This window comes from Glycine max, chromosome 8, assembly GCF_000004515.6.
Source record: "Glycine max cultivar Williams 82 chromosome 8, Glycine_max_v4.0, whole genome shotgun sequence".
Lineage (NCBI taxonomy): Eukaryota > Viridiplantae > Streptophyta > Magnoliopsida > Fabales > Fabaceae > Glycine > Glycine max.
The window spans coordinates 14,606,526-14,678,434 of record NC_038244.2 but is presented as its reverse complement, the minus strand read 5'-3'; the positions used below and the strand labels follow the sequence as shown (position 1 = coordinate 14,678,434).

At 30.3% G+C, this 71,909-nt stretch overlaps 8 protein-coding genes across 11 annotated transcripts in view; 4 read left to right on the top strand and 4 right to left on the bottom strand.

Moving 5' to 3' along the window:
- The first annotated feature begins 3,766 nt into the window (after nt 1-3,766).
- Nucleotides 3,767-7,725, top strand: LOC100500024 (cytochrome b-c1 complex subunit 6-1, mitochondrial). The gene is made up of 4 exons (XM_003531516.5): nt 3,767-3,963; nt 4,921-5,005; nt 7,262-7,351; nt 7,441-7,725. Coding segments are annotated over exons 1-4 (210 nt in total). The 5' UTR covers nt 3,767-3,961; the 3' UTR covers nt 7,474-7,725.
- Nucleotides 7,726-12,069: 4,344 nt separating this feature from the next.
- Nucleotides 12,070-16,533, bottom strand: LOC100795577 (histidine decarboxylase-like). 2 transcript variants are annotated; one of them, NM_001254315.2, is given in 6 exon segments: nt 12,076-12,761; nt 13,338-13,474; nt 13,571-13,764; nt 13,852-14,083; nt 15,429-15,775; nt 16,351-16,428. In NM_001254315.2, coding segments are annotated over 5 exon segments (1,452 nt in total). In that variant the 5' UTR covers nt 15,751-15,775; nt 16,351-16,428; the 3' UTR covers nt 12,076-12,194.
- A 9,788-nt stretch (nt 16,534-26,321) lies between these two features.
- LOC100786233 (peroxidase 43) lies at nt 26,322-29,862 on the top strand. Of its 2 annotated transcripts, none has more exons than XM_041018256.1 (4): nt 26,322-26,653; nt 26,815-26,997; nt 27,285-27,447; nt 29,161-29,862. In XM_041018256.1, the coding sequence occupies exons 1-4, from the start codon at nt 26,441-26,443 to the stop codon at nt 29,583-29,585; spliced, it is 984 nt and encodes a 327-aa protein (XP_040874190.1). In that variant the 5' UTR covers nt 26,322-26,440; the 3' UTR covers nt 29,586-29,862. The 2 variants fall into 2 exon arrangements, with proteins under 2 accessions (XP_040874190.1, XP_006585454.1); XM_006585391.4 differs by having other exon boundaries at nt 26,324-26,644.
- Nucleotides 29,863-30,391: 529 nt separating this feature from the next.
- LOC100785717 (putative clathrin assembly protein At1g03050) lies at nt 30,392-33,476 on the top strand. Its single transcript, XM_006585390.4, has 3 exons — nt 30,392-30,648; nt 30,993-31,764; nt 32,198-33,476. Exons 2-3 carry the CDS (start codon nt 31,110-31,112, stop codon nt 33,322-33,324), a joined length of 1,782 nt encoding a protein of 593 aa, XP_006585453.1. The 5' UTR covers nt 30,392-30,648; nt 30,993-31,109; the 3' UTR covers nt 33,325-33,476.
- A 923-nt stretch (nt 33,477-34,399) lies between these two features.
- On the bottom strand, nt 34,400-35,401 carry LOC100795041 (60S ribosomal protein L44). The gene is made up of 4 exons (XM_003531513.5): nt 35,250-35,401; nt 34,846-35,025; nt 34,692-34,766; nt 34,400-34,598 (listed from the first exon to the last, which is right to left on the bottom strand). The coding sequence occupies exons 1-4, from the start codon at nt 35,250-35,252 to the stop codon at nt 34,539-34,541; spliced, it is 318 nt and encodes a 105-aa protein (XP_003531561.1). The 5' UTR covers nt 35,253-35,401; the 3' UTR covers nt 34,400-34,538.
- A 1,506-nt stretch (nt 35,402-36,907) lies between these two features.
- On the bottom strand, nt 36,908-45,172 carry LOC100794517 (phosphatidylserine decarboxylase proenzyme 2). 2 transcript variants are annotated; one of them, XM_003531512.4, is made up of 21 exons: nt 44,785-45,172; nt 44,630-44,709; nt 44,523-44,547; nt 44,311-44,370; nt 43,661-43,729; nt 43,444-43,536; nt 43,318-43,368; nt 42,908-42,991; nt 42,460-42,551; nt 42,103-42,258; nt 41,863-41,947; nt 41,017-41,128; nt 40,479-40,579; nt 40,225-40,272; nt 39,148-39,294; nt 38,368-38,463; nt 38,209-38,283; nt 37,995-38,087; nt 37,729-37,815; nt 37,592-37,642; nt 36,908-37,203 (listed from the first exon to the last, which is right to left on the bottom strand). In XM_003531512.4, exons 1-21 carry the CDS (start codon nt 44,953-44,955, stop codon nt 37,096-37,098), a joined length of 1,884 nt encoding a protein of 627 aa, XP_003531560.1. In that variant the 5' UTR covers nt 44,956-45,172; the 3' UTR covers nt 36,908-37,095. The 2 variants fall into 2 exon arrangements, with proteins under 2 accessions (XP_003531560.1, XP_014634555.1); XM_014779069.2 differs by lacking the exon at nt 44,785-45,172 and having other exon boundaries at nt 44,523-44,542; nt 44,630-44,694.
- Nucleotides 45,173-56,476: 11,304 nt separating this feature from the next.
- LOC100793989 (NAC domain-containing protein 104) lies at nt 56,477-57,887 on the bottom strand. The gene is made up of 3 exons (XM_003531511.5): nt 57,523-57,887; nt 56,996-57,270; nt 56,477-56,697 (listed from the first exon to the last, which is right to left on the bottom strand). Exons 1-3 carry the CDS (start codon nt 57,683-57,685, stop codon nt 56,563-56,565), a joined length of 573 nt encoding a protein of 190 aa, XP_003531559.1. The 5' UTR covers nt 57,686-57,887; the 3' UTR covers nt 56,477-56,562.
- A 13,545-nt stretch (nt 57,888-71,432) lies between these two features.
- The window catches only part of SGT3 (soyasaponin III rhamnosyltransferase), a 1,708-nt gene continuing 1,231 nt past the window's right edge, over nt 71,433-71,909 (top strand). The window contains exon 1 of the mRNA NM_001253928.2: nt 71,433-71,909. This exon is cut by the window's right edge and continues 1,231 nt beyond it. Within this exon, the coding sequence (NP_001240857.1) occupies nt 71,507-71,909 (403 nt within the window). The 5' untranslated portion in view covers nt 71,433-71,506.

The window sequence follows — 71,909 nt, the reverse complement described above, 5'->3', positions numbered from 1 at the left end:
ACAATATTTTCTTCTTCGTTTACATAATTGAAATTCTTATTGTATATTAAAATTCATAAAAAATACTTTCCAATTTTTAATACAAATACTATAACCTAAATTGAATGAACTCAAACCTACGGCTTTAATTTTAGTAACTGACGTTGAAAAAAGAATCCAACAAGTATGGTTGAGTTTAGGACTTCAGGCATAAGTCCACGTCTAGTAACGGATATTTCTTTTTGATCCAGGCTAATAATGGAGATTAATCGCATGTCCTGTTCTATAAGTATGACCAACTATATGTATATGTAAAAATTCAAATGGTAAATACCAGTATTAAATTGTGGTTTCAGACTAAGATAATGAGGAATTTGAAAATAATAGAAACTACAACAAAAGAATGTTATTTCAATAACAAAATGAAATAGAAATATAAAATCGATCTAGTAGTTAATAAATAATAAGAGTAGTAGTTAATAAATAATAAGAGGAGCTTAACAAAAAAATAGTAGAGTTGCATACTCCATCGATATCAGTAACAAAAATTAACAAATAAATATTTACCAGTAAAAAATAAAATATGTTCTCCATACGAAATCCTTAAGTCATCGTGTATTTTATTATACAAAATAGCAAATAAGATATTGATTTGCATACCCAAGTCCATCAGAATATATACAATTGGATGGTGGCATAAACAACAATCATATATATATATATATATATATATATATATATATATTATATAAGTATATTTGGAGAATCTAATCTAACGTGAGTAATAGTTTTATATTATTATTTAATTAAATTATTATTTGAATAAATTTTAAAATAATTATTATAAAAATTAACAAACTTATTAAACAGAGATCCAATGATTATATAAATTTATTGTACGCTTTGCATAACTTTTTTATTTATTTTAGATTAAATATGTTTTGTCTTTAAACTTTTTAAATTTTTACTTTTTCTTCTTAATCAAAATTTTAACTCATCTTAATCTCTAAACTATTCTCGGTCAATATTTTTAAGAGAATCACATTTTACCGTTCTTTTTCTAACACTTCAGAACTACTAATATAAAAATTGATTGATTTAAACATTTAACAAATATTAAACAATTTTAATAACAGTTCGAAATAGTTCTTATACAAAGGATTCGATAAAGTATTATTCATGAGTATGTTAGGTAAAATTAACTTAAAAAATAGTTGAAAGTTAAAAAGTTAGGTGGTATATAATTGAAAATAAATTGAAATATTAACTTATCAAATTAGAAATATTCAGTAAAACAAATTGTTAAATTAGTTAAAAAATATAAAATGACAAAAAAATAATAATATCATAATTTATTAAAAAAAGATAACAAGCTATATATATATATATTAAGGATAAAAGTAAAATAAATATAAAAAACTATAAACTAGTTTTTAAAAAATATTACTTTTTTAAAAAAATATTAGAAGCTATTGAGAAGTTATTAAAAAATTTGTTTATTGAATAACCAAAAACATTTTTAACTAATAAAAAAATCTAGAATTTAACTAAAATGCTTTGTCAAACTAAATCTTTATCCCAAATAATTATCATGTGAAAAAAATAATTATCATTTCAACTTAAATGTAGGATTAAATATTATTTTCACTTATATCTCTTATAATATTAATAATAAACAGCAAAATCTTTAAATGTATTAATGGTAATAAGGTTATAAATCTTGTAAACATGATAATCTTTTTCATTTATTTATTAACTTTTTATGTGTAAAAAAATCTAAGAGAATGAATATTATGAGACATGGAGTTAGTATTTAATTTATGAGATAGTGTTAACTTTAAAACAATATAATAATTTGTGAAAATATTTATGTTTATTTAAGATGAGAATACTATATATTTACTAATGAAAAAAGATGAAAATACTATGCATAAAAAATATAAATTATAAATTATTTTCATTATAAATACTTTAAAATAAGTTTAACAACTCTTTTCCAACTAGATAAAAAGTTACAAATCATATATTTTTTATATATAAAGTTACAAATCTTTATTGCTTGAATTGAATAGAATCCTAGAGGATAAAAAAAATTCTGAGTATTTTTTATTTAAAGAAATTTAAAAGTGAAAATATTAATAAATATTCTTATAATAAAGATTTTTGTGGTGGTTTGGAAGATGGAACGATGAGACAAATGAAAAACATGGAATTATTTTTTTAAAATTTGCACACTCACATACAACTTATCCCATAGTGGAATGCAAAGAATCTCAGCCATTCATTAACAAACCCATATATCGTAAGACACAAAAAATTCCCACGGTGGGAGACCCATGCAACTTTCCCACCTTAGAAGCAATTTCACATACACATAACTTAAATGTGAATTATAAGCAAGTGGTATTGGCTGGCATTACAATGGTTACACAAGTGGTAAAGATTTTTATTTTTTAATCAAGTGATTCAGAATTTAAATCTTAATTAATTCTTAAATATGAAATAAATTATGTTAAGTGAATGATACCCTAAAAAATTACACTAGTTATGAGAAGTTAAAAACTAAACACACATACTATATAATCACATTAGTTATTAACATGGATTAAAAATAAGCTAAAAATCCGTAAGTTTTTTTTTTCATTTTAAATGTTATAAGTTTGTATTTTTCAAATTTATTTCCAATAATGCTAACTTACAATGAGTAAAAAATGAAATCTAAAAAAAACTAAAATTAAAAAAATATAAATTTATAAGAATTAAAAATGAAAAAAAAAACTTACAAAAGACTAAAGTGTTTTTTAAAAAAGACACACACATATAAACGTACAAACCCCAATCCCACTCAACCCAATTACACTTTTGTAAGTTGGATTGACTGATTGTGTTTTACTTAGACCATCCAATTAGAATTGGACTAAATAATGCTTAATAACTTTTAAATCTAGACTTGATCAAGTAAAGTTTAACTCATATTTGGTAAGAAATGCATAACAAATAAAAAATAATATTTGTCTAATTATTTTTATATGTTGTATGTGAAAGAATGTGAATAGTAAAATAAATAAATAAAAATCTTGTGTTCTCACCCTCGTCACTCACAAGCCACACCAACTAAATGTGTTGTAAAATATTCAAGCAATGAATACTAACTATTACTTCCTTTGGTGTTAAATATAAAAAAAAATATGACACATTAATTAAAAAATATTTTTTTTCAACTTAATATTGATTGAAACTTAATATCAATAAAAAAGTTATTAAAACTAGAATTTCAAATAATTAAGGATATTTTAAAGATAATAATATCGGTTAAATTTTTTATATATTTAAAACCAAAAATATATTTTTTTATCTTATATTTAAAACCAAAATGAATAGTTTATAAGAATTAAAAAGCAATATTGAATTATTGATTTTGAGGAGTTTTATTTTGTTTAAAGTTAAAAAGGTGACAATATTTTTATTAATTACTCAATCCTATGACCCAACCTAATTCATTGATAAAAAAATTAGACTAATTATAACCTAATCCACACCACTTAACTCCTTACTAAATTAACAAAAAAATAATGTAAAACACACACCTTAAATCTGAATTAGACAAATATTATAGTGTTTTTTTTAAGGAAAAGATAAGTGAGACGCATTTCCCCTTGATATATATAAATACAATGATGCATTCCCCCTTTTTTTCCCTTTACATTTTAATTATATATATATATATATATATATATATATATATATATATATATATATTATATTTAATGACCATAAAAGATATTGCAATGAATTAAAAGTAAAATTAAAAATGAAAGAGGCACAAAAATGTAATTGTGTTATTTGACCAAAACTGGCAAATCGGATGCAACCCTAATTGAATCCAAGCAAGCAGGGAAGGGGAGTATTATTATTTGATACGAAATACAAAGCTCTTCAAAACCCAAACAACAACCGTACTGCACAACTCCACCACTGTGCAATGTAAGCCTCCAAGCTTCTCTCTTTCTTTCGTTTCTCATCTGCTAGATCTATTCTTTTTCTTCCATTATATATGTCCTCACTTTTCAAATCTAGGGTTTCCAAATTTCGCAGCAATTTTTTTAATTTTTTTATTTAGGCCTTTCTGTTTTTAACCGATTGCGATAATTGGCTGTTTAGCGCACGCTTGATTGCCACAGATTTTGTGTGGATCGAAACGTCATTTGGGGGTTCTCTTTGAATTTGATTGAAAAGTTAATTTTTTTTATAGATATTCTGCGAATTCAAGTTGGGGGTTTGTTGATTTCAAGCATTTTAGGTGTGACCCCTTTGGAGATTGGGATCATATCCAATGCTAGAATTTTCTTAGGGGTGTTTGTTAGCTGTTTTCCACTAACTGATGTTGTTTGTTGCTACCTAGTTAGTGATAAATCGATGTTTGTGTTGAAAATGATTGCTTGTGTTTTGATTTACTTTATGATATGTTTTTGTGTGTGTGATAAATTCCTTAGAAAATGATGCTTTGAATGAGTTTTTTGATGGTCGGGTGCTCGATTTAATAAACATAATCTCTTAGGACCCAGACAAATATGTCTGACTTGACCCCTTCTCATTTTTAAGTTTTCTTTTATCAGTTTCATATATCTGGTTCCCTTCACTTGGTTGCGAAAGCTTTGAGTTTTTTTCTTTTCCTTTGTATTCATGTTTTGCTAGTGCCTATTTAAATTTGCCACATTAATAATTAAGGTGTCTCTAATTAGCTTGTCTGCATATGAAAAGTTTGGCATCTATTGGAATTTGGTTGGTTTAATTTTGGTACTTCAATGTAATTGTGGTGTCACCATCAATAGCTTCCGCCGACTGCTGTGTTCTTCTGCTTGTGTTATTTTACTTTTCTTTTTTATGGCATTCTCTCCTATTTATTGCATTTCATTTGTTTGGATTTTGTCATGATTCTAGGGCCGACGAGGAACCTGTTGATCAGAAGAGATATCTTGAAGAGTCTTGCAAACCAAAATGTGTAAAACCATTACTAGAATACCAGGTGTGCTTTTTTGAAGTGTGGAAGTATAAGCTGGATAATTTGAAGATGAGATTTATTCTTAATTTAAATACAAGATTCTTTTATTTTCTTGTTTAAAATCAACAATAGACTGTCACTGTAATTGAATTTTAAAGTTATTGGTTAATTATATTTGTCCCTTTTGGATTAGTAAAATTTATGACAAGGCCTACTAAAATATATAACTCAAGAATTCTATAGTGGGGTGTGTAAAAGAAAAAAAATGAAGAGAGTACTACCAAGGGTCAAGAAGTGAAGAGAACAAAGAAATACAATGTAGTGAAGAGAATATTGGAGTTTTCTGGTGTCTTTGGCTTAGGGTATATGATCTTATTATCTGAATGTTTTATAGCTAATGAATGGGTCAGATAGTGATGAAACTGGATTATTATGTTAAGCTACACAGTGATAACTCGGCTAATTTTGCCTTATTCTGATGCATTTTGCTATTCTCTCATACTCTATGGCAAATGCAACACTTTGCTGTGTTCTTCAGTGTTCGTGTGGGGAAGGGGGGGGGGGGGGGGGATTTTCTGCTCCAAGTAAAGAAAGTTTGTACAGAAGTTCTGGTAGATGGATTACTAGCATGTGAGTAAGGGTCAGTTTGGGTAAACAACTTAATTAAGAGCTTATTGAATCAGTGCTTATCTTTTAAGTACTTATGTGTAACTTGTTTCTACAATTGAAGAGGAAATTGGGTTATATTGTTTTCATAATCTATGCTGGGGAGCTTATTCAAATTAGCTGAAAACAGCTTATGGACATAATATAATCTATTTTCATTAGCTCTCCCAAACAATGTTGTTAAATAGGTAGGGGTGTTAGCGGGTGCGGGTCACCTGCGAATTCGAATTGACCCAAACTAACCCAATCAGTTTGGGTTGGATAATTTTTGTGTTTGGGTCAGACCCAAACCGAATCAATCAAACTCGTTGAATTTTGGGTTGAGTCAAAAGTTTTAATATCTAAATCCGTTGACCTGGCCCATTGACCCATTATTTTTATATAATAATAATTATTATTATTAATATATGTAATATATAATATATACTTTTAAATATAAAAAAAATCAAATACTATTGATCATTGATTACATAGACTCATCAACCTAAATTGAATAAGCATCAATGCATCCTTAAACTTCAGGATCAAAGCGACATGAGTTTCATTGATTGAAGCCTCTTCAGATGGGCTTCTAAAAATATTTCAAATCTATTTACAAAGAGCAGGCGTCGTAATATCCCATTAGTTTTGGTAAAAAAAAGTGTTTGAAACCCTTTCTCACTATGCTTAGTGAAACTTCTTATCTTGGATGTGGTATGCTTAATTTTCCATCCCTCATGGATAGATAGATAAGAGTCAGAGGAGTGGAATGGGGTATGGTAGCATCACAAAATTTTCTTTTTAATAAGAATTCTAACAAGAAACAATTGTGTCCGATTCCTTTGATAAAATTTTAAGCTTATAAAAAATATTACATTTTAAAAAAGATTGGACAAAATTAAATGTTGATTCGTTGATCCAATCAAATCCAAACCATTTACAAACGGGTTGGTTTGAGTTGGGTTTCAATTTTTTTTTTCTTATAAAACCGATCCAAACCAATCCATTCAAATTTGATTGTATTGGGTAATGGGTTTGATCAAACCCAACTCAAACCGACCCGCTTACACCCCTATAAATAACCACTGTAGCGCCATTGCATTGCAGAATTCCTTGGATCTGTGATCATGACTCTGCCTGCTATTGCAACTGGTATAGGTGCCGTGGTTTTGGCATGCATCCTAAATCCTCTTGTCATCTCTTGCACAATAGCTTGTCACCAGATAAGTCTAAATAAGCTGTAAATAAGCTTCTTCTAAACGAACCTTAAGTATTTGTCACATAATTTTGGAGAGTTGACACAACTACAAAAGGAACTTAATAAGAAGCAAGGTCTCAAAGTTACAGTTTTGAGGACTTGGAGTTTGGTTGAAGATCTTTAGGCTCAATTTTTTATTGAAAAAAGAAAAAGATTACACGAGTGGGCTTCCTTACACCCCCTTTCCTCTTTGTAGTAGAGAACTTATGCTCATATATCATTTGTGGCACCTTAGATTATGACTTGTTAGTTGAATAGATAGTTGATGTCCTGAGTGAGTGATAAATTGCCAAATTTTTGTTCTGCCTTATTTATTTTTATTTCTTCAAATTAAGTTCTTGCTTGGCCGAGAAAAGTAATTGTTTAAATTGCTACAGGCGTGCATTAAAAGGATACATGGTGATGAATCTGGGCAGAAACACTGCACTGGACAATATTTTGATTATTGGTCTTGTATTGACAAATGTGTAAGTATTATTGTTTGGTTAGTAAATAAGCATTGAGTCATTTGGTTTGCTTGTGTATTCTCTTATAACATCATAATCCTGTACCGCAGGTTGCACCGAAGCTATTCACCAAACTGAAGTAAATCGGGAAGGATTTGATGGCTATCATTGCATTCTGTTCTGTTTTCATTCCCAAATAACTTCGTCTAAACATTCGATGTTATAATATCCAAACTATATGCCCTATATGGTTATTCTTGTGTTTACCGTGAAGTTTTGAGCCTGTGGAGACCTTAGAGTATGATTAATAAGAACATTATGCCAAATTTTTACTTCCGAGATTTGGAAGGATGTATTTTGGATGGATCCAACGTTGTTATTGAGTTTTGAAATAAGTTCTGAAGTGTGGATTTTTGTATTTTCTGTTTACTTGGCTGGCTAAAAACGTAGCCCTGCACCAAAAAATAGTCCTCCGATTACATCTAATCGAATCAAACTGTAGTTGGCATTTCAGAGATTCTTAAGTGCCCCATTAATTGTTATTATTGTTTCAGAAAATGGCCAATTTGGTCATTGAAATTGTATTTTGTTATCACATCAAATATTTTACGATTTTATTGAAGTTCCTAAATAATTTTTTATTTTTTATTTTGGTCTCTATTCCAGGAGGGACTTGGTCGTAATAATAAAATGTTTATGGACTAAAATAGAAAAAATGATTAATTTTAGTAACTAAAATGAAACCTAAAAAATTTAAGGAATTATCCAAGGAGCAAAATATAGAAAGAAAACAAATGATTATTTTAGTTTACTAGACACATATAGGGATGTCGACTAGAGTAGGGATGGGGATACTCTCCATATCTGCCCCCAACCAACCCGTCCATGTTTTGTAGTGGGAGATTTTATTTTTTTTGTTGTTTCGATCCCCGTCGAGTCAGAAATAAAAAAAACCTGAATTTTAAATTTTAATACAAGTAAATTTTAAAAATACTTAAAAAATCTCACCAAACATAATATTCAAACTCAAACAATTCATATCCGGTCAAACTCAACTAAACAAATATAGACAAGAAGTTCAATTTGAAATAAAACAAACATAATGTTTACAAAATATAAAATAACAATTAATATAATGATAATTATGTAATTTTTTTGGGTGGAAACCCTACCGGATGGAGTGTGATCCCCATTGTGCACACGCGAAAATATTTATATTCATTCTTATTCATACATGTGCGTAATTTTTATTTACGAGACCCCACATAAATTCCTGTGGGGATTCAAATTGACACCCCTAAATACATCTAATTTTTTTAGCTCCATAGAAATTTTATTCTTTTTCTAAAGATTCTATTAAATAGATAGGGAGAATGAAGTAATTAAAAAAAACACAGATTATCATAATCTTGTTCTTCCAAAGGGATCATCTAAAAGGCAAGATGAATAGGGGCACAGGCTAGAATGGGAAAGCCTCTCATATCTTCCATAATGGGAAACAAAACTGGTCCATAGGATATAAGCCTTTTTCGAGATATGTATAAGACTAACATAGGCTTGCCCACACCAGAATAAATTAAAAATAGTAAAAAAAGTAGCCTGTAGCTATTATAGACTATCATCGTTGAAAGTTTTCGGTGACCCTTCCTTCCTTCTTCCGGACCAAACCACCATTTGCAACAGAAGATCAAAGGTCAAAATAAAAATCAAAACATAAAAGGAAAGGAACATAACTAATGGAAGTAAAGAAAAAAATATAGCACCACCGCCGTCGACCGTGGAACTCCGTCGTGTCTTGCCGTTGGAGAGATTTCCAGCAATTATCCTTTTTTTCTGTCCTTTTCTCCCCCTTCTCTCTCGACCTGTGGTGGCTCGGCGGCGGAAACCGCCATCCCTTCTTCTCTCTTCTCTTCTTTCTCTCATCTCTTGTGCTCTCCCTCTCCATGCAACAACACCGTCAGTCACAGATCATTTAGCTCTTGCACCGCCGTGCTCCCTCTTCATCCTTCACGCGCGGTGTTGACATTAACAACCTTCATATTGTCTTCTAGATTTTTTTTTTTGTGAAAGGACAATGTAAATGATAATTTTAATTGCTCATAATTTAATTGTTCATAAATCATAAAAATTACAAAAGGTTCTGGATACTAAAATGGGTGTAGAAGAGTTTTTTCATCACAATAATGTTTACTGGAATTAGAAGGCATCAAATATGGACTCACACCAACTATTTCAAGTTTTCAACGGTGGTGCTCTACAATAGGATTATCACAGACTACTTTTTTAGTATTTTTTTTTTAATTTACTCTAGTGTTTCCAATGTCTACGGTAGTCTTACACATATCTAAAAAAAAATCTATATCCTACAGTGTGTATTCATTTTAAGACAAAGACTTGGTGAGAAAGATAAACCTGTTTTCCATAGGAAAGGAAAATGTAGTGAAATATGGTGGTTAGATATAATCAACAATTAAGATAAGTAAGGATTATGGTAGAAGTGCCTACACTAGATTAAATTTTAAACTAATATTATTTTTTTGTTCTTTATCTCACGTTTTCTACTCTTTCTTTCGAACCTGTAACATTATATTTCCAACTGTTGCGTCACCAGATGACGATTAAAAAGGTCAGATTCTGATGTGCTGACGATGAATTGACATAACAGACATGTGGCAAGACAGTGACGGAGGAGTGCGTGAGGGAGGAGAAGGTGAAAACAAGGTCATAGATTCCAAATCTGTTGTCTGCGAGGCCATGGATCTGAGGTGCGAGTCCATTTTCAGATATAAAGCATGAAGTGTGTTTCTAGATTTGACGCCCGAGTACGTTTCCAGATCCAACATGTAACGATGATGGAGAGGGAGGATCAACACATTATGTTTTTTTACTTCAGTGTAAACATGTCCATCATAATTCATGTTTATTTTAACCGTTATTGCATCTAACACACTATATTACACCATATTTTTGTTTCCAACAATGTGGGAAAAGAGTTTACCTTTCTCAGTCTAGTCTTCGTCAAACAAATCACTTAAAACAATGCAAATGCATTTATGTTGGGTATTTTGCTACACAGATGTCGGGTATTTATGAAATTTCAAATAAATTAGGTTGGGATTGTGGGGATATCAATTTTCTGATGTGGGAATAACAGTTCCCAAAAATATCCCAACCTACATTTGGAGGGCTGCGGGTCGAAGAAGTGATCTCATGATTTCTAATACATTTCCATCCTAATTTTAAATAAAAGATTATATAATTGTCAATTAAAATTTTCTATCGATTTCCCTTTTTTCAGAGAAAAAAATTCACTAAAACAAAACACGAAAATATTTTTCATGGTTAGCCCAACAAGACCCCTTCCAAAACAGCATACTTCTGATTTCAAAATGTATTTTCCAAAAGAAAATTATGAAATAATAAGCACTCTTATAAGTCTGATGCCTTCATAAGAATAACTTTGGTTGGAGAACGCTTATTAACATTTGTTGAATTTTAAAACCGTGGTAAAAATGTTTCAATATCTCAATAATACCACTGCACATATAAGTTGTAGAATGAAGTGCCTCTGGGTTATGAGACAAATATATGATCACAAGTTCTAATCAAGATTTTCTCATCTCTATATTTGCTTTATCTTTGGGTCAATTCTAGAGTGGACCACCTATAAAAATGGTCCATTTTGAACCCAATTACCAGCCGTCGGATTGATCTGTGGTGTATATTTTACCATAGACCCTCTCCATCATAACATTCCTCTTTCCCTTTCCAATTACTTACCCACAACCTCCAACCACCGTTCACCACTGCCAATGGCAATTTCTGGGCCAGATTTTTTTCCCCTTTGCTCTACCACAACAACCAAAGATGCAGCAACATCACTATCTTAAATTTGTTTCTTCAATCCAACAATAAGATACTTTCGAAGGAGGCAAAGGAACATCAACATCACCCATTCTCCATAACTCTAGTAAAATTCAATTCAATGCTTCTCACAGAACAATTAACAAATTTTCACACTAATTAAATTCCAAATCCATTCACAATCAAATGTTTTTTTTTCTTTCTTATTTTCTGATTTAACTCAAATCCAATTCCTGCTGTAGCGAAGAAATTGTGAAAAAAGTTATAAGATTCTCAACAAATCCATCCAACCCCCTTTTATCTTACTACACCGCACCCCAGTTCGCGTTCCACTCCAGGTTTCCGAAACCTTTTCACAATCTATGTGATTCACTTTTCGTTATGGCTTCAAAATAAAAGTTCATTTGGAGGTAGAGAAAAAATCGGTTGTGAAAGGGAAAACGAGAAAAAAAAAATGATGAAACCATATGAAGTAGAGAAAGATATTGGCAGAGGAATGAAGTTTATGAAATGTCGTCAATTCCCGATGGCAGCCGATAGTGGTTGCTAGGAAGTCAGAAAGAGATTTGTGGGAGTTATTATCTGATGTAGATGTGAATTTGACCGAATAAGATTAATCTAACGACTTAGAGTCTATTTTGGATCATTTAAAATACTGATCCACCAAAGTAATGGTCTTATCTTTGACTTAAAACTAAGAAAACGAAATAAATCAGAGCATCTCCTAGGCAAGCCTTCTTTTTGCAAATTTTCATCCTTTTGTTTTAGCTTTACTTTGGTTACAATTACTTTCAATGGGGGAAAAACCAAACAGTATGTTAATAACAGGCCAATTAATGGACAAAAACAATAATAACAATAAAGGCAAGTGAATATTGACAGCAAAGAAGATTCTAAATGTTATTAATTGCATCAAAGTCCTGATAGAACATAGTGACGTACACTGGATAAACACTCCAAAAACCAACTACAGCAATAAACACTAGATGGGATGCTGCAATTACTTGTGCAAAGCACAAAGGCAATTCTTTTCACCTACGTCTGATGATATACAGTAGGGTTGATCCTTGCCATCTTGAAACCAGGTAGCACGCTTCTCCAGAAGCTCGTTCAGAAAATCATCAAGCTTCTCAATAGTGATGTTTGGCATCACCACCACATGTGCGATATTCCCCTTGCATGCTAACTGCCACTTGCGTATAAATTCCTCATCATGTGGCCTCTCAAACACAACCGTGCTGCTCAGTTCATTAAGCATTGCACCAATCCCAGCCTCAACAAGGCGGCCTTTGAAGTAGTGTGCATTTCGCAAGCATTTCTGTACTTCTTTCTGAAAACCTCTATATCCTTTCCGATTCAAGGTATACCAGAGGAATATGGGAGCATGGCCATTCCGACTACCCATGATTGTGGCATCCCTAGAAGCAAGGTATTCCACATCCCTGGCAAGAGCATTTACATATTCCAATCTTGTTATCTGCACACCACAAGGCATGGGACACCCTACAAATTTGTGGCCAGAAACACTAACACTGCCAACAGGCTTCTTAAAAGTAACTTTTGGAGCCTGAAAGCAAATACAAAATAATATAGAATACGGTGAGGTTCACATAACTACAGGAATAGCTCTCAATTTCTTGTTTTAGCAACTGCTCCTATAAATCGTCCAACATAAGATGGGTTGGCCAAGAAAGCATGAAATTTTAATCTTGTCCATTTTTAAATATAACCAGTTTAGAACAAAATGAACATTCCCAGACCAAAAATGAAAGAAGAAAAAAACAGTGCAGTTTCATGAGCATGTAAAATTGTAAATAATCAATGATAGTCACATTTATACTTTATTTAAAGTGGGTTGATCAACAAGCATTAAAACATACATGTTTCTACTATCATTTTAAAATTATGACTTTATACCAGGAGCGCAAAAATATGACAAAATGATCCGCAATAAAATAGACATGTTATGCATGGAAGAACCAAAATGATGTTCGCTAATACGAAATTTACACAACCAGAACAAAAGTAAAATAATTTAATAGCACATCAAAGTTTTCTAATAGAACAAATGAAGATAGCAGATGAAAATTTCATCATTATATCTTATACAAGTTAAACAATTTATAGTAACATTTGCACATACTCGTTTCACGAAAGGCATCATGAGACCAAACAAAGCCCCATCACAATGGATGTAGAATCTGTCATGCGAAAATCCAGCTTCTTCAAGTTTTTTTATGACCAGATCAAGATCATCCACAGCCCCTTTCACAGTTGTACCTGCAATTGTTTCAGTTGGATGAGCTAGAATCAACAAAATGAAGAGGAGGGGAGACATGGGATGCGAGAGAGAGAAACAATGATGAAGAAACTTGCCTATGTTCACATTTATAATTGCTGGCTTATCCTGGTGACTAAGAAGCTTGGCCTTGAAATCATCACAATCAATTTCCCCAGACCAAAGAGTATCAACCTTCTCACATTCCATTCTGTACATTCGAGCAGCTTTAAACACAGAATAATGTGACTCCCGTGAAGCATACAAAATCCCATCTGGAAAGACCTCTCTCCTGCACAAGTCACAAAACCATATTAGATGTTCTTTACAAGCTTAACAAAATTAGAAGTTGAACTAGATAGGACTAGCTGAAACTAACCCAACTAGGATGCCATGGAGATTGCCTTCTGTACCACAGTTTGTTATATAGCCCCAGTACTCATTTTTCTCCAGTTCCCACAATCGGGCAAACCAATCCAAAACACCAACTTCAAACTGCCGGGAGTGGACACCATAGTTGCTTTCAATAAATGGATCTCCAAGGTTGTTTATGGAAAAGTGCTGAAGTTGCGTGAGCGCACCATAATCGAAATCCAAATTATAGGGGTACCCTGGAATAAATTTTTCATAAATTAAGTACCAGGTAGACTTAATCCCCGAGGTTAGTTGAAGAAGTATGTTGGCATCAAAAGTTATGCAAAATCCTGACAAAATTATTTCATTAACGTATCCTTTTGTGTGCTCAGTGCACCAAGGCAATATCCAAGACAATCTGGAAATATCATAGAGGAAGTTATAAATTCATTCTGAGCAGAAGATAAGAAATAATAAACAAGGAAAGAGTCAATTAAAAGAGTTGAATGCTTTTCTTGGTGTCAACATGGAGACTTCAAAATCAGGTGCTATTCAGCTTCAGAAGAACCTAGATTAGTTAGTAATGAAGGCACAGATTGTCAAAGTATCAGACACTGCAATTTCATGCAGACACAATGAAGCTTCCTTCCTAAAACTTGGAAATCATAGATTATCCTCCCCAGTATAAAATGATGTGGGAAATAAAAATATGTGAGTGAATGACCATCCAACTAAATTGATATGCATCCATGAACCTTGAAACACTGAGAATCGTATATCCATGTATCTCACAATTTGAAAAACCAGGATTTGAATTTAAGTCCATGCATAGAAAGCTCCTACATTGCATTGATTTATCCTAAGATTTTATTTCAATTCAAATTTGAAGGGATGCAAGTTCATGACGACCATCAGAGGTTTTGGAATGTCAAAGTTAGGAATCATCAGGTAAGTCCAGATTTCAGGACACACATTAGGCGTTTGGTAGAGATGATTCTAATTCTAAGGTGGTCCTTTTCATGGTTATGCCAATTACCACTAAAATTGTAGTACAAAATTTATTTTTTATGGACTAGCATACTGTGAGTTGTAGCATATTTTAATGGGTGAAAACAGAATCCCATACCGTATTGTTTATTATATATATATAGATAGATAGATATTTTTAATGTTTTTTATATTAGATTTGTGAAATATTTGAGACCCTGAATCATACAGGTAGGTTAAATGCATCCCACAAAGTTATGAGCAAAACTTGCTGGGATTTCCACTAGAGATAAAAGAGGAACATAAGCCAAACAGAGGATGACAGGGAATTAGGTGAGCAAGAATGAACTCAATGAAGTACAAATGCAGTGCCAATTGGTGAATGTTGGTGCTGGGTTAAGTTGACACAACCAATGGAGCTAACTGACTTTGCCGTATATCAATTGTCCAGTCGTAAATCACAGTGCCAAACCTCTCATGAATTAAGCAAAATCCCAAGGGGAAAAAATAAAAGCAGAATTATTCTGAATAATTTTGTTGATTTTCCAAATACTAGAATGCAACATAAATGTAGTGAAGAAAGGAATAAGATCAAAATGGCAAATATTGTCAAACCTAAATGATGCTTTGTCCTTTCAGTCAAAGCTCTTTTGTATCTGGCCAACACACTTGCCATATGAGCTTCCCGGTCCCCAGTGACCTCATCATCTGCCTCGGGCTCTGTGACTTCTAGACACGAGGTATGAATATTTCTTCCCAGTACTATTTCTCTTTTCTCTTTTCCTTTAATGATCTGCGCCTCCTCCTTGACAATGCCATTGTCTACAACTGCCAAAGGCACGGGATCTATGATTACAGCTGTTGCATCAAAGTCCTCAGGCAACGGTTCAACTGCTCCGTTGATTCTCAAATCCTCATTCAAAGCGTCAACAACCATATTGTTACCAGCAACACGAGAACACCTGACATAAATGTGATAGCAAGAGTAAATTATAAAAAAAAAGAAATGAAACCCAGCCACCCTACCAATTCCTTTCCTGGTAAATTTAAGGAGCAAAACATATAAAAATGCATAAGAAATTCTTTTCCACTTTAAATCAAATACTTGGCGTGCAAGAAAGACTGCGCAAAAGGAAACAGCGCCTTGACCGGAAACAACACTTCATACACAGATCTATTTAATTTTCCTTCAAATCCATATTTTAAAAGAAAAAAAATTATATAGGCCATTATAGGGAACTCAGCCACCGGAAACAGAAGAAAGATCAAACTTAAAATACTCAACTTCCAGAAGATAAAGCAATAATCTCTAAAACCAAAACCAGAGCAGTGAGTATTTCTCAAGCACATTGAAAAACATCAACGCGTTTTTGCAATATGTTATGCATTCACAGAATCACTACATCATATATCAATCACATGCATATAAAATATACAAATTCAGAGAACTGCGACCTAAGCAATGAGATGCATTAAAATCACGAATTACGAAAAGATGATAGATCTGAAAGAATAGGAAGAAGAGAGGCTAACGAACCACAGGGGGAAGCGTTGGAAAGAGAGAAGAAGCGGCGAAAGAATTGGCCTCTGAGATGCAATAAAGCGGGGCAAAGAGGGTGACGGGACTCAACTTGCCTCCTTTTAAAGGTGTGTCCATCAGATTCCGTCACTAACGCGCTTCAACTGACACATGTCAATATGTGAGGTCCAACGATGCTCCGCCGCAGTCCCCACAAAGATTTCAAGAATCTATAAAATTGTGTGCTAGAATCTCTTGTCTTTTTATTTTATTTTTTCTCTTTTAAAAATAATACTACTGCAATAAAATAAGGGTAAAGTGTTCATTTATAGGTGTCAAATATAAAAAAATCTCAAATATAAAAAAATTATAACTAATTTTATTTATTAAATATTATTATTTTTAAAATATTTTTCATTTAATTGAAATGTTAGTTGAAAAAAATATTTTTTAATCAAAATTGATATAGTTAAATATCATTAATAAACTTTCTTAGTTCCCTAGAAAAAAAATTTCCTAGTTAATATGATGTGTTTTTTTTCTTGTACTTGAGATCCGAGGAGATGAAGTATTTTTTTTACTTTTTAGATTTTAAAAATCATTTTATAATATTATTTTTAAGAATAACTAATTTTTAGAGGTGTGAGGAAAGAAGATGTGAGAATGTAAAAAGTAATAACATTATAAATAATGAAAAATTAAAAAAACTTACATGTATTTTGGTTTTGGATTTAATTTAAATTAGTATTTTAGTTTGTGGATTATATATAATAAATATTTATTTTTGTATTATTATTTTTTAAATATTTTTTTATATTATTAAAGTTCCTAATAATGATTAATGTTTAATATATAAGTTATATTATAAGGAAAATTTATAACACATAAATATTTTAAATATTTAAATTATGATTTGAATTCATAGTAATGAATAATTCAATAGTTGTATTGAATTCAATTTAAATATATAGATAAAATTGAAAAAATGCAAGTGATAAATAGTAAATAATATTAAGTATACATGTAAAGATAAAAGAAAAAAATTTGATATAATTGAGAGAGAGAAATGCTTTGGGTAGTTATGAGTTGAAAAGTAGTGTATGAAATACACATTTAAATAAGAGAAAAAGAAATATGTTGAGAATGATATAATTGAGAAAGTGAAGAGACTGTAAGTAAGAATAACAACATAGATTAACATATGAACGTGGCTATCGATAAAAAGAAAAAAAAAAGTTAAGGCAGGTTGAACCAACATGAAGAAAATAGGATTGACAGTTGGTTATTGTTATCTACAACTACTTTTTCACCTAGTTTTTTAAAAAATAAATTTTTTTTTCCAAACTATCCACACTTTTTTTTGACAAACTGAAATATATTTCATCAACAACTGAATATCGTTGGATAGTATAAAAATTCTAGAATTGATAAATGGTATTTTTTAACTTACTGGATCATAAATCAAAGGTCTCATTTAACCTATTAGATTAGAGATTAATCTCGTTTGTCATTTGTGGTTGTCACTTATTTGAAAAAAAATTGTTGTGCCACTTAATCTAATCCCTAAAAGGTGAATGTTTTGACATGCTCCTTCTTCACCAAAGGTTGCACACACATGCCTTGGCTTTCTCCAAAACCACTCATATTCATTCTCATCTTTTACATTTTGTTTAACATCTTAATTAATAAGTTTCTAACTAGAGAGACAGGTAAATAAATTAAATTAATATTGAAATGAAAGGAATTTAAAAGTTGTATTAATGTACAATTGTACAATTGAAAATAACTTTAAATTATTAATATCAATTAATCAAATATATTTACTTTTTGATAAATTATCACTTAAAAATTCTATGATTAAGTGTGTTTGATTTGAATTTTTTTTGACTGAGTCACCTCTTGGGTTTTAAGATTATTTTGTGGGAATAATCATTCAGGAAAACTTACAATTACATTGAGCAGAAAAAGCCAACCTTAGATTCTATGTAGCACAATTTATTTATTAAATGGACTATTGCCAAAGACTCTAAAGGCCTTTAATAACTGTCGCAGTGTTGTTGTCTGTTATAAAAAGAGTAATAAAATTGAATTTTACACACAAATACCTTAAAAAGTCGACTCTGACAAATGTTCTTTGAATGAGCAATAAAGAATAGCACACTGAGACATATCATTAAGCAATTTATAGAGTATCCTGAACAAGCCATGACACTTGTTACTGTAGCTATTATCACTATCCATTACCACGCAGAGTAATGAGAGTACGAATAAATTATGTTATAGACTATTTTGGCCATAAATTGGATTGAATATGTTATTGTTCGACCTTTTATTTGGTTATATTGAGCTTATATTTTTGTATTGGTTTTGTTTAATTTAAAGTGTGGTTTATTTATAACAATCTTCGGTAATTAAGTATTCTTATAGAGTTAGTTAAAGAATTAAAAAGAAAAAAATATTTAATGTAAAGATTATAAGAGAAAGCAGAAAAAATTATGAAATTTTACATATTCTAATAAAAATATATTTTTTAATTTTTTAATCAATGTCTCATGAACGCATTTACCTATTTATAATTCAACCACTACAATACTATTTTAGAATTTAAAACTCAAGTTAGACCAACCATCACAACAACAGTAATTTTCTATCTGCATAAACTTTAATTCTCTCGTTCTTTTTTTTCTTTAAGAGTGTCACAAACATTCCACTCTACCACCCATCTCAATTGTCCAATAGATTTTCAATTACTAAACTGTTATCCTCTTTCACAACAGAAAGAAAAAAGTAGAAATGGAAGAAGATAAAATAGAGTTGACCAAAGCAATGGATCTGCACCTTGTGTTCAGTGTTTAAAGGGCAAAGATAACAACCATAATCACATTTTACACTTTTAATTCAGTCTTTGTTTATGTTATTTTGGTCTCTGATCACTTGTTCCAAATGTTACACCCAGATCAGCATCACATTGACACATAACGACTTAATTGATTTTTTTTTTGAAAGGACTTAACTGATAAATTTGAAATAGACAACCTAATAAAAAAGACTAATATAAAAGACGTTTTACTCATATAGAAATTATTGTTTCATTTAATTAATTCAGTAACTAAATTGAAAGTACTTATTACATCTAAGAACTTGAGTGGTGGTTAATTTACTGCATTTTTAGTTTTCTTATTTTACCACATGGAAGCAATATACTAATATAGAGTTTTTTTTTTTTTGGTTTTTTTTAATCTTTTCGAAAGTGAAGAGGGGAAAGGAAAAACTCAAATATGCTACTCGCATTGATAGCGCGTACCATCTGATTGAGCATTTCATCATGCGAGCGAAACTTTGATGCCCAATGCAACGACGACGCCCAAATCCCTAAAATGTGGAAACCCTAAACCTAAACATTTCATCTCCTAAAAGCTTCAATTTAATAAATCCGGCGATGAAGCTCCTCGAATCGAAGAAAAGAGCCGAGGCATGGCCAGAGTCATCGGAAAACCCTTCAGACACCGGTCCACCGCACAAGAAAACTAGGGATTTGCTTAACATGACCGAATGCCACGTGTGTGGCTTCAAGGTTGACGTCTGCACAGGTAAGAACAGACTCCGAACCCTCTATAGCGAATGGCGTGTGGTTCTTCTCTGTAAGAAATGTTTTTCTTCCGTCGAATCTTCCCAAATTTGCTCCTATTGTTTTTCCGGAGCGTCTCCTGAATCATTTCGTTGCAATCAATGTCTGCATTCTGTGCACAAATCTTGTTTCTTAAAGTACAGAAACGCTGCTCCCTGGTCCTATGCTTGTTTGGGCTCTGAATTTTCTGTATGTGTGGATTGTTGGATTCCTAAACACTTGGCAATTTCTAGAAGAAGGAATAAAATAGGAGTTAAGAATGGGAAACATGTTAGGGTTATACCTGATAAGGGCAGTTCTAGGGTTTTTGGGGGTGGGAATTTGGTGAGGTCAATGGAGGATTTGGTTGAGGATGCAAAACGCACGGTGGAGGTGAAGGTTGAGGCTGCTTCAAGGGCTAGAGAGGAGGCAATGAAGAAGGCTTTGGTGGCTAGAAGTTCTGTCGAGATTGCTAACAATGCTTTGAGTTTAGTAGCAAAAAATAGGGAGGAGAGTAGTTGTCTGAATCTGCCTCCCAAGGTGGATGATGCTGTTAAAGTTCTTGATGGTTCTGAGTTTACTTTTGAGTTGCATCCATGTTTCGATAGGGGCTTGCCCAGGATTTCAAAGAGTTGCTGCTTATTGAATGCAAGTTACTTTGATACTTCAAAGCGGTGGACCTCTAGTGTTGATTTGTCGTGCAAGATATCAAAATCTAGGAATGCTAGTGATCGTGATAAGCATGAAGTAGTATCCAACAATTCTGTAGGAGCAGCCTTGGATAGTGGTTCCTTAACTGATCTCAATCTTCTCTACATGGGCACAAGTGGCATGGAAACTGGTTTAGGCACAGCTGAATTTGACAGTGAAGGGATAGGGGAAGAAGAGCTGTTGAAGGAAGGGGAGGGAAGCTGTTCTGATCGGCTGATAAACTTCAGTGAAGATAGTGGCATGGAACTTGATCACAAGCAAGCAGATTCTGCATTGCATGGGGAAGAACAATGCAATGGGCAACCAGATCGCTATTTGTTCAAGTATAGTAGGAGATGCAATGGCCAACCAGATTCTGCATTGCATACAGAAGAACGATGCAATGGGCAACCAGATCGCTATTTCTTCAAGTATAGTAGGAGATGCAATGGCCAACCAGATCACTATTTCTTCAAGTATAGTAGGAGAAGTCGTAGTTTAAATCAAATTTAGATAGTTATCTGTTAGAATGAGTTAGGATTTAGGAATCGAATGTTGGGGTCCCATATCAATCATTTAATGCTTGTTTGTGAAAGTGGATATTTTGGAAGCCATCCTAGAAAAGAACGGGTATAAACAGGTTTCTGATTCTTGTTTTGGTTAAAACTTAAAACTGAAGGCCTTTGTTATTTGGTATGCCCATTATCATTTCTGACATTGTATTCGCTTTTCTGCTGTCCAGTTTGAACTTTGGAAAAATGAATAAAGATTTTGTTTAAGAAAATTAAACTTCAGTTCTGTAGAGTGGAAAAAGGAATATTAATAAGAAAGTGTTGCTACTAATTTCATTGATGAAATATAGAAATGATAAGCTATACAGTGCTTTCTATATTGCTGGAAGCCTGGAGGTATTATTTCATGTTCACCTGTTCACAGTTTTACAGGCATTACAGATATTTCTCTTGATTTTATCTGTCCTATTGAAGTTTGGTTGTATGATCTGTCTAGTCGTTTACTCATCTTTTTACTTGTTTTAATGCTTTGGGATATATTGCAGACTTTACCCTGTAATTGCATTCTGGGCAACCTTATAAGATGTTCAGGTAGGATTTTAGATGGATAAGACTTAAGATGAATGCAATATTCTAAAAATTATATCATTTTGATTGAGTAGCTTTACGCTAGATGGGAATGCTTCAGTTTTAAATTTGAGAAAGTTTTCATTCTGATTGCAACGGAATGCTTCTCTTATCTATCCTGTATTGGTCGGTTGTCGCATATGTTGGTTCTTCCTCACGGTATGGTGACTTATAACATACTTAGTGTAAAAGTAAAATAAAATAATCATTTTAAACATTTAATTTCATTCTAATTCATTTATTGAACATTATTTATTATCTTGTTTCCATTCAAGTCAACATGATTTAAGAATTATAATATCATATCGTATTTCATTGGGTTTTGCCCCTTTAATTCAATAACAGAAAAATAGTTGTTCATTTAAATTTACTTAGAACTGATTAAGTAGAAAGTAAAATTCATTTTCAGAGGATTGACAAATTCTAGGTTAATAAGTAAGATTAATGTTTATCGAAAAAAAAAGATAAGCTAAGATTGATTGTTATTAGAGACGAAGGATAAAAGCAAAATAAAGAAAGCAGTGAGAAACGTTAACGTTTTTCTGTCATACCCTCCAATATCATACTTTTTTTTAATCGATAAATATGAATTATTAATTCACAATTTTTTTCAACCTCCAACACCACCATACTTGATACAACAACAAAACAACCATGGTGAATGTATGACAATTTTAGGGAAGGAAATAAAGAAAAGAAGATTAAAAAGCATAATAAAGCAGTGAGCCGAGTCATCTGATGTAGTTGGTAAAGTAAGAAATGCACAGGAGTGTATGCTAGTTTGATAAAAGCATAAGTGCATGACATGGTGAACCATCCAGCAAGCAAATCCCTGAAAGTGGAGTGGATGAGCGAGGGAGATTTCTCTGTGGTGGCGTTTGCAAGCTGAATTTTTTTTACTTTCTCATAAATTTTATATTGAAAAATTATGATGTAATTAATAAAATAAGATTTGAAAGGAATCATGGGAATTAATTTTAACTCATTTTCCCAAAAAAGAGGACGAGAATCCAAGTTTCTTCAAAGAAAATTTTAATTACTCAAAATAATTATATTATCTTTTTTTTATAATTACAAATTAGAAACCACCAATACAATAGCTGAAAATTCTTTATGAGAACATTATTTTTGCTTGCAAAGTTGTTAAGATTCATATCTTCAACATACATTCTTTTTTTGTGTATTTTTTAGGATATAATGTTTATGATTATTATGTTGGCTTTTATCATTAATTAAGATTTATTCATTAAAGTAGTATTTATGATATATTTTAATTTTTATATTTCTACATTTTCAGATGTTTCTTATTTATCTAAAGTTTTTATATTTAACATTGTTCTTATTAGGCATTATGTGATATAGATTACTTGTATTTATTTTTCTATTGTCATACCAATTTTGATGATACCGGTCAATCCATAATGTGATTCTATGAATACAAAGCCAAAAAAGATATCAAAGTTGTTGAGGAGATGATTCCCATAATTAGGATGCATTTTTTTTAATGAAGGCTATATTTGTAAAAATTCTTATATACTCAAGAAAGTTATAATATAACCAAATGTGAAGTCTTTATTTTCAAGAAAATATCTCATGTATATAAAAAAATTGAATCATAATTCTCATGTATATAAAAAAATTTGTCTACCAAACGCCTCCTAAAAGAATTGATATTAGTCCCTCTAAAATTGCTTTTGTCTCCTAACATCAATGCACAAATATCAAAATATCGTGTCTCCTTTTCTTCCATATTAACACTTACTCTTCCTCACCTACAATGTTTATAACACAAAAAAATCACAATTTTGTTAGCATTATAGAAATTATGACACAACAAATGACTTCAACCACGTGTGAGTGAAATATTTTCAGCTTCTCATAAATGACATTAATTTACATGTCTTAAATTAGAAACTATGCTTCCATGTACTAGTACTAATTACTATGTTTATTGAAATTTTATTTTGACTCTTATTAGGCGGATTGTTGAAGAAAAACTTGATTAATTTCAATTAAAAAATAATATTAAAAATATCTAAATTATTAGACCTATTTTTTCCAAAAAAATTGTAATTGTAATTGCCAAAAGACTAGTACTTAATTAAACCCATAATATTATGATTTATGTAGCCTGTACCGTTATGTCGTGTGTGAGGAAATAATACTTTGAAGAGGCAACTCTAACACATGCAAGTTCTTAACCATGATACAAAACCAATCGAGGGTATAAGATAGGCCACAAAATAACGCGCATGCAAGTGCTGGACAAAACTACTTGGCCACCAGAAAGTCTAAGATAAAAATACTCATTCCCTGATCTTGGTGTGATTAAAGGGACAAGGATGGCTGTATCAATATATCATGCACTCTTCTCTATATCCAGTAATTAGAATCGAGCAACTAAGACGTACTATTCAAATTTTAGAGGAAAGTGGCACTTACCAAGACTCCATGACATTAATTGAAGGGGCATAAAGATGGGTGTCTATGCATATAGGATGTTGTTAATAACTGTTTTTAGGATATTGATTAAGAAATTAAAATTATATAACATTTATTGTAAATATTATAAAAGAACGTAAGAAAAAATTACAAACAACACAATTTTATATATTTCAGTAGAAATATATTTTTTCTTTTAGTTCTTTAACACAAATGCTCTAATAACATTGGTTAACGTTTGTTATATATATTGACACTTATCCTCCTCGTAATATTTTCCACTTCTCATAAATGACATTAATTTACATGTCATAAATTAGAAACTCTGCTTACATGTATTTTAAGAAAATAAAATAGAAAGTAGTAAACTAATACTTATTAAAGTTTAATTTTGACTTTTATTACGCTGATTGTTGAAGAAAAACTTTACTAATTTTAATTTAAAAATATCTAAATTATTACACCTAATTTCCCCAAAAAAATATTGTAATTGGTTTATAGAGGTTGAAGTGCGTGCAGCTGACTCATGCAATTCTAAATAAAAAAGGTTAAATTATAATTTTGATTTTTTTATTTTCTTAAATTCATAATTTTATAAATTAATGATTAATTCTAACATTTAATTCTCTTAATTTTAAAAATTGACGATTTTGGCTCCTTAGAATATTAATTAATAATGTGATTAATAAAATTATTAAAAACTTAAATAAAAATTAATAATCTTTAATCACAATTTAATAAAGTTTTTAATAATTCATAGATTTTATTAAAAAATTTAATTATTAACAATATTTTATTAAAGTTTTTAATAATTAATAATTTTTAATTATTTATATTTAACTTCATAATTCTATTAATTACAATCATTAATTAACCATCTATTAGTAGACTAAAATCATCAAATTATAAAACTAGATGAATTAAATGTTATAACTAAAAATTAAAGGATATTAAAAAAATTTAGTGGAAGCAAAATTATAATTTATTCTAAAAAAAGAGTAAAGAAGAAGATGCATAATTGACTTAAGAAAGAGATGAAAAGGAAAAGAAGAAAATCACAAGTAGTGTCATGCACTCATGATTGACAGGTGGCAACTAAATTGGCCAGTTGCCGTATGCAATCTGAATTAGTACTATGTGTATTTATTTCAATTAGGCATGAAGTATTGGTTTAAGTGGGGATTAATGATATGCATTCTTTTCGATTTTGATGGAGAAAAATCAATTTAATCGAGATTGAATTTAATTTTTTTTTTAATTGAGAAAGTCAGTTCCGGGATAGGTCGGGTATGATGGTTCTCGCCTTCATTTCACTATTATTTTGATATAATAAATATTTTAAATTATTATTATAACTTTATAATTTTAATAAATTAATACTTGTTTTATGTATGAAATTATTGTTTTACTTATAATTATGTATAATTTTTACTTAATTTCATATTAAAATCAAAAAATAAATCAGAATAAATAACTTTTAGTTAATTTGTTGTTAAACACTTGGAATTTTAATCTTGATAAACAAGATGTCATGATCACTATTTTTTTAAATTATCCAAAAATAAATGAAATCGAATAATTTTTATTTGAAATTTCAATTTAGAATGATAGATTCAATCAAATTAAAAAAAATTGTCATATTTTTTCTATTTTTATGAATAAAAAACAAAATAGAATCGGGGACGAGATAGGAAAACTCGATCCCCAAAACAGCAGCAAAGATGAGTCTAAGATCCCAACAAGAATCAGGGAAAGACTTGGGAGTCGGGGGCCAAAAGACTAAACCTATCCCGTTCTATCTCGTTGTCATTTCTAATTTTTACCCCCACCAACTTGATAAGTATTATTCATCCACCTTTTCTTCCTCTCACACTAGCATCATTTTTAAATTATCTCTTTAGTATTAGTATATTATAGATTTTTTTTATCTCTTTAGTATATTAGTTAAGAAAATAATTAAAAAAATATTGAAAAATATAAAATTATACCATTTATAATTTTTTTTTTTTACATTTTTCTAAAACTTTCAAAAGGTAAATATTTTTTTATTCTTTATTTAAGAACACTGAACACCGATTAACAAAATATATATATGTGTGTATATATATATATATATGTGTGTGTGTGTGTGTTTGTGTGTGTGTTATATTGTGCTCAATGGTGTGGTGTCCTAGCTTGTAGAGTTATTTCATATATAGCACCGTTGCACTTGCTTAGTGGCCTGGTAGTAATGGCGCTCTTTGTTTTGTCTCTCTTATTCTTCTCATTCTTAATGGGGATGAGTTCCGAGGGTCAGCTTGAAGTAGGTTTCTACTCCAACACATGTCCTCAAGTAGACTCAATTGTCGGTGCCGTTGTTAGAGACGCTGTTCTCTCTGACCCCAACATGGCTGCTGTCTTACTCAGACTTCATTTTCACGATTGCTTTGTTCAGGTAATTGAGGTCTATCTCTCTCTCTCTCTATATATTTTAATAATATTTATTGTGTTTTTATATATATACATGGGTATGTGTATACGTTGATGTTTCCTTTTCATCCTTAATTTTGGTTTTTATTCGGTGATATGATGTATATGTATTGGATCAATATTATTTCATTTCAGGGATGTGATGGTTCAATTCTGATTGAGAATGGTCCACAATCGGAGAGACATGCATTTGGACATCAAGGGGTTAGAGGGTTTGAAGTGATAGAAAGAGCCAAGACAAAATTGGAAGGCTCTTGCCCCGGCTTGGTTTCTTGTGCAGACATAGTGGCTTTGGCAGCCAGAGACGCTGTAGTCATGGTCCTTACCTAACTAACTTCATTATTAGTTAATTCATGCTTTTTCTCTTCTTGCTCATATTTCTATACATCTTTAAAACAAAAAAAGAGTTATGTAAGATGCCTACACAAATATATATATGTTTATATGTTTGAAAAAGTGTTGAATGCATGGTTTTAAATATCAAAATATGTGCATCAGAAAATATCAAAATATCTTGATGTTGTGATCATAATTATGATTGCATGCGAACTGCCTTTTAAAACCATGGTTGGATGATATATTTTATTTTATGTACATGCATGCAGGCAAATGGGCCGGCATATCAAGTTCCAACAGGGAGGAGAGATGGGTTGGTTTCCAATCTTTCGCTTGCAGATGACATGCCAGATGTTAGTGATTCAATTGAGCTACTCAAGACCAAGTTTCTCAACAAGGGTCTCTCCGTGAAAGACCTTGTTCTTCTTAGTGGTACTCTCTCTCTCTCTCACACACACCGTACACAAACAAAAGCACATACATCTTTGTCATGCTGAATAGGTGAGATCATGGTTGTTGAGAAGGAAAGGTAATATGAACCTTGGCCAAAAGCAAAGAATATTATTTGACTTTAGACATGCAATAGCTAAATTACCAAACATATGCATATAACTTCTACACTCCGCTTTAAAATACAATGAAAGCAAGTGAAGGAGTTCTGTACCCAATTTGGGAAATTGATGGTGAAGTCCTGAGAATTATTCGAGAAATTCTGATTATACAATAAATTTATATTACTTTTTATACAAATAAGACAGAAGTAAGAAAAGAAGAAAGATAACGTGTAGATAGGATAAGTGTATTGAAAAAGACAGAAAAATAAATAAATAAATTATTGTATGAATTTGTTTTATGAATATGATCGATATCTTTTGTTTAAATATATGATATGATATATGAATGAGATCATCAAACTTTAACAATATCTCTTCCGCTTTTGACAATATTTCCGGATTCAATAAACGTTGACATAACAACTACCTTTTTTTTTATTAATAAAATTATAAAGCAATAGGGGTCTTAGTACCTAGGATTCTGAACTGTGCCGTATGTTCCATTTATCCATTTAGGATAATGTTAGCTAAAAGGATCCATCTCATAGATGTGTATATTAATTATTAATTTAATGATGCGTGTGAGAGAACTTTGATTTAATTCATGTCTTTCTATCAAATTCGATTAGTTGTATGTTGTTTACTAATAATGAAAGAATACGGTTGCTAAAAAAATAAGTGGAGCATTTAATTTTACTAATAAAATATTGTAATTGTAACAATAGGCTGCCCTTTGAGCTGTATTTCTCTGTGTGCTAGCTAGAGCTAGCTTTCGTTTCATTGGTTTGGTTTTACCTAATTCATCTGCCTAAAGTTTCGTATCAAACCGAACGCAAAATCGTGGCAGATGGCAGTTCTAATATTACACATGGTGCACATGCAACGTTACAGTTGTAATCCATATTAATTGATATTGATAGAGATCTTTGCTTGTTGTCTTTTTCTCTTATATTTACTATTTTATACTTTCTGATTACTTGAGAACCTATTTACTGGATTTCTGGGGAAATAGCTGGGTGATGCTCACGACAGTGGCAAATATAAGCTAGAGTAATATGAGCAAGTAAAGAAAACGGACTCTTTTTCTGGTAAGCAAAGAAAATATAGTTAATGTTATTAACACATAGAGTGAGACAAACTCCAAAACATGAAATCAATTAACGTGAGATTATTTAAATTTAATTAAATATTTTAAATTCAAGTCTTAGAAATATAATTATATTAATCATAATAATTTTATATCATTTAAATATGATATCTCTAACAAAGGATACAAGTACTATTAAAAAAAAACCGAGAAACAATAATTTGGTTTCTCAAATTGACAATACTAATAAATTAGTCTTTACTTAATATTATAAGAAGGAAAAAATTATTCATCAACTTTAAATAACTATAGAGTTAATTTTATTTTTTGTTAGCAATGTCTCACATGACTTGTCAATTATATCATGATCTACGTGACAACCCACTTAATGTGTCACGTGAAGTATACTATTAGACTAAAGTGGTGATGATGATTATGAAAGTTTAGGATTATTTACTTGTTTGTAATATGGTAATATTTTATTCATTTTTAAAATAATTTTAGGTGCGCATACAATTGGAACCACAGCGTGTTTCTTTATGACCAGAAGACTGTACAACTTTTTCCCAAGTGGTGAGGGGTCAGACCCAGCAATTAGCCAAAACTTCCTCCCTCAGCTAAAGGCAAGGTGCCCTAAGAATGGAGATGTTAATGTTCGTCTAGCTATTGATGCATGGAGTGAGCAGAAGTTTGACATAAACATTTTGAAGAACATAAGGGAAGGTTTTGCTGTGCTAGAATCTGATGCCAGACTCAATGATGACATAGCCACCAAGAATATCATTGACTCCTATTTTTCTCCCTTCAGTCCAATGTTTGGACCTTCTTTTGAAGCTGATTTTGTTGAGTCAATTGTGAAAATGGGCCAAATTGGTGTCAAGACAGGTTTCCTTGGAGAGGTTAGGCGCGTGTGTTCAGCTTTTAATTGAAGTAAATACGCATGCAATTAATGATCAATTGGTCATAATAAAAATAATGTATGGCTTCTAGCTAAGTTATTTTTTGAGTGGAAGGCTTCTGCACTTCATTATATCTATTGTTATTGTGTAATTCAACTCGGTAATGTGCACTTCATATGTGCAAAGTCCCACACCTCTCGCTTGTTTGGTTTGGGCAAAATGTCGTCAATTCTCATTATATGTTCGGTTTTGAGTCTGTTAGAGCATGTTCCATGGAAATTATTTATGAAATTCTTAAATTCAAGAATTAGTTATGCAATTTTATTTTTGGAGCATCTTTGTATAAGTAATTTTCTAAAGAATTTTTAAAAAATTGAGATAATTGTGGAATTAAAGATTGTATCATTAGAAAGTTCGACCACATTTGGGTGCGACGATAACTTTTCTGACTTGCTCATTTCTTTTGGTTGATCTCCCTCGCAATAGTGACAAATTAAGCTGGCCAAAGTCGGTTGAATATGAATATATGATGTGAGAAATTGCCTTTTGCACTCGTGATTAAAAAACTTAATTATGTTGATCACGTTGATATTTTAACGTGATTAAACAATTGGATTGTGAAAAATCTTAATTAAAAAGTGGGAAGTTTTAGCATTCACTCGTGGTTAGAAAAGTTTTGCTGGTCACGTTGCCTTTGAAAAGGTCAAAGTCAAAGGGTGATGAGAAAATCCAATCTAAACATTTCTCCTACCAAATATGGCAAAACCAAGATTGTCATCATTAGAGCCAAAATGCTTTCTAATGGGTAATGCATGCATTACTATCATTTAATCTCCTTTGGTTCCCACATTTTTAGGCGACGAAAACGGGTAGTGCATAGCCAATTTGACCTAAGGTTGTAATGCTTGCCCGAGACAGGAACAGAAGAAAGGGGAGAGGAATCAAAGGACAGATAGAATCAACTATCTCTCTTTTCCTTCCTCGTCCTTCTTTTTTCTCATTTCCTTCTAAACATAAAATGCATTTGTGATTCTGCCACAATAATTATAAGTTCAGAAATCTTAATTACTGCCCTCTGGTCCTCTTCAAGCAGGTAGGGTCCCCCAATTTCCCATCACCCTTATATAACACTTTACCATTCATAATTATTTTATGTTTCTAATAAGTTGTTGATAACCAGTTTTCTTAAGGATATTAATTAAAAAATTAAAAGAAGAAAATATTTATTATGAAAATCACATGAAAATATAAAAAAGTCACAATTTTGTGCATTCAATAAAATGATTCTTCTTCTAATCTTTTAATCAATGCCCCAAAGATACAGGTTAACATTTTTCTTCTCATAAATATTTTCATATCCAGGAATCAAAACTTATCATGTTTGAAATACTATGTTAATGCTATGACACTTGACAAACTAATTTAATAAATTTGCAGGTCTAGTAATTTTGAACATATTTGATCAGGTCATTATATTGAACCAAGTTGAGAACATTTAGGTCCTCTAAATCCTGAGGAAAATAAAAACAAAAATCTAGGAGCTAAAATAAAAGCATGCCTCCAAGCTCTAAATTCAGAAGAGCCCTTGGGGCAGTGAAGGATCAAACAAGCATAAGCCTAGCCAAGGTGGGAAGCAGCACCTCACTTGCTGACCTTGATGTGGCCATTGTGAAGGCAACAAGGCATGATGAATACCCTGCAGAAGAGAAGCACATAAGGGAAATTTTGAGCCTAACATGTTACTCTCGAGCATTCATCAGTGCATGTGTTAATACCCTGGCAAGGCGTCTCAACAAGACAAAGAGCTGGACAGTGGCATTGAAAACACTCATTTTGATTCAAAGGCTGCTATTAGAAGGTGATCCTGCCTACGAGCAGGAAATTTTCTTTTCAACTCGTCGAGGGACTCGGCTTCTCAACATGTCTGATTTTCGTGACAGCTTAAAATCTGGTTCGTGGGACTTCTCTGCATTTGTTCGCACTTATGCGTTGTATCTAGACGAAAGGCTTGAGTACAAGATGCAAAGCCGGCGTGGAAAACGCAGCATGTATAGTTTTGATGAAGATGAGGAGGAAAGGGAAAGAGAAAAAGAAAAGGAAATCATTGTAAGGTCCACACCGGTGCGTGACATGAAGTTAGAGCAAATCTTTTCCAAAATGCAGCATTTGCAGTTGCTGCTTGAGCGCTTTTTAGCTTGCCGTCCCACAGGTTTGTATTTGTAATTATTATTAGACAACAAAATGTTCTCCCCAAAATATTTATAGGACAAAACTTACATGCAATTCTTTAGATTCTTTGAATTTCATCTAACTAATCTATGTTATCTTTAATACAAACTTTTACTACACGTATTACTGAAATGAAACTCTAATTTTGATCAGAGAACACCACTGAAAGCATCTAAGGAATTGCATTAATATTTTAGTTTGTCCTATCTTAATCATCAGTCAAAATGCATCATTTATTATCTTTCATCTTGATTAAACATGTTTATTTAATCGAATATCTTCATTCATGTATATGTAAATCAATCAGCTCACATCCTTGTTTCACTATGATGAATAATCACAATTTTTCCAATTATTGTTTTACATGCATAATATAAAAGTCAATCTCATGGTTATTTATTTCAATGCAACAGGAGGTGCAAAGAACCATCGAATTGTGATAGTGGCTCTCTACCCGATTGTGAAGGAGAGTTTTCAGATATATTATGATATATCAGAAATACTTGGTATCTTAATCGATCGCTTCCCTGACATGGATGTGTCAGACTGTGTTAAGGTATATGACATTTTTTGCCGCGTTGGAAAGCAGTTTGATGAGCTAGACCTCTTTTTTGGATGGTCCAAGAGCATTGGAATTGCACGCTCTTCTGAGTACCCTGAGATTGAAAGGGTCACACTCAAGAAGCTAGAGGTCATGGAAGAGTTTATCAAGGACAAGTCTGCCTTAGCACAAAGCAACATACCTGAAGCAATAGAATATAAGCACCAAGAAGAAGAAAAAGAAGCTTACGAATCGGAACCGGAAGAGGATGTTAATGCAACGAAGGCGCTACCACCACCACCAGAGGAAATCATCGAGGAACCGGTTGAAGAAGTGAAGGAAGAGCCGAAGGAAGAAAAAGTTGTGCAGACAGAGGGAGATTTGTTGAATTTAGGAGATGACATGATGACAAGTGAAGCACATGGAGAGAAACTAGCCTTGGCTTTGTTTGATGGAGCAGCACCAGCAGCTGCAGGAGGTGCCACACAAGCACTTCCATGGCATGCATTTGATGAAGGGGGAGATTGGGAAACAGCACTGGTGCAATCAGCAACCAACTTGGGAAACCAAAAGCCAACATATGGTGGTGGATTTGATACATTGTTGTTGGATGGCATGTATAAACAAGGAGAAATGAATGCAGCCATGCAAGGGCAAGGGTACGGGGTGAGTGGAAGTGCTAGTAGTGTGGCACTTGGTTCAGCTGGAAGGCCTGCAATGCTTGCATTGCCAGCACCACCAACATCATGGAGTGGGAGTGATTCTAACAATTCTGACCCATTTGCAGCTTCATTGGCTGTGGCACCTCCTTCTTACGTGCAAATGTCAGAGATGGAGAAGAAGCAAAGGCTTTTGCTTGAAGAACAGATGATGTGGCAGCAATATGCAAAGGAAGGCATGCAAGGACAAGCAGCACTAGCAAAATTACACTCTAACAACAACAATAACAATTCTTACACTGGAGGGTATCCACAAAACTACGGCAACTATTATCGTTAACTAGCGTCTCACTATTTTTCCTTATTTTGAGGGGCTTACCCGCCCCATTAGAAACACTTGTTTTCAATCTTTATTATTAGAGTATGAGTATGAGGGAAAAATGACATTAAAGTCTAAACTAATGGTATTGTTGTCTTTCTTTGCCCACTTCAGAAAGCAAGTAGTCGCTAATGATTTATTCGCAGTATCTTCCCGTGTGCACAAATCGAAAGAAACTACATCTTTACTTTTCCCTCTATACTAAAACTAAATTACTATTACTTCCTAAGAAAGAAAATACTAATGAGAGCTCCTTTTTTTATCAAAATAATAAGGATATTCTTTTGATTGATTTGCCTTAATGAAACCAAATTTCAATTAGATTAGTTTAATTTTAGAAAATTTCTCTAAATACAAGAATTGATCCATGTATCTAATTTAATAATGTCAACATTTTAGTTATTCTAAAAAAATCTTCACCGCATTAATTTAACATGTATATTACATTTAATAAGGACCTTCTTCGGTTCCTTGCTAAGATCTGTTCTACAGACGACAGTTGCAGGAGCTATGAAAATTGTGAGACACATTAACAAAATTTATTAAAATAACAATATTTTAGAATTGTTAATACTTTAGAATATGAAGGAATAACTATTACGAGTTAAAAATAAGAACCTTTCGATTATTTATGATAAGAATTGAGGTAATGAGGAGAATTGTTTTACAATATTCACTAGAGTGAAACAGAAAAAGAAAATACTAACAATCCACGAGTGTCCCTAAATTTGCAAGTAAAGAAAACATCTTTATATGAAAGCAAAGAGGAAAAATGGCAATCTCCATATCCATGAGAATTGCAACATCAAATGAGGAGAAGTATACTTAAAATGTTTTCTTCACAAGTTCAAACTACACCAAACGGATAACACTTATATCCTAAAATGATAAATATTTCTATTTAATTGTAGTATAACATTATTAGCCATTATAAAAATCTACACACGAAAGGAATTTTTATGTGGCAGCTGATACTGCCCCAAGCAATAGAATAGTATCAAAGCATAAAAATAGATTAAGATTGCAATCGTTGAAATTAGCAAAAATAGTTTTAATTTCTCAATCACGAGGGTATTGCAAAATAATAAAATATAACTGGGCAGAAAAATCCAGAGAGAAACTAAAAGATTCCAACATTGCTGAAACATAAAAAGCTGCGAATCCTAATTCGCAAACTAGAACAGAGATGTTCCCTTGCCCTTCTTGTCACCACCAATCTCAAAGTGCTTGCACCTCTGCACAACAACATAGACAGGAACAAACCATTAGCCACACAGCACATGCCAAACAACCACTTTAAACCATTGTTTTGTTTACCATATACTAACCTTAATAGCGTGTTGGGAGACATGCTTGCAACCCTGGCATTGCAACCTCAGAACAATCTTCTTGGTGGTCTTAGCCTAATCAATTAAAAATAAAAATGTTTTTGTCAGGAAAAAAACTCCTAATTCCTATGCACTTAGGTTAACGAGAGGTTACCTTCTTGTGGAAGACGGGCTTAGTTTGTCCGCCATAACCAGATTGTTTGCGATCGTAACGGCGTTTTCCTTGGGCAGCAATGCTATCTTTACCCTTCTTGTATTGGGTAACCTTGTGCAGGGTGTGCTTCCTGCACTCCTTACTCTTGCAGTATGTCTTCTTTGTTTTCGGAACGTTCACCTGTTCACAACAAACAAAAGGAAAAGCATTTTAACATTTTTGCAGCGTACTACCAAACACGACCTAATAACCAATTCCGCAATTTCAAATCTAATTCACTTAGCTAGCTAACTAGGGCTTCAGCAAAATTCAATTGAACTCCAAAAACACAAAGCCTAGGGTAGATGAAATGGTGATAGCAGTGTTTTCGATTGCTGATGAATAACAGTGGAAGAGAATGTTACCATGGTGATGGGGGCGTGCCGGAATCGGAAGAAGCAGACACTTCAGCTTTGCGCCGCGAAAATGAGGCAATGAAAGACAAGCAACGCGTTTTAATGGCTTTGGGAATTAGGGTTACACGGAGGCAAACGAGGCTGGGCTGGACTGGGCTTTCTTTTATTCCAAAAAAGGGCCCAAATTTATCCAACGCCCTTATTATCCACTCTAGTTAACAATAGAACCTTGCTAATTTTCTTTTAAATCCTAAAAAAGTTCATATTAAATAGATGTATTAGCTTTTCTATGAAATGTTATTGTAGACCTTGTATATATTTTTTCCTGAGTTTAATATTATCCATTGTTAGGATCTTTTTTTTACACCATCAACTAATAAAAAATCATGACAAATATTTTTTTAGAGTTAATTAAGTTTTTAATCTTTTAACTTCTTTGGATTCTAATTTTTAATATCTCAAATTTTATTTGACAACTTTTAGTCCTCCATTAGTTTTTGGTGAACATTTTTAGTCCCTCTTTTTTATTTTTACCTATTTTTAGTCTTCATTTATTTTGTTGTTCAAAATATATAAAAAAAAATGAGGGACTAAAAATGAATAGAACAAAGACTAAATTTGAGCAATAAAAATAAATGAGACTTAAAATTGGAAAAGAATTTGAGGACCAAAAATATTGACAAAAAATTAAGGGAGGACTAACATTTGTTTAAAAACTTTTGAAGAACTAAAAATTAAAATCTAAAAAAGTTAAAGGACTAAAAATTTAATCTAACATTTTTTTTTATAAAAAACAACAAAAGTAACATACATAATTTTTATTGAATGACAGTATAAATTTTATACTGTCTATGCATTCTACTTAAATTCATACATAATTTCCTACTATAAAGTTATTTTTCATAAATCCAAATATGCTTTATCTGATTTATATTTGATTTTATCTCATTAATAATACACATTAACATTCTTAATGTTTTTTTCATTGGGAGAATGCTTATTTTCTGTTCAAGTGTTTTTTTAATAATTTTTGCATGAGTTCATAAATAATTACTTTCAGAATTTGCATGAAAAACAAAATGAAATAACACAAGTACAGATAAATTAGGTTAACTAAATTAATTGAGACTATATAATGTAATGTCCAATAAATTTAGGTCCAATAAAAATGACAAATAAAAATGGTTTTAGAAGGGGAAAAAATAGAAATTAAGAGAAAGTTTGAAATGGATAAGCAAATTAAATTTGAAAATGGTTAAATTTACACTGCAATGATATGTTGACCTCACGGACTAGTATAATTGACAAACACAAGTCGTTTCTTTGAAGATTTCAGATTCTCAACTACTTTAGGAAGTAAAAGAAATGGTATGACCTACAGAATAATCACCAAAAACTAAGCAAAAATGCCAAGATGCAAATTACTCCTATTTATGTCACCCATGTGGATGATATATTCAATCTAAAATTATATATCATTAAACAAGTATTTTTTTTTTATATAAATCATTAAACAAGTTATAATGAGGTTATGCAATGACATGTACATATGTTCATGCATCACTACACTACTTGGTGGAAATATGCGAGGGGGGTGGGGAGGTTGTAAGTTTGCTCAGGCATCATTACTCCTTATATGAAGATTGGATTTCTATAGAGCTTAAACATATCCAAGATTTTTTTAAATAGATCAAACCGGAGAATTCCAAGTTCTAACATAGAGTCAGCAAGAGTAAATACCATACAATAATGTTGAAAAAGGTTCACTTTACAAGTTGGGAAAACATCTCCCATGATTATCCTATGATGTCATGATTAAAAGAAATCAGAGTTCAATTTCAACATTTCCTATATATCAAGACAATTTCCTCGTGGAGACACCCAATCTCATCCCTACAGAAACCAAGGTCTCCAGTGATCTGGCGCTATTTGCTAAAAGGTCTTCATCAATTGCAATTGAATTCTGCATAGCAAAAAAAAAGAAAGAAAGAAAGAAAAAAGATGTCACGGCGTTCATATATTCCAAAATCTCAATTGAAAGCTAAAACCTCACTAAAGATGAAGTTTTTAAAATGGAAATAAATAGAACTATTTTACTTAAAAGTATATACAATGATTTAAAGAAGAGATATTTTTTACGATTTTAAAAGGTATTAGTTTTGTGATTTGGCATTTTGACATCAGTTAAAGATGCCCCGTAGAAAGATCATACCAAACATATGAATCAAGGTCAGCAATATCAGGAACCAGGACAATATCCAACTAATTAAATTTCGAACATTCTAACAATAAGACTAAATAATTAATTTTAAAAAATAAAGATAAGCAGTATAACCAATTAAAATACCAACCTCTTCAAAAACGCAAATTACAGTGCTTCCACCGAATGAGAAATATCCAAACTGTAAATTAAACAAATAAACGTCACTTAGAAACAAAGACAACATATAAGATAGGAAAAACGGTAATCAACGGTAACTTGCCAAACCTCATCTCCCTTCTTAACATAGTCGCCCTTTTTCTTTGTAAAAGTAATGCTACCAACCATTGTAGCTCCAATTGCAACAAATGCCACCTGAATAAAATTATAAGATACTGGTCAATAAAGGTCTGCAACTATAAGCAAAAATGAAAGTAGAGGCAGTAGATTATAGGTAACTCAGATAATAATTCACAAACTTATGGTATAAATTTCAGCAGGATATAGTCATGAACTCAACAATTCAGACAAAGAAATTAATTGCAATGACCAACCTTTCCAAAATCTACAGTTGAAACTATTGAAACAACTCTCTTGTTCTCCGTGAAGACATTGCAGTACTTGCTATTTACAGCAATGGGATTGACCTGAGGAGTAGAACACAATAGGGGGAAAACACAAATGAGAATTAACAGAAAGAAAATAGACAAATATATATATATATATATATATGACTTATCATTTTTCTCAAGTTATTATTACACATACAGTATACAAGCATCCAGGGATATCTACAGATTGCTCAATAATTCCTGATACTGGAAAATGGAAACGGTGATAATCCTGCAACAAATATATGTTAAAATGAAAAATTGAAATCAAATTATATACAAAATTAAAATGACAATTAAAGAAAGCACCATTCACCTGTGGTGCCAAACGGAAAATCACCATTGGTCCATCAACAAAAGCACTGGAACACATTTCTTTCCCCAAAAGACCTTGAACTGAAAACTTTCGACCCTAAAAGTAACAACAAATAATCCCAAAAGCACTTCAGTTGGCATACATAAAGTTGAAAAGATTAAAGGAGAAGAGAATGAGATATATCCCATATTTTAGGGAATCTAATTTTCCTTGCCTCTAGCTTGGCAATAATTCTGTCAATGGGCTTAGCTTAATATTATATTGTAAGTTATAATTTATAACCTCTTGGAAATAAAAAAAACATTAAACAGAAAAAGATCATAAAAAAAAGCAGTGAACATTGTAGTAGCTACTAGTTACCACAAACAGTATGATCATTTCATCATTATGAATTGTTCAACCGGCTTGCCCAAAAAAGAAATTGTTTAAGCATCTAAATTGTTTCATATGTTACCAATCAAGCTTGATCTCATGCAAAACAGCAACATCACAAAAACAAACCCCAGATCGTACTCTCATAATTGCAAAACCATTTCCTCCCCCCACACCTCTGTCCTAAAGTACGGTGAGTCAAACAGGCCCAAGTTCAATGAGTAAAGTTATAATTGTATCATTTTTATTCAAGTCCAACCTGAAAATCAGAAACAGTTTCCAGCTTCTGACTGATTGATGTCTTAAATGCAGATTTCAAAATTTGATTATAAAATATTTTAAAAAACTGTTTTTTTTAGATTAGAAGCCTTCCATATTCAATTGAATTGTAAGAAAGAAAAAAAATACCTTGATCCAGAATCTTGTACTATCATCAACTGATTTAAATGCCGTAAGACGGCAATCTGCAGCACATACAGCAACATCATCACGTTCAGCAGAAGCAATTGGTCTTGAACCAGGCTTTAACTCACGTATGAAAAATTCGTTGAACGTCTGCCCAGAACATAAAGATAGGTGTTATGTAACAAGATAATCACTACCATCATAAAGTCATACATTCTTTTCGACACAGGCATTGCCCTGAAATTTCATTCTCCACTGTTCACTCCAATTGATTGTACAACCAAAAATGCAAGTTGTTAGTTAAATGGAAAACAAATTCTTTCAGTTCCCCCTTAGACCAAGTTATGCTGGGATCAATAGAGAAGATATATTCAACTAGAAAGCAGTAGGGATTCTACAACAATCTAACTGAAACCAAGAAGTAACTTCAATGGTCAGGGTGGAGGGAAGTTTGATATACATATAATAAAATGCATGCATATGTATGAAAACTAAAAAAAGTATTCAAATTGTTGGTTTCATGACTGGCAGGGAAAATCCAAAATTAAACAAGTTAATACACATAAGCAATCAATGAAAAATGCAACCCACAAAAGCATATGGATAATGGTAAACAGAAGATTTCAAAAATAACTAAAGAAATAAGAAGATAATACACAATGTTATATTCAGTGTAATTGTCAAACATTATATCCGGAATAAAAGCCATTAACCACAGTAATGCTTTCCAAAAAAAAAATTAACCACAAAAATGTTTGGAGGTCACAGAGATGAAAATCATCAGGTTATTTTAAAAAATAGACACTGAGTGATATGATGCAAGATGCAAGGCATGGCTATAGCTTAAGCAAACAAAGGAGAAACAATAATGTTTGTTGAAAAAAATTGGCAGCATATAATGTTTAATTTTATTAAAATTAAGACATAAGACTGTATGCATATGATGAATAACCATTAGGTTCAGCATAATCAAAATGAACAGGCAAAGCATCCTACATAACTAACAGGGTCAAAGTGTGTTCAGGAGCAATTATGCATCAATAACATATCAACTTAAACTCATTACAAAGTTTGACCAACCTTAAAGTGTTCCAGTGGATACTTGACTTCAGCCAAATTGATTTGATCCTACAACACAATAGTTACATCTTTTATAAGAAGGGTGCAAGTGCAGCACCAAGAACTAAAGTAAAAAACAGAAAGAGTAAATCCCAAAAAAAAAAACAATGCTGTGGTTGAAACATAGAATCAAGACACACTACAGAACTACAAACTTACATATGTCAAAATCAAAGTATGTAATTCACAAAGAAATAAAATAAGCATTGTTACACCTTAAAAGATTCAATAAATTTTGGTATATCTGCAGACGATTCAGGTGAATCCATTCGTGCTCCTTGCTTTTCAGAAATGCTTTGCAAGAGCTCCTTCACCCCTGCATAAGATAGATTTACTAATGTAAACACATAAACAAACTCAATAAAGAAGGAAAAAAAATTTCAAATCCATTTTGAATCTCATATTGGCTACAAAACCCAGGTTTCAAGTGTGATCCAAATGCCAGAAGGGTGCGTTTTGATAAATATTTTTCTAATAACTAATTGGACTTTTCATCATTTGTAATCTACTTATAATGCACCAAATGAGCTTAAAGAAATGTCAGCTAGATCTAACATATCTGTACAGCATTTTTTAGCAAGCAATATTTTTATAGCATTAATTCTACTAACAACAACACCTCAGCAATTGCCACAAGGCCCACAATAGGGAGTGGTGACTGGTAAAGCTAAATATAACAGTAGCCAAGAGCTTATTTCAATGATAATAATAATAATAACAAAAAAAGAACAAATATTAATAAAAAAAACATACCTATGTCCATTAGGCCAAGACCTATTTTTGACTGATAAATGGCTCTCATGGACAATACAATTTTTTTGTCAATTATTTCTTCAACAAGCCTTTGAGACTTCCGATCATATACCTAATGTCAAATAAATAAATATTAAATAACAAATTGAAAGGGTGAGGAGGTACAAATACAGGATTAAAGCTACCAGAATTGAGCCACAGAATTGGAGATTGGAATTGGAATTTGATCGTATTTTCTAATTTCTATGTTGGAATTTCTTTTAGAATTAGAAGCTTAAATCCTAATTGCATTACAATTCCGTGGAATTACATAGTAACTACCTTGAGTCATTTCCAATAAACCAACACCCTAAAAATTGTCAATTCCTCACTCCCACAATGAGCGATGATCCTCCCTATTTCTGCTACTGCTGCCCTCACTGACAATATCCCAACCACTGCCCTTACTTCCATTGCTATTGAAATTAAAATTCTATACTATAACTCCAATTCCACATCCAAGCATACCCTACGGATATCTCTATTTCTCTGCCTTGATGAGATGTTAAGTCGATACAATTCAAATTCTCAAGACTTTAAAAATGTTATGCAAGACAAATTTTGATATTTGGTAATAGCATGAAAAGGCTGCCAGGATGGATAGATGTTAGTAAATAAGCCTGGAAGCCTTTCTTCTAATTATGATGGATGTGAATGGGCAAACTCAGTAATTAGCAACAAAAAGAAGGAATTTCAAGAGGTCCTGTACATCCTGAAATAACTTGAAACATACATTCATGTCTGATGTATAAATATCATTGGATTGTTAAATAAAAGAAATGGAAATTGGTGGAAAATATCCTATACCAGAATATGGGATGCACTTGATCCAGATCGAATACCAACATCGTAAGATGAGAAATGTGCCCATTCGCTCAGTTTGAAAAACCACCTATACAAACAAAAAAAAAAGTTATTTTTATTTTCTCTTATGATACAAATTACATAACTATAGTTCATAAAACGGGGGTATAATCCATTAGGTCAATAAAGCTTATACTCTCTCTCATGCCCAGTCTCTCAATGCCTAAATTAGCAGAAATTTACCCGTATGAAGCCTGCTTATCTGTCAAGAATCCTCCAGCCATCACCTGGTTACCAGTCCCTTCATCAAAACAAAGAGTTAAGTGGATCATGCTGTTCAACTGGTCAGAAATCTGAAGAACCTCACCACACACAGGACAGCAATTCAATAATGGTTCCCTGCAACACCAGAAGCTAAGCAAATAAGAATAGAACAAACTTCACAGTAAGTCAAACATTATAATTATAAATCATCAAATCATAAAAAATTATATAGAGATACCAGTTAAATTACTAAACACAGTAGCACTTCGAGCAAAAGACAACAATAGGCATACAAAATTAAAACTTTTATATCTTGTAATGTAGATGGGTCATTACCGTTCTTGATGAAAAGTAAGAAGGGAAGCCAACTCGTCCATGCTCACAACACCATCTCCATTTTTGTCAGCTGCTTTGAACAGCTCTTCTTTCTGTTGAAAAATAATGTATTGACGACAGAGTAAAACATGTATATATATAAAACTAGATATTATATTGTAACTTCATTTCAAGATTCACAGGGTAAAGATTCACTATTTCAACCATGAATCCCACAACAGATTCTAGTGAATATTTGGACTTTGATATAACCAAATTCAAGGTTCTAAGTTCTAACATTCAAGATGATGTTAGTTTATAGAAAGTATAAACCATAAAATCTGACAATATGAATCAAAGTCCAAATCCAGGTACACAAACAAATTAAAGATATTTTAGAAAGCAAATAATTCAAAAATAAAAAGTAATCGAAACACATGAAGTGCAAAATAGCTAATTAGGTAGGAACCTTGCTGGTTGCAACTTGATTGCCAAAAGCATCAATCAGGTCAGAAAATTCAGAAAGTGAAAGCATCCCATCTTCATTGTAGTCCTGCATAAAACATCACTTCTCGGGTTGATATTAAATATTAGAGGATGCTACATGAGCTTAGTATAGTTAAATTATCTAGATAACAATGAATTATATGTATTCAACCAGCAATAGCAATTTGTACAACATGTTAAAAATGTGTGCTAATATTGGAACAAGGACTCAGTAACAATCATTGCCACCAAAATGGTTTCATACCACTATATCAGTACCCTCATGTAAAGGAATGAAATTATACATCATCACTTCATGTGTTACCCTCATGTCTTTTATTTAAGCCCACAATAGGCGCGGGCTATTAGAAAACAGAGGAAGATCAAACTTACCACTATAGATAAAATGCGTCTAACGAAGCCTTTCTCCGTTTCAATCGGATCCTGATAGTTCGTACTTATTATTGTTAGAAATCCCTATCATAAACAGCAATAGAATTTATATCATAGGGCATTTACCTCTACAGTGCATGAAATGGAAATGTTGCCAACCACTTTTCCAGGCACTGATGGATCTAAAAGGTTGAATACCTCGACGTCAGAATCAGAATCCTGCATAATCATATCATTCACAAAAAAAGTGTGTAAAAATAATAATGCTGAAACAGCACGGAACAAACCAATAAATGAACAATTCTAAAATCAGTGATGCACTGATGTTTTCTAATTCCCTCACCTTGGTCAGAAATTCAAGTAGATCAACCTCACAGTATCCAACAAGAGTATTGCTGGACATTCGGTTGGTCTACAAGAGAGAAAATATTAAACTCAGATGCAGTATTAAAGTTAAAACCAATTGCACAAAAAATAGGGGACAGGGGATGCAGAATGAAGACAGTTTAAAAATTTATTTTTCCTTCTTTCTTTTTGGTGGGGAGGGGGGGAGGGGTGACTAATCACCTTCGGGGATCTGAAGGTACTCAAAGGCGGGTTGCCCCTCTCAACCTGATTTTCTCTATACATAAGAATCAGGATTCAACCGTGATCATATTTTTTTCCTTCTAGTACATAGAGATTGAAAAAAAAAAATGCTCTTGAAATGCAGCAGAAAAATATCCAAAACAAGCAACATTCATTTAAAGTGACATGACACCCCCCCAAAAAAAAAATGTTTGAGGGTAAGTCATATTGGATTCCCTGCAGTCGGAAAATTCCCACATTCAGTTGATCGCAACTGTTAAATATAGATCATACCACTCATAATTTATCTCCGTAAATTTAATTCAAACTATCAATATTCATACAAAGGTTCAAATTCACGAATGCGTGAATGCAGAGAATCCATTTCCCTCGTATTGAAAGAGAAGACTAATTGTTATAGCATACCTCGAAGACAGAAATTCTTGCAACATGAGCCCCATTCTGTTCCAAAAGAAGTTTCTTTTCCTGTAGAAGAAAGTATGAGTTGCATAGAAGAAACACTGTTCTAGTTATAATTACTCAAGTTCGTACGGTGCACGTCTTCCAAACCTCCCCTTGAGTCACTTAATAACTAACAATGAAAGGAAAACATAGTGACGGTTAAAAGTAGTACTCACAGAGTTCCAAAGAGGTTTGTCTGTGCTGCACCATCATCAATAACACAAAATCAGCACAACAGAATGAATGAAGCGTATTGCAGAGGTAAGATGAAGAAGAGCTTAACTGGTCAGAGGTGTTGGTACGGAAAGTCTGTTCTCCGAGGGAAAGGCACGCAATCCATTTATCCTTGAACTTCATCTCCGCCTACAACAAAGAGAAGTAGAAGAATCAGCTAATTTAAAAAAAATGGAAAAAAAAAATAGTAATGTGCGTGTTTACGCGAAGGAGGGCGAGGAGAGCGATTCCGGCGAAGTTATCGGCGTGGAGGAGCTTGTGATCGGAAGAGCCATTGCCGCTTCTGCGGCGGCGAAAGTGAAGACGCAGACGCTCTTTGAAGCGGGCACGACGCGATCCTTTTCCTTCTGACAACTTGGAGTGTTCGTGACCCATGGCGATGGCGATGGCGATGGCGATGGCGATGGCGAATTGGATGATAAAATGGTTGATTAATTAATTGCAGTGTAGAGTATAGTAAGGTTAAGGCTTGAGGCTTGCTTGGTCAGCATCACCATTCAGGGATTCACAACTATTCAACCATCAACTCAATACACGATTGAAAGTCGCCTTTTCCCTCAGTGCACTCCACGTAAGCAAACCCAATTCAATCGTTTCAGATATTATTTTCATATAATGTTCCTTTCTACTTTCTCTTCTATTTAGTTTTTATTCCTTAATGTTTCAAATTTTTCATAAGATATTAATTACTACCGTGGACTTTAAATATAAACAAAATTTTAGGTTTTCTCAATAGACATTTTTTTTCTCTCTCCACAAAATTCAGGTTTTCATACATGCCACCCAAATAGAGTTGGCTGGCTGATGCTTTGCAAAATTCGGGCTAGGAATGTTTGATCCTTGTAAAGTTTTTATGCTTTTTCCTCACTTTGTGTCTGCGCCCTTTATGGGAGACTTGAGTTGTATGTCTTCTTTTTCAGTTAATTGATCTTGGCTGTGGGTTGTTTTTAGAAACGGTAACAATATATTCTTTAGTATATTCCTTTAAATATATATATTTTTTAATTCATTAAAATTTATTAAAAGTGGTAAAATTAAAAAGATAATCATTAAATATAATATAAAATCTATTAATTTTTATTATTTTTAATAAATTCTAGTCAATGAAAAAGTAAGCATGTGAAAAGTGTGTTAAAAAAATGTATTTTTAGCATTTCTCAAATATACATACAAGATAATCAACTTATATTAAGATTAACTCTTTTAGATTTTTAAAATTATTTTTCATTTTTATCATTATTTTTCTAAAATTCAAAGGTTATAATAAATTACTAATCTTATTCGTAGAATTATAAGAGAATGAACATTGAAAATGAAGAATAACTTTAATATATATATATATATATATATATATATATATATATATATATATATATATAAACAAAAATTAATTGATCTTTGTGTTGTTAAAATATTTAGTTAATGTCATATAATTTTATTAGTTGCATTTAAAAATAATTATTTTCTTAAAGTCTCATATGGCATTTGATGTGAAGAATAAAAATATCAATTAATTAAATGATAATTGTTGAGATGATACCATTGATGGATAAAAGTAGTTAAAAATATATATATTTAAGTCAACAAAACTGTTTTTTATTTCTTCTTATAATTGAGTTCAAAAGGTGGTCTTTCGTCAGATGTTAATAGGAGGCTACTTACTGCACATTATTGTCGTTGTGGTCATGCGCATATTCTTGTAATTTTGATGGTATAGGATTGGGCATAACTTGTGCTTCATATCATACTTGTGATTATGAAAGAAAAAAATCATACTTTTTGTAATTTATTTTAATAAAATTTATTTGATTTTTTTAAAAAAAAAGTTCAAAATGAGTATTTTTTTTATAAATTAGATTTTGAAATCGTGTGATGCAGAATTCAATTAATTCTACATATTTTTATATTTATGGTTTATTAACACCAGCAATCTGTAAGAAAATAAAAAAAACAAACACACACCACAAGCAAGTTGTTCCATTGCCCGATGGCGAAGTAATTTCTGAATTTCTCGCCTCAAAAATAAAAAATAAAAATATTTATCCAAATAATACATATGAAAGTTTATTAACACCAGCAATCTGTAAAATAAATAAAAAAATAAAAAAACAAACACACACCCACAAGCAAGTTGTTCCATTGTCCGATGGCGAAGTAATTTCTGAATTTCTTGCCTCAAAAATAAAAAATAAAAATATTTATCCAAATAATACATATGAAAAAATATTTATATAAATAATAAAAAATACTGTGCAAAGTGAGAAAACAATTCCCCTAAATTGATTTTTCACACTTCAAATATCAATTCTCTAAGAATCAATTTTTAAAGTGTTTTTTTTTCTAAGTTAAGAATCGGTTTCTGGAAAACTGATTTATAAGCTAGTTAAAAAAAACCGAGTTGAAAAACAAATTGAGTTTTTTTTTATTTCTTTTAGTTTCTTAAAAATTGTTTTCTATTTTTTTCTTATAATTTTTTAAAAAAATTAACTTACTTTTTATTTTAATTTTTATTTAACTATTATATATATATTAGTTTATAAAAATATAACTTATCTAGAATATTATTTAAGAAAAATGCATATATTTAAATATTCAATATAAATATAATTTAGTTAAGTATTTATAAAAAAAATGCATATCTTATCTAGAATAGCATTTAAGAAAATACATATATTTAAATACTCAATATAAATATAATTTAGTAAAATATTTATAATATATATATACAGAGAGAGAGAGAGATTTAAGTCATCTAACTATTTTTCCTAAACAAATTAAATAAATAAAACATGTTTAATTTAACTTGTTGGTTGCATATGTTTTTTTTCTAAAATAATTTAAATATGTATTTTAATAATCAAATAAAATAAAAATACAAAGGAATTGAAATGTATATTAGGGTGAGTTGTTGTCTAATCATTTTTATTTTTTAAAAAATAAAATTAATTGAATACTAAATATTGTTATTTTTAACTAAATAATTTTTAAATCAACTTTATTCTATTTTAATAAAATATTTTAAAATAAAATATATAAGAGGATGTGTTCAACAGAAATGTACGTGAATATTCCTAATAATTTATCTGTTGTTTTATCTCCTTAATTAATATTTAAAATAAATAATCATAATTTATTTATATTTAATTATATATAAAAAGATTGTGTGTGGATTTTATTTTATATTTAATTAATTATATAAAAATATTTTGTTAGTATAATGGGTACATTATAACTTTAGTCACATTATTTTATATAGAATAAATATAACAATAAAATTAATATTTTTAATTCATAAATCTTGCGCTTTTTTCCTTAAAGAAACTTAGTGAACCATATTATTTTAACTTTTATTTTTATTTCTATTGATCTTGTGTGCCTCTATATATATATATATATCATATTAAAATTAAGCAAATCTAAAAGTAATAAAAAGATCAAAATAAATCAAACAAAAAGAGAACTAATTAAATTTCATATATAATGAATAATTACAATGTAGTAAAATAAAAAAAAAGTGATTTAAATTATTCAAGGTAATAAAATAACAATGTAATGTTAACAAAAAAGTTTATACAAAATTTCATTTAATAACTTATTTAGAGTTTTTTTTTTCTATACCAGCATATTGATAATCAAAAAGAAAAAACAATTTAAAAAAACTAAAAGAAATAAAAAAAATAAAAAAACCATAAAAAAACTCAATTTGTTTTATGAACTGATTTTTTTAAAATCTAGTTTAGAAATTGCTTTATGGAAAACCAACTTTTAAACTAAGAAAAAAACACACACACACTTTAGGAATCGATTCTTGAAAATTTGATTTCAAAAGTGTATTTTTAACTAAAATAAAATTGTGTAAGTGAAAAATCGACTTAGAGAAACCGATTTCTCATCTTGTACATATTGTTTTTATAATCCATGTAAACATCTTTTCACATGTATTATTTGAGTAAACATTTATTTTTTTGTATTTTTGAAAATACAGTCATTTCCATGACATTACTCTGTATATTTGAAACCGATCTTGCCGAATTAATTTTTCTTCATTTGATGCATAGGCTATATTTTTTTTTTTTTGTAACAAATGCATAGGCTATTTGGTTATTCAAGTTTGATATGCATGTATGTTCAGAGCTAGAAGAAAATGTTTGCATAAGATGAAATTTTGTAATACATATTATTTTATTTTGATTTAAGAATCATATAATTATATATAATGTTTTCTTAAAAACATTTTAATACTAAAGAAAATTTTATATTAAAAAAAGAATATATGGATAGTTTTGTATTTGTTCTGTAACTTTTATTTCTTTTTTTTTCTGAGTTGTAACTTTTATTTCTTACCAATCTAATAACTACTTTAATTATATTCATAAATATTTAGGTTGATGTTGCAACCAAGGAAAATTAGTTGCATTGAAGGTTTTGACATAGGTTCTCATAAAAATTAACATTTTTAATTTAAAAGAAGCGATTAAAAAAAAGAATAGTATATGATTTTAATAAGGAGAATGCATAATATATTTTTTATAAAAACTTCTCTTTTTAAAAAATTAAATATTACTATTAAATTTGGAAAATGTAAAAAATAATTAAAACATAAGAAATATTAACAAGCAATGCATTTGTAGCCAGAGAAGTATCAAGACGTAAAACATAAAAAATAAATCAACTCAGAGTTGAGTACGTAACATTGAAATTTCAAAATCACGACTCAATGGTAATATATTATTACATACACCCTATTAGAATCTTATTTAGGTTTTGTAAAATAATTTTTTTTTTATGAATCTCATGGCATGGTAGCCATAATTTATTTTGTTAGTTTGGAGGATGCTATAAAAAAGAATAAAATTTATTAAATTAATGATACATTTTTGTAATTAATTAATTATTTAAAGTTCTTTTTTTAATTCAGAGAGTATCTGTCGACAAGAATAATGAGTAATCCATTCAGGTATGAAAATTTAAACCTGAAAATTTATTTAAAAGATTGATTTTTTTCAATATATTATTTTTCATACGCATAGATCAAAGATCAAATTTTTTATCTCATGCTTAAAGAAAAATATTATCTATAAACCATATATTTTAATAATTATTAATTCGAAGCTTTCATAAACATATACCTATGTCCAATTCATTATATTTAATTTGGATTTCGACAGCCTTGCTTCTCTGGTACCATGATAAAATTGCAAAGCTTTCACCAATAATGGAATAAAGCCGGTATAAGTAAGTACTTTCAATATTATTACAACATAAATAAATTCACCAAAAAAAATTACGTACATAAAACAACAAACACCTACTATTTCAATATATCCTTGATGGAAGGTTGACCTCGATCTTTTAACCATGCAAAGAATCCAAATAATACCGAATGATGATATTCTTAAATCAATAATTGATAATAGTGAGCATTTCCTTCTTATTTCTCAACCATGATAAAGAACAGGACATATCTGAAGAAAAAATTTGGATAAGTTCCACCCCGATAATGACCTCTCATCTTCTAGTGTATCTTAACTTCAAAACATTCGTGACCACAAATCTGTTCCTTCCTGTATTTCTTGAACCTTTATTCACTCCATTCTATATACTTTTTTGCCTCTGGTCAAATAGGATATTATTATTAAATATATTTACTTGAATAATCGATTTATTAAGGCTAAAAGATTTTTTTTAATAACTTAAAAGTCTGACCTTTAATAGTTCTTTCGAAATTTTTTTTACCTTACTCGTCATTATATGTGTTAGCCCATACTCCAAACAAGCAGTTTGTCTAATTTCTACTCCTTAATTGTCTGATGTTTTGAAGTGTTTAAACTTTATAATGGTAATTCCGATTGTCTGAACTTTTTTTTTTCATTTTGTCCCTAATTCAGCTATTTAAGTAATAATATTAACATAAGGACAAAAAAATGGGTTGATTTTAGGGATTTAAATGGAATCTTAAAAAAATTGAATGATGTATTATTTAAGTTTTCTTTAATCGCAGAAATCAACTAATATATGAAAAAATGAGATATTCCTCCGTCTTAAAATATATGTCGATCTAGATTATTTTATACAAACAAAAATAATAGTAAATAAATAAAAGAAAATAATAATTTAATTATTCTAATTTTTGAAAAAACATCAATCAATGTTTAGTTTAAATCTCAATTAAAATTGAATTTCAAATTATTAATTTTTATAATTTTTTTTACAAAATTAACCTTATTAAATAAATAGAAGTTTATAAAAAAAAAAAAAAAAAAACAAACTAGGCATTGGAGTAAGGGAAAGATTTCAATTATGTTCACACCCAACCCTCCACCCCACAAATCGCACATCCAACAAGTCAAGCCAAATTTGATTGAATAAAGAGAAAGATGAACAAAACATCATGGAGAGACAAAGACAAGACCCGTGTCAACAAAACATACACTGAGGCAACCCATTAAATTCTCGGGCATAGTAATGAGAACAAAAAGAGGTGGCTGCGTCCCACCTAAAAGAGTTGCAATTAGAAATCGCAAAGTTAACAAGTAAATTTGGACAATGGTTTCTTTCCTATAAATGTGGGTAGCTTTGAATCTAAAGGAACTAATTTTAGTTATGCCATTGATCCATCTATTTTGTGGCTTCCAGGGAACTAAACTATGACTGTCGAAAACCTAAATGACCAATAAGGAGTATGACTGAAAAAGAGCAATAGGTAATATTCCAATTATATTAAAAAATTAAAATAATATTTATTAGAGATATTAATGGAAAAAATAATTAATATTATATTAAAAAAATAAATTTTATATTTATTTTGGGACATTTTTTCTCAAATATTACACTTATTTTAGAACGAATGTAGTATAATTTTAGAGACTAAATCCTTTTCTCACTATTTTAATCAAACATAGGCTTAAAAAGTTTAATATTTTAGTAATTGTTAGGAAAATGCTATTTTCACCTCCCTTTAAAAGAGAAATGAGAAATTAAAAAAGGAAAATATCTCAAAATTATTTTTATTTTTTAGTTTTAAAAATTAAAATTAGAAAACAGTTTTACAAAAATAACCAAACAAATAGGATTTTTAATTAGTTTTTGAAAATTAAAATGCTTTTTAAAAAAAGAAATTAAGAAAAGACCTTAAATAGAGGAATACTCATTTATATATTATCCCCACGGCAAGTGAAAGATAATGATAAACCATTATCACAAAAGTTTGTTATCCCACCGTTTGGAATCTCCGAGTTTTGAAACAGAAGAAATTGGAGAGTTATCCTCGGGTAAGAGAAAAGATAAAGATAATAATATGATCTTTGTAGATTTAGAGATTAGAGAGTTATCTATAGTCGGAACAACGAAAGAGAAAAACAATGATTCCAAAGGTCCTCATTGAGAGTTTTGTTTGAATAGATCACCAAGAGTTATTCTTCTAAAAAATCAGAGTGGGGGTAACAAAGAGCTAAAACTGCCAAGAAAAAAGACTGATAAATACTTTCACAATGAGGGAAAAGGGAGAGTAGCTTTTCACAGCTGAGAAAATTATTCTCATTTATATAAAAAATTATATGTAACCATATAAATTATATTATAATACAAGGTTATCAATATATAAATTATATTTTAAATTCATAATAAATAACTATATTGTAATACAAGATTATATTTACCCATTTGAGATTTTCTTTAAAAAAATATTAATTAAAATTCAATTTAGAAAATAAAATAATAATAAATATAAGGGAGTAATAATAATTCCTAGAAACGTAATTAATAGATGAATAAAGATATAAATATAGATATTTTCATAGAAAAAACATAACTAGTCCAATTATATAGAAATGGTAAGCGAGATAAAAAAAAAAAAAGAGAGGGATAATTTAAAAAGATAATTTGTATCTGCTCTAAATTAACCATTAAAAAAAGGAAATAATCACTTTATCAAGGGGATTTCAAATTGTAATCATTTTAAACAAATATAAATTTAACCTAAACTCATAGTCAGAAGATTCAGAACAGATTCAGTTTCTTTATTCCTCCCTGCATTGATTTTACTCTTTTATTCCCAACTCAGATACATACTATCCCATTTATCTTGTATTGATTTTAAATGTAAAAAAGCAATTGGTTTTTGTGAATTGTGTGGTCACTCTTACGCCATCCACTAGTCTTCATATTGTCATATTGCGCTTAAAAAAGTTATAATGATAGTTGAGCTTTTGCTACCCTCGAAGAAATTTTTATATCAACCAAATTTTTTATGGTGCATGTATGATTACTCCGGTGCAGTATGGCCAGAAACAAATAAAGTAATATTTTAACGTTGGGAACTTCATACATTTTATCATATATTAATCCTTTTTCTATGGCCCTCAATTGGGTGGGTTAGTTCCTGAACTCACATAGCACAAGACAGTTTTTTCCTCTTATTATTTTCCTCATGTGCTGAGATTTGATATCTTAGGCGACAAGTTCTCTTCCTTTGGCACAGCCAGACCGAGAGCATTTTCAATTTTGTTTGCCTTTTCCCTTTCGATTCATTTTGTGTGGGGTTGACTTATTTTACCTTTTTGTTGACTTTTGATGGTTGCATGGATCGATTGTTGTAATTTAACTTCATTCGAAAGCTACATAGGTATTGGCCTTACAATCATTCTCACTAGTTGCCCTCTCATGCCAATGTTTTTTTTTTAAAAAAAAATCATCATCATCATCATCATACCAAGAAAACAAGCAAGCCAAATGCCAAGATCGGGATGGCTAGATGGGTACATGTCAAACACCTGCCTTCCCCTTTATGGCTTTATATAATATACATAAATTTTGTTGCGATCAACCAAAGCTTTATGAACAAGTTGAAAATTAGGCCCATTGGGAAGGTTTCGTGACTTGGGCAATCATTATAACGTCCAATTTTGATTTGGCATTTTCAACTTTCCACGTACAGTCGGGAGCATATAGTTTATGTGGGATATTGAGAATATAATGCGAGTCTAATTATATATGTAGTTTGAGTAATGGTGTTTGTTTCGGCTCTTTGAAGTAGCCAAAACCACATGCACTTCTTTTTCTCTCTCTAAAAGTTGCATGGGCAAGCTAACATGCAAGCACGGGTGAGATGATTAGGAGGCTCAGTGGTTATGATCTGATTAAGCAATGAAATAGTTATACGCTATTATAAATTAAAAGAAACAAGGGTGGGAGCGAGTTCTTTCGTGAATTGTGATAGACATGGACTCGTGGAAACAACACAAACGTCGAAACGCAGCATGCTGCTTATTGGATGAGACAATACCACTATAGTGTTTTTTTTTTTATATATATAATTAAGATATTTGACTTTTTCATGAGAACCTCAAATATTTTTACCAATTTTGATCCTTTGGATTAATTATGAGAGTAATTCTTAATATAGAGCTTATTAGAGTTCAGTTTGATGCATCATTAATGTAATTATTTTTACATTATTAGCAAAATTTGTATTTTATGTTATCTGTAATTATGTTAAAAAATATATGAAATACCAAACTTTTTAAATAACTTAGCAATATATCATTAAATATAAATATACAGTTTCATATTAACATTTAACAGTGAAGTAAATTAAATTATTTACTTTGATGGCATATTAATTAAATATAAATACATGAAAGCAGAGAAAATGTTATAGCAAGAGATTTGACGTCTTTGGTTTTTTTTTTTTTTTTCAGTATTGACATCTTTAGTTTAAGTGAAGAAAGTGCATTTTAAAGAATAAAATATAATAATGATTATTAATTACAAAATCAACAATTGAGATTATAATTAATATATATATATATATATATATATATATATATATATATATATATATATATATATATATATATATATATATTACAATTTTAAACCTTTAAATTTTTAATCAATAATTATGAATGAGTATACTTAAAGTACATCTTCCCACTTATATAAGCAACTATATATATAAATTCTGAACTCAGACTCAATTACTTCCCATTCCTTCTTTTTATTTATTATGTTTGAAATGTATTAATGTTTTAAGGATGATCCCAGCAATTAAATAATGCTTTAGTTTCGATCTCTAGATAATAAAAAATTAGTACAATTTTATAAAACAGTATTTTGTTTGGCCCAAAATTTTGCTAGCTTCAAATAATGGTGTCATATCATGTCAATTATAATATTAGATTGATGCCTTTGTATTTGATATACCAGCATTAGATATTAGATTAGACGTTTATGATAAAGATAACCAACCATTTCTTGGACTCATCTGTTTTTTATCCATTCTTAACGCGCAGCTTTGTCATTAAATTACCATGCATCTCCTCATAATTATCTATTCACTTCATGAATAATCTGCCACTCAATATATATATTAAGGTGAATTTCAGCTTAATTCAACATGAAAAGTTAAATTAGTGAGAATTATCTCTTATCTTGTATACTCAATATTAATCTTATTTCTAATAAATGTAATATTTGAGTTTTTATTTGTATATCTCTTTATCTTCAACACTTTTAAATTTAATGTATGGATAATATGATAGATGACTTATTTAGTAGATTGTAAAAAAACTCTGACATTATTTTAAAATATTAGTTTAAGCTTAATTTAATCTAAAAAATTAGCTTATTGGATAAAAATTGTTTCAACTTATATATTTTATATTGATTTTTTCTTAAAGAACTTGAATTTTGTCCAATATATATATATATATATCCCGTGCTTGGGGTCTGAAAGCATGACTTGAGTGCTTGCATCACGCATGACTTGATGCTTCCCTAAGCAGCCACCCATATATGCAAATGCAAGAAAAGCAAAACAACAACAAAAAGGAAATCGTTCCTTAGCATTGTGACCCAATTAAGACAAATAGCTACCAATTATACCATTAAAGTAGACAAAAGCTACGAAACTCAATAGTTTATTGCCCGGATACGAATTCTCTCAAGTCGAAATTTGAACACATTCACTAAATCAGTTGATGGTAACCATAATTTGATAAAATTAGACTGATCAATTTTTAACTCAGATCAAATTTAAAATAAACAATTAAAATATGAATCCAGATTCATGAATGTGTGAATGCAGCAAATTCAATTCCTTTATTTTTCAATGCTCAGTTGCAAGTGTCCCTTACAGTGCTTAATGGGCTCCACACTCCTCTTCCTCTTCTCACGTTTCATGAATTAATAATATATTCCTTGTTCTCTCAACGATGCCTACACGTGAGACTCCTAATACCGAAGGAATGCCACATTTCGAATGTTTTTAATTAGAGTAATATTTTTTAGACACTTCAACAATGTAAACATCTCATTGATATTCATTACTCCTCTCTATGACTCTATTCATCTCTTATCACATATTACAATTACACTTCTCGCCTACTATCTCTTTATATTTTTTCGTGTCTTTAATATTAATTTATACATATTTTTTTTGTTACTAAGTGGAAATCTCAGGTGATTTTTTGTTTAATAACTCGATTTTTAATTTGTAAAACTAATAAGTAATTTTGTCTAATAATTTTAATAAAAAAAGAATGTTATTAGCATTTTTTTCTCTTGTTAAAATCTCGCTCTCTCTTTTGTTTTTTCCTCATTATTATCCGGATTTGCAGGTTTATTGAGCCATATTAATGGCTGAGAATGAATATGCTGGTAATTATCCACGTGTCCTTATATACCGAAGAAAGGGAAAAGAAATTTGAGGGGGATAACTAGTGAGTGGGATCTATAAAACCATAACGTCATACTACGTACATATTGTTTGGCCATGAATTTTTTGCTTAGTGCCCCACTTGAAGGGCTGCTATGAAAACCCATTTCATTGATCATTACAATGCCATCTACACTGGATTTAAGTTTAACTATGGCCCGTAAATAACATATGAAGCGATAACAAGCAACAATTATTTTAATTAATTATCCAGATGGATATACTGCGGCTATATAGCAAGCTAGATCACTTGCATTATCAGCTAATTAATTTGGTAAGCTTATTTCATCAAGATCATCATCCAATGACAAGAATACTTCATCCAAGCATGAGAGCTCTGTTCCATTATCATCGTCTCCATTGCGCTCATAAACACGACATATCACCCATTTATTGTATTCCTGAATCAAACAGAACAGGAAAAAAAAATTAAAAATCAGCAATCAAATCAATGTGTTGCACAATAGTTTTTCAACTTGAACATATATACGTAAGTGATAACTGTTCACACGACTATTTAAAAAAAGTTATATGTATTTTTTTAATTTTAATCAATATATTATGTATTATTAGCTAATAGTTTATATTTATATTTCTTTCTTATTTCTTGCCATAAGAGTAGTACATGTTTGATGTGCTTCCTGACTATATATGTATTTATATATCTACATGTGTGTATGAAAATATGTATATACTAACTATTTTTGGTTGTGGTTTTCTTTTGGATGATCTGGTAGAGGAAGCAGAATCTGATAGACGATATTCTTGCATTATCCAATTGGTTTTGATACCAGCAGTAGGGGCTTCTCCCACATGGAACACAAAATATTTCTTCATGCCAACCCTTTTGTTGCTTGTGCTTGAAACCACTGGTTCTTCCATTCCCGTTGGTTTCCAATACCCATTGCCAGTGACCCTATTTTGTGTCCTTCTGCTGTAGTAGTACCATTGGTTTCCCTCTGCCAAAGCTCTACCTGTACAGTGTACACAGATGAAAATTAATTAACATGCATATATTCTGAAGCATGAGAAATTAATGTATGGTTTGAGATCATATAATTTCAATTAATCTTTACATGACACATGACACGTAACTGAGTTTTATAAACTCTTTGATACGTGTCAAGTAAAAATTAATCGATATAATAATTTCTCCAAAGTTCAAAATGGCATGGAACAAAAAGGTGTAATATAATGAAAGTTGAAACCAAAGCAAGGAATGGTACCATCAAGTTCCCATGGATCATATGGGTAGACTTCAAGATCAGGGATGGCATCTGGGTGGCAAGGTAAAAGAGATGCCTTTCTGTGAAGGAAATGGACTACAAGCTCTTCATCTGTGGGATAAAATCGAAACCCGGGTGGAAGGTTGACATTGTTATCACCCATTGAAGCAAATAATAAGAGACAGGGGAGGATGAAGGTGGGTTTGGAAAGGATGATGGTATTTAAAGTGCAAAGAGAGAAGGTAGGAATTAATGAATAGATATATAAATATAAATTGATATATAGAGATCAGGGTCTGACGTGAAACTCAAGATGGCGTTTATCACGTACAAAGCAGATACATTTCATCAAATAATTGATAATTTTATTTTTGGCACGACAGCACTCAACTCCAAGCAAACAAGGCGGCAGATAACGGAACATATAAATATATAATACTTGCTCAAGAAGCGGGATCTACGTCAACTATGTTAGGAAAGAATTGGATTTGTTGCATGTCGTAAATTTGGATCAATGAAGATTAGATGATTCATATTTTGATTATTTATTTTTTAAGTTAAAATATAATCCATTTAATCTTCATCAGATCAGACGATCATCATTAACGGACTGCGTGATTGCGTCAAATTCCTATAGCATGAAATCCATGTGTTGGAGGGACAGAGTGTTGCGTGGCAACAGATTCTTTTTTTATTAAATGAAAGACTTTGATGGCATGGGTCATCATCACACTTCATGCTGACATCATCCACCTGCGGTTGTCCATGTGGCACACATTAAGATGGGTTTGGTCTCAGGCATTCAACTAGGGTGACCCACCTTTTGGAGTGTATCTATATATGATTCATTATTATCAGCAATTATAGTCTTTTGGAGTGTATCTATATATATATATATAGCTAAGAACTTTTTGTTTCACTCTCAACCCATATGCTTCTGCGTAGCTTTGTAATCAATGAATTATTAGTAGGAGTAGCACGTCAGTGGAAACTGCACATACATCCCACATGAAACAAAGCAATCAATTATTTCTTTGGAAGGGGGAATTTAACTAACTCAGAAATTCTATTTACACAACAAAGAAAAAACATAGAAAGAGAAAAAAGAGAGATGTAGGATAAAATCGTTGATAATTTATTTACTTAGTCAATTGGTGGAGCCAAGGAAACTTCCATATTATTTATATGATGATCAATCAATTATTAAAAAAAGAAACAGAGTACGTAAACTACACTAACCATGAACCACCTTACTTATAACTTATCCAAACATTAATTATATTTTGCTGTTTATTGATATTGATATTTTTTCTGATTTAGAAGGTCGGCACTCGGCAGTAATATTTATTCCCTTAAAGTAGACATCATTATTTTGTTGTTGAGGACTAATCTTTTTTAACTTTTTTATAGTACCATCCTAGTCCAATAAAAACCATATTTATTGAGAGTTAAATCCGAAAGAGATTTACTATTTATAGTACAAGATTGTACGGTGTCTTTCTTACAAGTCGTTATCTCACTGTTAACTGCACAATTGTGCTTCATTAGATAGGAAGAGATGATGATGATGATGAAAGCCATGGAAGGTTACCTAAGTACCTTTCTTCCTGCACTGGCACCGAAGTAGACATATGCCCTATAAGGTTGGTGCCAACAGAAACTTAACCAAACTAGTCATCAACAACCAAAACAATTTAGTCACCATTCAAATTCTTTTACTATTTCTCGCTTCAAATTCGTGTACCATATCATGATACCATTAATATTATTCTCAAGGCTTTGGTATTTTAGATTCAAACAGTACTTGTACCAATTTTGGATAAGGTTTATGACACACACACACAAAAAAGATCAGTGTGTTGGGAAGAACATATTACACATATGTGGAAGTGGAAGCACTATCATACTGCATCTTTTCTGCTAGCTATGCCCCATTTCTGGGCTGTAGTGGACCAAGAGTTGAGGAAAATCTTTCCACTTAAAAGGTGAATTGAATTCCATCCATATAAGGCCCAGCGAGCAACATTCCTATAATTATAAACATAGTTCTTTCTTCATCCTCATTTCCTTGACATTCACCCTAGTCCATCTTATTGGTTGTTGATCAGTGCTTGTTCCACAAAGAAATTGCTCATGCACACCCTTAATTGTTGTTTTAACTTTTCCTTCTACGGGGACAGAGAAAAGAAGTACTAGTGAAATGACTTTGAAGTCACAATGTGTCACAATTCTAATTTTGTACTATCTAACATGCCATTGACAAAAAAGTTGTGGGGTTATTATCTTTTTCTTTAGGGGAAATATCTCAAGTTAATTTCAAGAGGAAATTATCATATATAGACTGCATTTTCTGTGGTGGGGTTATAGTGAGGAAAAGACTTGTACAATTAAACAAGAACAGGGAATGGAAAACAAATACCATTCCTCTGCCTCTTCTGCAATGGTGCCCTTTGTAAAGAAAACTACAGATTGGTTGCTACTTGCTAGACTCATTGAGAAAATCTTAGATGCTCAGCTCCAATTGTCATGTAATTATGTTCTACCACCTATCACACACACACACACACACACACAAAAGTGTATTATATAGAAACATGAGATGACTTATTTTTAATGACACACACATTGTTGGAGCACTCACAAGTTTCACTTCAGACCCATGTTGTACGCACAGTTTGGTATATTTCCATGTACCTGCCATATCTTGAAATAATTATTTGGTGACTTCGAAGATAATTTAAGCATCTAAATAATCTCAATTATAGTAAACTTTTCATTTCATCTCTTGTCTCCCTTTATCTGATATAATAATATATGTTCAGTTTCAATTAGAATCCAAAGTATATCAAAAGAGCATTATAATGGTCCAAATGGTATGAGTATGCTAGTTTTAGCTGACTATGAGGATGGTTTATGATAATTGAGTGGTGGGTCTAAGTTAGGCAAATTTGGCTTTCTGACGATTTTATCCCTTTATCCTTTTTCTTTTTGTTGGCCTTGGTCGACAGCAGAGGATAGGAGAAGAAAGAAATATAAGGAATGTTATCTACCAATTATTTACTGTGGCTAGTAGCTGCTAGCTTGTTGCATTGAGAAATTGATCGTGGAGTACTTCACTAACATTGGACAAGACAGCACAATAGTTAGTTAATTAGTTAATCCTTATTCCCGGACAACATCTTCTAAAAAAATTAATTTCTCTCGTATCTTTTTATATGCAAAGTAATAATCTTGTATATAACAAGATTCTAGAGTGTTGATAGATGATAATTCATTGATAACTGCACTAAATTGTTTTAAGTAGTAAAATATTTAGAAGTCTGAGTATCAAAATCATAAAGACTTTATTTATATTTAAACTAATACAAACACTCAATTTATAAGTAAAACATAAGAAATTTAAATGTAAAATTTAAAGAAGTAAGAAATAAGAAGGATAAAAATTTAAAATAGAAGATAAAGAGAGATAGGAGATAAGATAAAAATTTAAAATAAAAGATGATAAAAATAAAAAATAGAAGATAAAATAAATAAGATAAGAAAAGTAAAAGATGAAAATCGTGATAAAAAGATAAATTTAAAATTTAAAATATGTGGGAATTTAGCATGACATCTAAACAAGAAAACACTATAAATCTATCTTGTATTCTAACATGTCCCAATCTTTAACTTTTCTTTAAGAATTTTTTTTTCTTGTAAAATCTGGTGTATACACTATGGCAGTAGTGTTTGTACTTTATATTATATATACTTATATTACTTATATTTCTCTATAAAAAAAATGAAATATTAAATTTTTTGCTTTCTTTTTACTATTTTTTACTTTTAATTGATTAAAATCAATCTAAAGCTTAATCTTAATAAAATCCACATTTATAGACTCAGTTTGATAAAATATTTTAATAAGATGGTTATATTTTGTACTAGAATAAAAATTATTTTTTCTCTTGTAACAAAAAAATAATAAAATAATTTAAAATTTGATAAAATCCTTAAATAACAACTAAAAATCATATAATTAAAATTTTAAAACAAATTTATATCATTCTTTCAAGTAAGAAGAACTATCATTTATCCTGAATTTGTGAGAGTATAAATAGAAGAAACAAATGGAGAAAAAGAAGATACGATAAAAAAAATAATAAAAGTTTATAATCTCTTTGATGAGAGATATAAGGGAGGCAATTTTTCATACAATTGTTTCTCATTCTCTCTATCACGCAACTAAATAAACAAACAAACTTTTTCTCCATTTCTTTTATTTATTCATTTTTATGAGAAGTGATACAAATACACAACAATTTATACTATATCATTTTTGTTAAAATTTATTGAAAATTATAAAATAAATTTTCATCTTATTTAACGTTCCTCTCTTTGAATTTTAGAATTTTCAATAAATTTTAACTAACAAGAAAAATGTTTTTCTAACGCCTTCCATCTTAAATAAACTAAGCTCGGGACCAATCTAACTATAAATGAGACAAAAAAGAAATTTTAACAGAAAAAAATTCTTTAAATAAACGAGTTATATATTTAACATGTTCACTAATATATATTGTTTTTTAAAATGTGATTTTTTTTGTTTTATAAAAATTAATAACAAATATTTTTTTCTTGGTGATCTCTAAAGTTTGAACTTTAGTTATTTTAATGTTCTTAACTAAATTAATTATTTTAATTATGATGAATTATTTAATTGAATCTTATAATAAACACCAAAAATAGTATCAAATACAAGTTTTTTAGAACATAAACCCTATAGTAATTTTCATATTTAATTAATTATATAATTATTTCATTCTTATTTCATAAATTATTACATTAAAAAGTTCTCTAATAATTTTTAAGATTGTCCCGTCTTTTAAAGAACAATTATTGCTTCCATCACACGGATACTTCTTCTAATTAATATAAAAATGAGTATACAATATAACTATTAGAATTAAAAAAAAAGTTTAATTAGTTCCTTATAATTAAAAAAACTTTTTCTTTTAGTTTTTATATTAAAAATATCCCATTTTAGATTTTATACATATTATTTTTTATTTTTTTAAAATTTGATTGTAGGAACTAAAAGGATTAAAATGAAGCATTTTATATGGCTCATTGCTCACAGTTCCATTCCTACAAGGGCACTTCTGCATCATAGGAATATTGGCCCATCTGATATATTCCAAAGGTGTAATTTGGACATTGAAAGTAACCTACATTGCTTGAGAGATTGTCCGAAGTCTAGCATCATTTGGACTAAGCTGGGAATCAGTGATCGCGTATTCTTTTTTAGTACTGATCCAATTCAATGGATAAAAGATAGTATATATATCCAAGTATGGAGCTCCTCTTTTTTTCTTGCGTCCATTTGGAAAATTTGGAAGCTTATGATTTCTCACATTTTCAATGACCAACTTCTCAATTTTCATTATCACACCATCCTAACCAAGATTAATTATCACTTTATCTTTTTTTTCTTGGAAGATTTTTGGGCTAACAACAACATGCATAAAGCCCCTCAACATGTTTGTTGGCACATCAATAGAAAATAAAGTTACATTCTTTTTTTATTATTTTTTATCGACAAATATTAATTAGTGAAATGTTAATTTTTATTAATAAAAAAAATTAAATTCAAGATTTTTATCCTCCAATTCATCTTATATATAAAAAATCATATTGTTAATGAGAGGTTTTCTCAACAACCTGACAGACCTTTTTAATGTATTCTTTCAGAGAGGTCAATAAAGTGGCCTGTGGCGGACTTCATGGCCAAGAGCCCAAGACATGAGCTAACAACAATGAAAGATTTTCCCTCATAGAGCACGCTCCAATTGCTATTAGCCAGTTGTTAATTAGTAGCTTCAATGTTATAATCAAGTGAGCTAATAGATCAATTATATTATAAAATAAATAATATTGTTATATATAGCATTAAAATTTTTAATATATATTTAATGCGCATGTAAATTCAAATAATAAATTTGTTGACAATTAATTTTGATATAACTCATACGAATTATTTAATCCGTATATTTTTTATAAATAAAAAATATTTATTATCAAAAAATTTAATATATTAATAAATTAAAAAAAACATTTTAAAAAATTAAAAAAACACTTACGGATCACGTAAAACTCATACGGATTATGTGATCCGTATGAATCATACGAATTAATTCATAGAGATCAAGTAATCCGTACGAGTCATATGAATTACATAATCTGTATGAGTCATACAGATTACATAATTTGTATGAGTTAATTCGTATGACTCATACAGATTATGTGATCTGTAAGTATTTTTTTAAAAAAAATTCAAAAATATGTTTTTCTAATTTAATAATAAATTAATTTTTTAAATAGTAAATATTTTTTTAAAAAAATATACAAATTAAATAATTTGTATGAGTTATATCAAAATTAATTACCATAAAATTTATTATTTAAATTTACATGGTCATTAAATATACATTAGAAATTTTAGTGTTATGTATAGTAACATTATTTATTTTATAATATAATTAACTTATTAGTTCAGTTGGTTAGAGTGTTATGCTAATAACTTAAAAGTTATAAGTTTAATTCTTGTTTACACCACTAATTTGTAACACATATTTTTTGAAAAAAAAAATTAAAAAAACTTACGGATTATTCAAATCGATATGGGGGTAAACTAATGAAATCGAATAATATTACGAATGAGTGCCCTTAAACCATAAGTGAGCTTTTTTGCTTTTGGTCTTGGGCTGGAATGCATATTAGCACATATTAACAAAAAATATTGGGGAGGGGGGGCGGCGCACTTATGATAGAGTTCTCTTTGTTTCGTTAAGTATTACAGAAATTATTATATAATCTTGAATTATCATAATTTTGACTAATTTTTAGACCGTCTATACTGGAATGTATTAATTCTTTGTAATAATTAAAAATATTAAACTATTTGTCACATAAAGATTAAGACTTAATCGTAATTTTTACTCTTGATTTTTTATTTTTTTTGAAATTTTTAGCTCTAACAAGTTAATTTGATCTTATTTATCCCAATTTTTTTTAAAAAAAGTTGAAAACTTTACCTTCTGTTTATGAGCTAAAATGGCATGATGATATAATTATACCTTAAATTTTGTCTCAATTTTTTAAATAAAATTTACCATCAACTTTTTAATTTTATTATAAATTTTACCCTCAAATTTTATATTTGTGTTAGCATGTTACATCAGTTTAATAATAGGAGATAAATTTGCAAGTTTTTGTAAAAGTTAAAAATAAAATGTGTTAAATTAATTTGTAAAATTAAAAGGTAAAATTTATATAAAAATTAATAAAATTAGTATAAAAATGCAATTAAACCAAAAATTAATTATTCATTTTGAGACATAACAGTGTCACACTTTTTGAAATCTTCATTCTCCCTCCTAGCATGAATAGACGAATCTCGATATCACCCATCCACCATGATTTCCCTCAAACGCCAAAGATTCTAAATATTGGGAAACGAACTTCTCAATATCATTAATCTCTATGAGAGAGAATGAAGCTCTCCAAGACTGAGATCACTTTCAGCAGAAATGTGGCCACTCTCAGAGCTGATGAGCTAGCAAGGCTGTTCAACATAAAGGCAGTGAGTGATCATAGCCCTTGTGGGGAGGTCCAAGTTGCAAGTCTAGAGATAGGGTCTGGAAGCCAAAATGCTTTTCAAATCAGTGGTTCGGGCGATTTCAACATATATATATATATATATATATATATATATATATATATATATATATATATATATATATGTCATGAGCTTTTCAAACTTCCTAATACTCTCTGTGAAGATAATAGACTCTTTTTTATTTAAATACTCATATATAGATATGCAAATAGAGCGGCTGACATATTAGCTCATTTAGGTTTTGATTGTATAGAAAGATATTGGATAGAGGATGTCTCTCTCCAACTTTTGATTGGTGTTTCTTGTGATGTAAGGCCTCAAGCCGCTTCTCTAAGTTAAATGAATATTCTTATTTCTCATAAAATAAAAATAAAAAAAAACTTCTAAAATCTTTATCAAGATTTTGCCATTTTAACGATATTTGCGAATGAAAATAATTCAATAACAAATGAGGGTGTATTTGTCATTTTAAGGGTAGGTAAATGGGCTCAGGTCCATGGATCGGCCCATACTAAATACATTGACACAGACCAACAACATCATCATAAGGGAGAACCAGTCATACAAGAGAGAAGAAATCTGATATGTAATCGATGTTCACCACCTAGTGGGACTGGTTATCGTCTTTATCGTTGAAGTATAAAATGTTGTCATAATGGGATCAACTATGTTTCCCACCCTTAAAAACAATGTTTAAGTGATTATCTTATTCGATTTTTTAAATTTATGTCCAATACATTAAAAATATTTGTGGAAAGTTTATTTCATAGTCCTCATGTCAAAGAGTCCAAAAAAATATATCGTGTAACAGTTTCATAAAAAAAGACCTCAAATTAAGAGTAAAAAATTAAAAAAAAATATGTTTATCACCCTTAAAACATTATTTAACTGGTCATCTTATGCAATTTTTAAAATTTATGTCCAATGTATTAAAAATATCCGTGGGAAATTTGTCATAGTTCTCACGTCAAAGAATAAAAAAAAAATATTGCGTAACGGTTTCATAAAAAAATCTTAAATTAAGAGTAAAAAATAAAAAAAGTATGTTTCCCACTTTTAAAACAATTTTTAAGTAGTCATCTTATGCAATTTTCAAAATTTATGTCTAATACATTAAAAGTATCACTCGGAAGTTTATTTCATAGTCCTCACGTCAAAGAATAAATAAAAAAATATCATGTAACAGTTTTATAAAAAATACCTCAAATTAAGAGTAAAAAATAAAAATAAAAAGTATGTGTTGGACATACTCACATGCCATTTACCAGTAAATGTGACTAAACAGTGAGCACTTGCTTGCAATAAAAAATTTCTATAAATATCACTATGAGTTGAAGACATTCGTGGAACTTTCAAATATTTATCTCAACCCCTACAACAATGTGTCCCCTAATTGCATATATTTGTGTTTACTACAACGGTGAAATCTGCATCACTAATGAGGGCACCACCTTCATTAGTAACAACACAAAAAATTTCATGATCAACAAGGTCATAACCCTTACGCAATTGCTTGAACTTGTTCTCCAAAAAATAAACATTGAATCACACCAACTTATCCAAGAACTTTGTTTTCGATGCCCTATATTTGAGCCAGGACAATCATATATGTACACATGTTTTATTCTGGGAGATGATGTTGACGTTCAACAAATGTTCAACATTTTTTACAACAACCCAACACTACCATTAATGGAGTTATTTGCCATAATTTGTGACAACAATAACCTATCAAACAACCAATATGACTCAACCTCCAATGTTAATAACCTATTATTTCAATACAAGAGTTGTTGGGTCAAAGATCATGGTAGTGATAGTGACTCCTCTTCCGGGCCGGAAGGATGCAACTTATCTCCTTCCCATGAACCAATATTCAAACGAAGTTGGTAATTTAGGGATGATACGTGTGTTGTTTCTGCTTTCAGGTTATCTAGTGGTGTGTCATGTTGGTGTTCAGTGCTTTAACATTAAGTCATTGTAAGTTTGCATTGCCTACTTCGTTTCGTATTTGTTATTTGTAGTTCTTAATTTAAGTAATGAAATAAATCATTTGTTTCAATTTATGTTGACAATTTGGTAAAAAAAATTACAACTCACTAAAACCCATACACTTGTTTTTTATAAGTCTGTACAAATTAATCAACTCTCTATTATTTACAAAAAACTGACATTGAATTGACAACTCAAAATTTAAATTTAAGTTTGAAATAATAATAATAGACGTTTGGTGCACAACTTAGCAGAGTAAAATCAAATTCAAAATTGACAACTTTAAAATTTACACACGTCTCTGAAAAAATAATATATGTTTCACCAGCAAAATTGACATTGAATTGTCAACTCACAATTTAAATTTAAGTATGAAATTAATAATAATAAATGTCTCGTGCACCAAGCAACAAGGTAAAATCACAATCAAAATTGACAACACTTTACAATTTATTCAAGTCTCTAAAAAAATAATATATGCTTCACTAGCACAACTGACATTGAATTATCAACTTAGAGTTTAAATTTAAGTATGAAAGTAATGATAATGAACGTTTGATTCACCAGGTAGTAGGGTAAAACCCAGTCGAAATTGACAACACTTTATAATTTACCCAAGTCTTTGAAAAAATAATAGATGTTTTACCAACAAAATTGACATTGATTTGATAACTCAATTTACATTCAAGTCTCAAAGTGATAATGGACGGTCTGGTCCACCAAATTGTAAGGTAAAATCAAAGTCAAAATTGACAACACTTTACAATTTATCCAAGTCTATGAAAAAACAATAGATGTTTCACCAACAAAATTGACATTGATTTGACAGTTCACAGTTTACATTCAAGTCTCAAAGTGATAATGGACAATCTGGTGCGCCAAGTAGTAGGGTAAAATCGTAGTCGAAATTAACAACACTTTGCAATTTACCAAAGTTTCTAAAAAAATAATAGATGATTCACTAACAAAACTGACATTGATTCGACAACTGACATTTTGCATTCAAGTCTCAAAGAAATAATGGATGCTTTGGTGCACCAAGTAGTAAGGTAAAATCACAGTCGAAAATTCACAAACACTATGCACTATATCGATAAAAGCAAACTTACAATAATGACATGTGTCAATAAACATCAACGGGGTGAAACTTCAAACAACTATGAATAACATCAAACACCCTTAATATAGCCACACACTTCCACACAACATACTTTCACAAACCATATTCAATCTCAATACTATGACATTTTTAAGAGAAACAAACATCAGACCATTCCTAACTTGAGATTAACATTCATTTTCCTAAATGGATCAATCATTCACAACCAAATTGGTGTTTATTTTCAATGTCTTACTCCAATACCAATGTGAGTTCCTGAAAATTGTTCTTTTGAGCCACTTAACAATACAATTCACAACACCGTTCGGCTAACCAATGACCAATTTGTGGATGAAATCTACTATTGGAACCATCCATAAATGAAGCTCAACAATCTTTTTTTCATTATCTGCAATTGAAAAAATGATGATGATGTTTGCACAACGTTAATGTGTAATGAGCAATACTCATGTGTTGATTTTATAGAATTATTATGTACCATCAGCAAAACAACTGATGGTATACTCAACCTACATCGATTCACCATCACTCTACTCATGATGCAATGTTGTATTACAACGACAAGTGAAAGATACCACGACAAGACGATTTTTTGGGTTACTTCTTCACTGGAACAAACCCAATAAGATTTCAAATTCCTTTGGGATGTAGCATCGAAAAAAATCAAGGATATCATCAAACAAGTTGCGCCTATAGGGGTTCCCTCCGATGAAATTCACGAATCACAATTGATCAGACAATTGTTCTTTCGACAGACAGACCATACAAAATATTTAAAAAAATTAATCGAGTATCAAATAATAGAGTTAAAAACCAATGAAAACGTGTTAAATGTATTAATAGGACCCAACTACTGAAGCATTTTTGTCCAATAGAAATTTTTACCTATTTTTGACAATCCAATAATCTAACTATTGGAATAAGACATTTATGTTGTGCAACACCTTCCAAACTGTGATTAGTTTTGTCATTTTCATGTTTGAATTATTATTGTTAGTATATTCCGTTATTTTCGTTTTATTATGTTTCAATTTTATTTTACTATTTTCAATTATTATTGCTATTATTTTTTGTTAGTTGAGAATTTTAATTTTTTCATAAAATATAACTAGCATGTCATAACTATATATTCATTGTGTTCTTTATAATACATATTTAAAAAAATTAAAAAGATCGAAAGTCTTGTATAAATTAATTATTATCAATCCAAACATATTATCAACATTTAAAACTTAAATAATATATGCAAAAAAATTATATTTAAGAACAACATCATTTTCTTTAAAATTAAATGTCATTATTAAAAAATCATATTCATTAAATTAATACTATTAAAATATTTAATTTTTTTATTAATGCAAAAATAATATTAAAAAATATTTTAAAATAATTAAAATGTTAACCAATTTTTTTTATTAATGTAAAAATATTATTAATAAATAATTTAAATATTAACTAAAAATATTTAAAATTTATTTTTAAAAATACCATAATTAAAAAAATGATCATTGATTCTCATAGCCTTAAAAATCAGGTATATTTTGAGAATTAGTCATGAAAGATGTGTAGTTTAAGGATTTTAAAAAGAGAAAGTATGTAATATTAAAAAAAAAACGACCACTTACCCATTCTCACGTGGTTTTTTTTCTTTCTTGAATACACCCTCTCTCTTGTTTTTTTCCTAATATACACCACTTTTGTAATTTAATTCTCAATCTACACTATTTTATACTTTGTGCTTTGATTCACACTTTGCAAATGAACGTGACTAAAGAGATCCGATAGTTGCAAACTCAAATAAACGTGAATACACTCTTTTTCTTTTTTGTTTTTTTTAATTTAAAATATTATAAAATTATATTATATAATTATTTTAATTGATTTTAAAATTACTTATTTATTAAATTAAATTTTATAATTTTATTTTTTTAAAGAAAAATAAAAAAATTGGATAAAACTATAGTACAATTTTTTAGTTACGTTGTATGTAATTTTGTAGTTAAATTTATGTACTGTTGATATTTTTTTGTTATGTTCGTTAATTAAAAGATAAGAAAATTAGTTAGTAGTATTAAAATGAATTAAAAAACACAGTGAAAAAATAATTGATACATCAATCTTACGCAATAGACATAAAATTTTAAAGTGCAATAACTGAGATGATAGTAAAAAATAATGAAACATATTAAAAAAATACAATTACAACGCAAATATGACAAAACTAATGATGATCTGAAATATGTTATGCATGATACATGTCTTCTTCTATTTTGATTACTAGTTTGTTAAAAGTAGCCAAAATTTCTGTTGTGGAGAATCGTTTTCAATAGTTGGATTGTGCTAACACCTTTAGCACATTTTCGTTATTTTTCAATTATGTTATTTGATATTCAATTAAATTTTCTGAATACTTAACATAACCTAGTTGTCGAAAGAACAATCGTTTTATATGTAATTTTAAGTTCAAATTTTGTTTTGTTCGTTGTGCAATAAAAACAAAGTACTCATAGCTGTTAATAAAAAGATCAACGATGGCATATAAAATAATAGCCGCGTGGTTTGATTAGGTGGCACGCTTCTTATTTCATATAAAATAATAGGTGCGAGGTGCACGAGGAGAATGGTGCTGAGGTGAGAGGATTACTTACATACAGAATACACATTTGAAGACGAAAGAAATTTAAATGTTACCGAATGCCAAGAAAAAATTAGTTTCATATCCGCAATTTTATCGAATCTTGTGAAATACTTTGGATACCAAGTAGAACCTAAGTTACTAAATACATCATACTAAATAAAAAAAATTAATTTTTTAATTTTTAAATTTAATTTGATTTTTTATTTTTATTTTTTAATTTGATCCTCTAATTTGATCATTCCATCTAAATGATCAAAATTAACAATTCAACACCACCGTCACTAAAAAAAATTTAAACCACCACAATATGCATTTTCTCTTAAAAATTTTATTGATTTTAAAAATTAGAATATTAAAGTAAAAAAAAAATAAAAGAACAAATTCAACTTAAATAATAAATTTAAAAAATTAATTTAACCTTAAAAAAAATTGCAGTATCACTGGGCTCTTTCTAGTGCCCACAGAGTATCTATATATAGCTGTGAGCCTGTGACCGAGGAGAAGAAATAAGTCAGAACCTAGGCAGGTCGATTGACATAACACCCGAATCCAAGTGAAACGAAAAACACTCATCATCATGGATTCAGTTGCATTAAATGGCAAAAGCAATGATAAGCCTCTTCACGTTGCCATGCTCCCATGGCTGGCCATGGGTCACATATACCCTTACTTCGAAGTCGCCAAGATTCTTGCTCAAAAGGGTCACTTTGTTACCTTCATAAACAGCCCCAAAAACATTGACCGCATGCCCAAAACCCCGAAACACTTAGAACCATTCATCAAACTCGTGAAGCTACCCTTGCCAAAAATAGAGCATCTCCCAGAAGGCGCAGAGAGCACAATGGACATTCCGTCCAAAAAAAACTGTTTCCTCAAGAAAGCTTACGAGGGCCTACAATACGCCGTTTCCAAGTTGCTGAAAACGTCAAACCCTGACTGGGTTTTGTATGACTTCGCAGCTGCTTGGGTCATACCAATAG

Excerpts from the sequence above, each read along its gene's own strand:
- LOC100500024 (XM_003531516.5), top strand. Across the intron at positions 5,006-7,261 it reads AACCATTACTAGAATACCAG|GCGTGCATTAAAAGGATACA; the intron begins GTGTGCTTTTTT and ends AAATTGCTACAG. Across the intron at positions 7,352-7,440 it reads GGTCTTGTATTGACAAATGT|GTTGCACCGAAGCTATTCAC; the intron begins GTAAGTATTATT and ends CCTGTACCGCAG.
- LOC100785717 (XM_006585390.4), top strand. The coding sequence starts at position 31,110 with ATGCCTCCAAGCTCTAAATTCAGAAGAGCCCTTGGGGCAGTGAAGGAT. Across the intron at positions 31,765-32,197 it reads TTTAGCTTGCCGTCCCACAG|GAGGTGCAAAGAACCATCGA; the intron begins GTTTGTATTTGT and ends TCAATGCAACAG.
- LOC100793989 (XM_003531511.5), bottom strand. The coding sequence starts at position 57,685 with ATGGGTGATAACAATGTCAACCTTCCACCCGGGTTTCGATTTTATCCC. Across the intron at positions 57,271-57,522 it reads TGATCCATGGGAACTTGATG|GTAGAGCTTTGGCAGAGGGA; the intron begins GTACCATTCCTT and ends TACACTGTACAG. Across the intron at positions 56,698-56,995 it reads GAAAACCACAACCAAAAATA|GAATACAATAAATGGGTGAT; the intron begins GTTAGTATATAC and ends TGTTTGATTCAG.
- LOC100794517 (XM_003531512.4), bottom strand. The coding sequence starts at position 44,955 with ATGGGTCACGAACACTCCAAGTTGTCAGAAGGAAAAGGATCGCGTCGT. Across the intron at positions 44,371-44,522 it reads ACAAACCTCTTTGGAACTCT|GAAAAGAAACTTCTTTTGGA; the intron begins GTGAGTACTACT and ends TTTCTTCTACAG. Across the intron at positions 42,259-42,459 it reads CTTACTTTTCATCAAGAACG|GGAACCATTATTGAATTGCT; the intron begins GTAATGACCCAT and ends CTGGTGTTGCAG.
- LOC100795041 (XM_003531513.5), bottom strand. Across the intron at positions 34,767-34,845 it reads AGCCCGTCTTCCACAAGAAG|GCTAAGACCACCAAGAAGAT; the intron begins GTAACCTCTCGT and ends TTAATTGATTAG. Across the intron at positions 34,599-34,691 it reads TCTCCCAACACGCTATTAAG|AGGTGCAAGCACTTTGAGAT; the intron begins GTTAGTATATGG and ends GTTGTTGTGCAG.
- LOC100795577 (XM_041017625.1), bottom strand. The coding sequence starts at position 15,750 with ATGGTTGTTGACGCTTTGAATGAGGATTTGAGAATCAACGGAGCAGTT. Across the intron at positions 13,765-13,851 it reads CTCCATGGCATCCTAGTTGG|GAGAGAGGTCTTTCCAGATG; the intron begins GTTAGTTTCAGC and ends TGACTTGTGCAG. Across the intron at positions 12,762-13,337 it reads TGATGCCTTTCGTGAAACGA|GCTCCAAAAGTTACTTTTAA; the intron begins GTATGTGCAAAT and ends ATTTGCTTTCAG.
- LOC100786233 (XM_041018256.1), top strand. The coding sequence starts at position 26,441 with ATGGCGCTCTTTGTTTTGTCTCTCTTATTCTTCTCATTCTTAATGGGG. Across the intron at positions 26,654-26,814 it reads GCTTTGTTCAGGTAATTGAG|GGATGTGATGGTTCAATTCT; the intron begins GTCTATCTCTCT and ends ATTTCATTTCAG. Across the intron at positions 26,998-27,284 it reads CCAGAGACGCTGTAGTCATG|GCAAATGGGCCGGCATATCA; the intron begins GTCCTTACCTAA and ends ACATGCATGCAG.